This window comes from Lontra canadensis, unplaced genomic scaffold (assembly GCF_010015895.1).
Source record: "Lontra canadensis isolate GAN:19392208 unplaced genomic scaffold, GSC_riverotter_1.0 scaffold3, whole genome shotgun sequence".
Lineage (NCBI taxonomy): Eukaryota > Metazoa > Chordata > Mammalia > Carnivora > Mustelidae > Lontra > Lontra canadensis.
In genome coordinates, this window is record NW_022630997.1 from 954,356 (window position 1) to 1,026,444 (window position 72,089).

A 72,089-nucleotide genomic window follows, 5' to 3' on the forward strand; every position below is an offset into this window, starting at 1 on the left:
ATTTCCTGCGTGGCTACCCACCACCCCACTTATCTTTTTCTCCTTGGGATTTCACCACTCTCCACCGTACTACGCCTCAACTTACAAAAATAAAATTGTGGAGGATCCTGTATGGAACACGGACTCGCCCAGGGAAGTGGGGCTAGCTCGGAGCGACCCGCATCCCGCACAGCACTCATTAAGAATGCTTCTGCAGCGGCTCCGCCTCGGGGGGCAGCCACCCGCAGGCAGGCACCGTGCTGCTCTGCCGAGCCTGGAAGCAAGTACTTTGTCATTAACATGATGTATAATTTATGTGGGCAAAAAACGTGTCTCCTCTCTTTACCAAACAGCCAAGCGCCATCACGGAGCCCCAGCTGCGTGCTCCCGCCGCTCCGCAGAGAAATACCATCCCCATAATGGTATCACTTTTGTTTTGACCTGGAGCCCGTTTTACAGTATTGCCCCTAAGCTGGATGAGCTCTCCAGCCCTCCTGCCAACAGCGAGGGGAGGGGCTGGAAGCGGAGCCTGAGACAAGGGCTATTATTTCTGCCTGATGCATTTCAGCTAGCCCCGGGGCATCCACAAGCCACCCAACCCCCTTTGCTTTGCCAATGGAGAAACATGGAGGCACACAGAAACAGGCGCTGTCTATACCCTCTGGCACTTGGCAACTGAGGCCCCAGGACCACTCTTGCACTCACAGTCTCACAACTTCTTCCCCCCTTGAGCATCACTTGTGCTACTGGTGTCTTGGACTGACCTCAGATGTAAGCCCCCAGAGTGTCTCTCACCATCCCAGGTCTGTTGCAAGACCACACTAGAGGAGGCATGATGAGGAGCTTGTCCTCCGCTGGGTACTCCACTGGGCATCGACTCAGGTCCCTGCAGTGACCCAAGAACAGGTCTGGCCACCCACCCCCCTCTGCAGAGCAGGTAGCTGCTCTCCCTCCCCAGCTCAGCTTTCCTTATCTTTGCCTCCATGTACGCCACTCTCCCAGCCTCCCACTGGAAACAGGAGAAAGAACTCCGTGGATCTGCTGGTCATCTTCCAACAAGGGAGGCCCTAATGGCAAGTTCCCAAGCCAGGTCACTTGAAAGGCCACCACTGGCCTACACACTGTTCTTTTTTCCTTCTTTTTCCTCCAAACCACTCTCCTACTTCCTGCCGCCACCATAGGCAACCGCATTCAAGGGCTTACTATGCTTCTTTGTGTGCGGGTTCAGAATGACTATCATGATTGTGTGTGCATTTTCATGAAAGTACATTACGTGGATGCTGGATCTTTCTTCCTTAAACACCAGTTGTTATCTTTCAAGGTCAAGGCTCACCCCTTTTATGAATGTGATGAAAATATCGATATTCTTACCAGAAAAACACATGAAGGGAAATCGAAAATTGTGCCTGTGACTTTAGGGTGTTCACCTATGCTAAAATCCTTCTGGGGGGTCCCGAGGGTCAGGAGCTCAGGTTGGACCCTCGTCAGAGATACTGGTCTTTGGCCAGGGTTTAAAGGCCTAGTCTGATCGGTAGTACCCAGTAAAACAGGGTCACAGGGCACACAGCAGAAATCTGCAGAGGATTCACGAAGAAGGCGTGGCCATGCCAGCCTCTGTGAATCCAATGGACGTCCCTCAGTCTGTTCCTCAAAGGAATGTATCTAATAATATCTACGTGTATCCCATTCCAGAATGCCCTCTTAGCTCCCCTAATTCATACCTATCACTTCCTCCAAAATTCAGAACATCTCCCCAGAGAGACCGCTTCCTTATCTTTACCATGTGTCTTCTCCTTACTTGTCTTGCACATCCATTTTGAATTTGTTGTCATGCTGCTTAGAGCTCTGAAGAATGTTCTTATGTTGCAGTTTGCCCTACCATCAGGATATAAACCTGCTGCAGAGAGGAGCCTGTCTGTTACACATGTGGGAAGAGGAAGAGAACGTTATTCCTCTGAATTCCAAGGCAACAGCAGGGTAAGAGCTGATTCTCCTGAGAAAGATGAGGAGAGATGAGCCTCATTTTCAGGGGGCCATGGTAAGTGGGAAGATCTTCCATCAAGACCTTGGTGATATATCAAACCACCACAGAACTGAAGGGCTTAAAACCTTATCTATCAATCAATCTACTGGTGTTCCCTCTCATGGTTCTGGGCATTTGCTGAGTTTAGTAAGGCTGCTCTCAGTCAAGTCTCCTGGACAGTTGTGACCAGATGTTGGCTGGGGCTGGAGTCAGAAGGTTCAACTGGGACACATGTTGAAGAGAACGCCTTCAATCACACAGCTGGTGGCTGGCCAACTGGGCACCACTCTCTCCACTCAGCTGACCTGCACATCTTCAGGGCACTGTGGTCTGAGGGGGTAGGTGGTGTGCTAGTTTCCTAAGACCTCCATAATAAATTACCCCAAACTGGACAACAGAAGTTCACTCCCTCAGAGGTCAGGAGGCCAGGAGTCCAAAACCAAGGTGTTAGCAGTGTTCCTTCTGGAGGCTCTCAGAAGACTTCCTTGCCTCTCCCTAGCTTCTGAAGACTGCCAGCAACCCCGCACACCCAACACACAGCGGCACCACTCAGTCTCTGCTACTGTCTTCACACAGCTTTCCGCCGTGGGTCTCTCCATGTCCCCTCTCCTTCTAAGGATACCCATTAGCTTTAAGGTGAGCCCTAACTAAATCCAGAATGATGTCATCCCACTATCTTTAAATAATTACACCTGCAAAGACCCTGTTTCCAAGTAAGTTCTGGGTGGACATGAATTTTTGAAGAACATTATTTAACCCTCTATAACTGGCTTCCCTCAGAACAAGATTTCCAAGAAACCAAGATAGAAGCTACAAGGTTTTGTCCAACCTAGCCTCAAAAGCAGTCAGCAACATTTGTATTGATTATAAGTAAGAGGGTCAGCTCAGATTCAAGAAGAAGGGGCCACACAAAGGCATGAATACCAGAAGCATGGACCCTTGGAGCCATCTTTGGAGACCAGCATCCATGAGAAGGACCAAGTAAAGGGGGAAATGAAGAAGAGGAACTCAACACTGAGGAAGAGAGATTCTTAGGACTGCCAGAGTAGGAAACCTTGGGACAAGGGGAAAAAATGCACGCACTGGATTTGCACGGAAGGCTTGGGGGGCACAGAGAGAAGGACAGAGAGGGTTATCAGGAGTCACCATCTGGTATAGAGAAAGATTATGGGTAAAAGAGATATCTCAGAAGGATTTTGCAGAAGTTTTATTCCACATCAAGACTGTCCTCTCCTGGGGCGCCTGGGTGGCTCGTGGGTTAACCCTCTGCCTATGGCTCAGGTCATGATCTCAGGGTCCTGGGATGGAGCACCACATCAGGCTCTCTGCTCAGCAGGGAGCCTGCTTCCCCCTCTTTCTCTGCCTGCCTCTCTGCCTACTTGTGATCTCTCTCTGTCAAATAAATAAATAAAATCTTAAAGAAAAAAAAAAAGACTGTCTTCTCCCAAGATATTTTCAAACAACATATCAGATAAAGGGCTAGTATCCAAAATCTAGAAAGAACTTATCAAACTCAACAACCAAAGAACAAATAATCCAATCAGGAAATGGGCAGAGGACATGAACAGACACTTCTGCAAAGAAGACATCCAGATGGCCAACAGACACATGAAAAAGTGCTCCACATCACTCAGCATCAGGGAAATACAAATCAAAAGTACAATGAGATACCACCTCACACCAGTCAGAAAGACTAAAATTAACAAGTCAAGTAATGTCAGATGCTGGTGAGGATACAGAGAAAGGGGAACCCTCCTACACTGTTGGTGGGAATGCAAGCTGGTGCAACCACTCTGGAAAACAGCATGGAGGCTCCTCAAAAAGTTGAAAATAGAGCTACCATAAGACCCAGCAATCGCACTACTGGGTATTTACCTTAAAGATACAAATGTAGTGATCTGAAGGGGCACGTGCACCCCAATGTTTATAGGATCAATGTCCACAATAGCCAAACTATGGAAAGAACTTAGATGTCCAACAACAGATGAATGGATAAAGAAGATGTGGTATATATATACAATGGAATACTATACAGCCATCAAAAGAAATGAACTCTTGCCATTTGCGATGACGTGGATGGAACTAGAGGGTATTATGCTTAGTGAAATAAGTCAGTCAGAGAAAGACAATTATCATATGATCTCCCTGATATGAGGAAGTTGAAAGGCAATGTGGGGCGCTTGGGGGGTAGGAAAGGAATAAATGAAACATGAAATGGTTGGTTTATGGACATTGGGGATGGTATGTGCTATGGTGAGTGCTGTGAAGTGTGTAAACCTGGCGATTCACAAACCTGTACCCCTGGGGCTAATAATACATTATATGTTAATAAAAAAAATAAAAATTAAAAAAAAAAAGACTGGCCTCTCCCCTTTGACATTTCTCAAGAAACTGGGTAAAGATTTGAATTACTCTCCCTGCCTGTTATTTTTTACATGTGATTTTCTGGCAGCCAAGGTCACAAGGTTCCACTATTTTTACACAAGTACCTCCTTCTAACCCTATTTAATAAAGCCAGCACAGGGCTCTGTGCATGGAATGAAATCAACAAATAATGACGAGTTTAGAAGAATTTACAAGTTTCATTTGAAAAGTTATACATTTGATCGCTGAGACAAGGATTTCTTTTCAATAAAAGTATATACAAGCACTTTCAAAAAACAGCCTACCAAATATTTTAGTTTGTCCTCACTGTAATATGTTCCAATATGGATACTGTTAGATGTTCACAGTTTGAGTATCATTCAAGGTGAGGTTTGGCCAATTGCCTCTGCAGGAAAAGTTTGGATGGACCATTCAGTTTTAGAGAATATGGTAATCCCCATATTCTCTAATCAGAACAGGTAATCCTAGAAAGTGAAAGACTCCAGAGACATGGGCAGTGTTTCCAGACTTAAGCTGCAGGAAGTACTCCTTAAGATAAGCCCATAAATTCTTCTATCTCCAGAAACTTTTAAGCAGGGATTGGGACCCCAGGCAATGAGTAGAAATTTTATGACTGCAGGCCTTCCAGCTCTGGAGGACTTAGTTGGTCAGAGAAGTGAAGGACTGAGATCTGTCAGGCATGTGTAGATCCCAGCCAATGAAATGAACCAGCCAATGAAATGAACCAGCCAAGGGCGGGAGTCTATGGAAATACTTCCTATATCAATGCTGTTGACATAATCTGGATACAAAAGATTTGGAAATGACCTGACATAAGGCCACTTTTCTTACAACCAGCACATCCAATCTAGAGTTTTTTAGCTAATATTTAGTGAAGACTTACTATGTTGTGTATCTAACACACATAATCTCACTTAATTCGTGAAACAATCCTGTGAAATCGGTACTGATGAAAATAAGATGTACTAGGCTGGAAATCTGGGTGATGGTAGATGAAATGTTTCCTACTCAAAATGACTTTCCTCCATTGAAATATAAAAAAAAAAAAGAAAGAAAGAAAGAAAGAAAGAAAGAAAGAAAGAAAGAAAGAAAGAAAGAAAGAAAGAAAGAAAGAAAGTCTACATATTGCCTGGATATTTTCAAACTATAAGAATAAAATAGGCCAAAAATACAGTTTGAGTTTTAAAAAAATAGAGCCAAGGGCTCAAAGAGGGTTTGAACACAAGTTTAAATTCATTTATATTTTTAATTTATGTTATATGTATGCAGAACAATTAATGTATATGTTCTTGTCCCTATGCAATCACAGTATAATGGAAGTCCTCCCATATGTTAATGTCATTAAAATTAAACTGCTGTAAGCATATAAATTAAGCATCAGTGAAATAGAGGGGAAGATACCACTTTATACCCACTGAGACAGATAAATTCAAAAGACAGGGGTGCCTGAGTGGCTCAGTCGGTTAAGCATCTGCCTTCAGCTCAAATCATGATCCTGGAGTGCTGGGATCAAGCCCCACATCGGGCTCCCTGCTCAGTAGGGAATCTGCTTTTCCCTCTCCCTCTGTCCCTCCCCCTGCTCATGTTCTCTCTCTCACTCACTCACACTCTTTCTCTCAAATAATAAATTCTTTGAAGAACACAAAACAAACAAAAGCAAAAAGACAGATGATAACAAGTGCTGACAAATGTGAAGTTGTAAGACGGTGCAGCCACTTTGGAAAATCGTCCAGCAGTTCCTCAAAATATTAAACACACAGGGCGCCTGGGTGGCTCAGTGGGTTAAGCCACTGCCTTCGGCTCAGGTCATGATCTCAGGGTCCTGGGATCGAGTCCCACATCGGGCTCTCTGCTCAGCAGGGAGCCTGCTTCCCTCTCTGTCTACTTGTGATCTCTCTGTGTCAAATAAATAAATAAAATCTTTAAATATATATATATATATATATATATATATATATATATTAAACACACAGTTACCACATAACCAGCAATGCCACTCCATGATATCTATGCCAATGAAAACATAGGTCCCATGCAAACTCGCACAGAAGTGTTTATAGCAATATTATTTATAATAGCCAAATGGTGGATATGACCCAAATATCCACCAGCTGATGAATGGCAAACCAAATGTGGTCTATCCACACAAAAGGACCTTATTCAGTAATTTTTTTTAACGATTTTATTTATTTATTTGACAGACAGAGATCACAAGTAGGCAGAGAGGCAGGCAGAGAGAGAGAGGAGGAAGCAGGCTCCTGCTGAGCAGAGAGCCCGATGCAGGGCTCGATCCCAGGACCCTGAGATCATGACCTGAGCCTAAGGCAGAGGCCTTAACCCATTCAGCCACCCAGGCGCCCCATTATTCAGTAATTTAAAAAGAAGGAAGCCTTGACCTGCCCCAGCGTGACAAGCCTTGACAACACTATGCCAAGTGAAAGAAGAAAAAACCACATCCTCTACGATTCCTTTCAGATGAACGGTCAAGTATAAGTAAATCTATAGCGACAGAAAAGAGATTAGTGGTTCTCAAGGACTGAAGAGAGTGGAAAACAGGGAGAGACAGCTAATAGATACAGGGTTTCCTTTTGAGGGTAACGAAAACATTCTGCAATTAGATAGTTTGATCCTTATACAACTCTGTGAATCCGCCAAAAAATACCCAAGTGGATATTTCAAAAGAGTGAACTTTATAGTATGTGAATTATATCCCCATAAAACAGTTATTTAAAAAAGAAAAGTGGGGCACCCGGGTGGCTCTGTTGGTTAAGTGTCTGACTCTTGATTTCCACTTAGGTCATGATCTCAGGGTTGTGGGTTCCAGCCCCGTATCAGGCTCCGCACTCAGCAGGGAGTCTGCTGGAACATCTCCCTCTCCCTCTCCCTCTGCCCCGCCCCCTGCATTCTCTCTCTCACATTAAATCTAATAAATCCCCCTAAAGATAAATAAAAATAAATCTCTCTAAAAGAGAGAAGAAAATAAAATATAGATAAACGTGTGGTTTTTAACATACCATAATGGGGGAAAGCCTGAGGACGGGGGCAGATTCTGATTTGTGGGCCCTGAAACTTAAAGTTTGTGGGACCCTCTTCAAGAAAAATTATTTTTAAAATGCAAATATGCTGTACAACAACGTACATAATTAACAAAGCTGTCCTATATGCTTCAAAATTTGTTAAGAGCATAGATTTTTTTACCACAAATTTTAAAAATGCAAATATAAAATTAGGTGTAAAACTGGATATTCAAAATTAGAAAATAAATGACAAATTATGAATTTTTAAAAGCTGGAAAACATTCAGAACCATTTCTAAATCCACATTTTCTATTAACTGACTGCCTCTCATAAGTCTATAATCGCAATTTCCTCCATTGATGACTTACAGTCTTGGTTCACCTTTCTGTGACACAATGACTTTATTTTTCTACAGAGAGAACAGAAAAACAGTTCAGTCTTTCCTCTAACATAACTGATACAAGTTGTCTTTTATTTTACATGTACTCCAATTTCCCCCTCCTCAAGATGAGTTTCCTGCCTCCCCAGAAATGGAGAACGGTTTTTCTCTTCTCTCTGAGCATGAATTCCACCCCCACCCTATACTTGAAATTTCCAACACCTACCAGGCTAGGCTGGTAAAGGTGGGATGAAATCAATTCTCTCATCCTGCCAAGAAAATTGTAAATAACCTCAGCCATTTTTGGGAAGCAATTTGACAACAGATATTAGAGATCCTTCTAAATCCCACCTCTGGGAATGTATAAGAATAATCTAAATGTCCAATATAGGCAAATAATCAAATAAATTATTTTATCTAATCAAATGTTGGCCCCATTTTAAATGCTCATAAAAATAATGTAATAGCACGGGGGGAATTATAATACATACAATATTATATAATTATAATAAGGAATGGGATGATATAAAATTGTGAATACAATATGCCTAGAATGAGATTTGTTCTTAATCCTGTGCATAAAGAAGAAGAAGAAAAAAAAAAGATAGGAAGGAAATGTACCAAATGCTAAAATAATTGGGATAGGCTTATTTAGGCTTATTTAAATTTTCTTTATCCCACATAATAATTCATAATAAAAATAAGGTTGCCTGAGAATCCTGTCTGCTCCCTGCCTCAGCTCATAGAATTAATGGTCCTAAATATTAGCAAAGCAGCTGGCTCCTTAGAGAGGGCCACTGTGATACATAAATGAAAAGTATCACTATGATTTTTGTGATTTTTTTTTTTAAGCAAAATCAGCTGTTTACACACAGCAATATTCTGGGGGCGGGAATCCACCCATTAAATATTTTCACCCCTGAAATCAGCAGCGCACATTCTGTCCCGCCTTGCTCCCGCGGCCCATGCCTGGGTTCAAGGATTCCTGAATACACAGCCACTGAGTCAGCATTGGCCACACCACCTGCTGCGTGGTCTCCCAGAGCTGGGAAGCACAATGACTCAACAAGTGGCACACAGTGTTGCCAAGAATTGACAGAGGTGTGCGTTACTCTGGTACAATCTGTGGCAGCAGCGGCACCAAGGAAACAGTGTTTCTAGAGTCAGGGCGTAGCCGCTGCTGGAGGAAAACCCACGGGATAAACAAAGAAAGGATGGAAATGCAGTGCACAGTCAACAGCTTGCAACGTGGGTATTTGTAAGGAAAGTGTTTCCACTTGAGGTGGAGAGCAGAGTTCAACATCTGCATGTCACGGGAGAGAGGGAATCCCGCTTCCATCTGGTATGTGCTGGACTTTGCAACCCTGGGCTTCTGGCAGGACAGCCGTGTGATTAAGGGAGATGAGAGCCACATCTCACAAGGTCACGGTGAGACAGGGGCTATGGGAACAAGCCCCAGGGGGAAACCACTGTGCCCCTGGGGCACATTCTGTGGGCTATTACCATTAACCTGCTTCCCTCTCTGAGCAGAACCAGGGGGAGGGGACTCCATACGCAAGCCAAACTTAAAACAGAAGGCCCAAGCCCCAGAAAGCGTCTCTTCTCAGCTGGAGCCGGAGCCCCAGTAAAGCCATATTTGTACCTTTGATTGTTGGGTGCACCCTGGTTTCTACTGTTGGCAGAAGAACCACTTCCATGACAACGATGGCCTTCCTAGATCAACCCATGTGACAGCAGAAACGGAGCTGAACCCTGGCTACGGAGCACTGCAGGGAGAACCCCTGGCTTTGGAACTCAGAAGACTTGCTGAGTTCAAATCCAAGCTCAGCCACCTACTAGCTATGTCTTATTGGTAAGATGCTTACCCTGCCTCAGCCTCAGCTTTATCATCAGTAAAATGGGAATAATAGTTCCTGTTTTACAGGATGTTTTTGAAGATCAGAAATGATACGTGTGAACATATGAGTTCTTATGTGACCTAGCAATGCCACTCCTAAGTATCTACCCAAAAGAGATGGAAACATAAGTCCACACAAAAACTATTATACACTCTAAATGGATGAATTGTATGGTATATGAGTTATATCTCAATAAAACTATTATCTTAAAAAAAACCTATAAAATGCCTAGCATAGTTCCAGGGAATCAATATGTTTGTTACACATATTACTAGATCTGTCATTCACTTACAATTTATCTTGCTTCTCCCCCTTCTAGAACATGGACAACAAAATGTCTTTAATGCAGTGTGTTTCCTCCTCAAAAGGTAATATTAGAAGCAGAATTGAAATCCTTGAAGAGACTTTTGAGCTTAACATTCCTTCTTACAGATGGGAAAATGAAGGCCCAGAAGGCTGGTATTTTTTATGTGCAGAACCACAAGTGAGGAACAGTTAGAACAAAACATCAAGGAAGAAAGTGGATCTGCCGGTACATTCCCCACCAAAAGAGACAAATGCAGAGGCAGCAAAGCCTGAGAAACTTGGTACACTCCCAGTTCAGGGTGTGCGTAGAGGTGGGTTGCAGGGTGAGGGACCCAGAAAGTGAGACAGAGTCAGCTCACGAGGCATGCTAGGAATGACATCCTGGGGTTTGCAGAAGCCCCGTTTAGATGAGTTTGAGTCTAGGACTGAAACTGGACAGCAAGGTCAGATTGGGACTTTGTGTAAAAATGAACTTCAGCTTGGCAGCATGATAAAAACATGACCCTCAGACTTCCCCGTTTGGAGAGTTTGATCTGTCATCAATGATCTGTCACCAAACATGAGTCATGTAGGATCCCCAGAAATTCCCTCTGCAGGGGCTCAGGAGGCGGCCATCCTCCACAGCCACAAAAAGGAAGACGAAAACAATGAGAGGCCCCCCTGTCTGCCAGTCCGCACAGAGCGGCTGCAGGCGCTAAGGTTCCAGGCACAGAGACACTAAATAACAGTTCCAAATACAAGCCCCAGAACGAAAGTCAGGACTTCCAGACTGTGGGTGTGATTTTGCAATCTGGCTACCTCTCAGATGGGCAGTTCTCCATCCCGGTCAGCAGCGACATGGAGGCATTTATTGGAATAGTTAGTGATTCTCCCAAGTCTCCACCATCCAGGAGGCCGCTCAGTCCCTGATACAAAGTAGCAGCTACAGACTGGGGCCAGTGCCCCAGGGAACTTGGCAACATCCACAAACTGCAGTTTGAGAGCTGCATACTCAACACCCATTTGCTCCTCCTTTGTTGGCTAACCTAACTTTTAATGGTGTTATTAACAAGCTAAAAGGCAACATTTCTAAGCCTCTCTAAGCTGTGATCACATGACTACAATGTAATTAATGATACATAAATGGAAGAGTCCTGTGATACTCTCCAGGAAGACCTTGAAGACAGATACATGCCCTTCTTCTTCCACCCGGTTGCCCAGAACTCAGATGTGAAGACTGGAGCTCCAGCAGCCATCCTAAACGTGAAAGTGAGGTCCCACACCTTAGCATCAGCAGAGGAGACTGGGTGTCCAGCAACTCCATGGAAATACCATACCAACCCTGAACTTCCTACCGACAGACTTTTAATGTGAGAGAAAAATAAGCCTTTAGTCATGTTTACTCCCATTATACTCTACCCTAATTTTTATTTGTTTTGCTTTTGCTTTTAAATTCGTTTTATCTTTTATTTATTTAGGGAGAGAAAGAGAGTGTGTGTGAGCAGGGGAGGGGCGAAGGGAGAAAGAGAATCTCCAGCAGTCTCCTCCCGGAGCACGGAGCCTGATGCAGGGATCGATCTCACCAACCTGAGATCATGACCGGAGCCAAAATCGAGAGTCAGATGTTTAACTGAATGAGCCACTCAGGGGCCCCTTCAATTTGTGTTTTCTCCAGAAAGTTTTTTTAACCTTCAGACAAAAACACCTGCAAGTTTATCTTTAAAAACAAATTCCCTCATGGAAACTACACTCAACCATAGGTGTGAAGACAATGGGTCTTGGGGAAACCACCGGGGCCAGGAATCATTCCAGAAACTCCACAGAGATTCACTATCTTGTTTATCATTTCCTAAACCGACGAAAACATTTAATCTTTGTAAAGCTGAAGCATTAGTGTTACCCAGACAGCAATAGCAACAGCACACTACTTCTTCCCACACAACACACAACACACAGCACACACAGGAGAAGCAAGCCCCTCCCCCTAAGTTGCAGGAAACATGAGTGGCTTCAGAGAGTCACATGTAAGACCGATTTCTTAGTCCTACCAAGTAAGTCAAGGAAAGTGGGCAGTGGTTGAAGAATGTAGACCCTCATGAAGGAGAGACAAAGCTGACTGCTGGAAGGCACGGAGCCATAAAGAATTAAACAGGATCCCCTTTTCAACCCTGGAGATTGTCTAGTACCTGGACTCCCACGATGGCAGACCCTGTTCACCTTCACGTGCACAGCCCAAGCCCGGGGCAGAGAGCCCGCACGGGAGAAGTGCGATCGTTTTGGACTCAACAGAACTATCAGCCCAGAGCTGACCAAACCGTCTTCTTTCTCGAGCGTTCTGAAAAGCTCACCTAACTTCTGACCACCATCTCAGTGACCCCTGTCTGAGCTTTGGCAGCACCGTGCACGTGACGACTTACCACCCACTGCCTCCACGTGGGGTGAGGCTTCGCCCACACTGAGTGAGCCTGACGCAGCTGCACTGTAGGATCAGAGGGACGGAACATTTGCAGCAGACAGTGGGTGCCCACCCAGATGCCCTGGACCCCTTCCTGGTGCTGTGCACCCGCTCTCCAGCTCCTGTGTGCTCTGCACCTGGGAGCCGCAATGACCATCTGCTCAGTGGATTCCCCTCTGGCTACGGGATCCACCTCCCTCACATGGACAGTGGTGGTGTCCCTCTAAGTGGCCCTCACAATGGCCGATTGGTGCAGGGGTCCAGCTCCCTGGTTTTCTTCGTCCAGAAGAGACAAACTCTGAGGTGCAATTTTCACGGCAGAGCACCCTTTGGGATCAGACTGAAATCAGACCCTCGATAGGTTCCTTCTCCTTTCCTGGCAGCCTTCCCCCACTCCCTCCTCCAGGGAGCACCTCCTTTATAAATCACTTGTGCCTGAATCCTTGGCTCAGGTCTCCTTCTGAAAGAAAGGTAAGCCCATAGGTACAACCAGAATTATCATCCAACTCGGGGCTAGAGACTACTGAGGAAAGTGGTACTCTCATGGACATTCCATTATTTGACATTTTCCTGCACGGTTACAATTTGGAAACACAATCGGACATCAGACACTTAATTAAATGAGGCTCAGACCTGCTCCCTACAGTAAACGCTGACACCTGAATCACACACACATACCCTTCTCGACTCTGCACATGGGGGACCCTTGGTGATAAAAAAGGTCAAATCTCAGCTGAGGCAATGGCTGCTAATAGGCTGAAATTTGAAAGACTACTCATCCTCCCAAAACATCTCCCATCCAAGTCTGAGCCTGAAAATCCACCATTAGGGAATCATTCCTTTAGATAGAAGGTATTCAATCTCCAGACCTCTTCTAAGAGTTAAAAAAAACAAACACTTAAAAAAAAAAAAAAACTTATCTGTTATCAGATATTAACATCTTTGTGGAGACTGATCAGGAACCTGACATAAAGGTTTTCATGGTAATTGTAGTTATAGGTAAAAATAAAGAAATATTTTTAAAAGGGAGCTATTCTGGGGAATGAGGCAGTGAGAGCCAGGGGAGTGGCCAATAGCAGGGAAGGAAACAGAAGCAGACATGAATTTATAAAACGGGAGCTAAGGAACCAAAGGTTACTTATTTCTTTATAATATTAAATCATAGGATTTTAAAACCTCAGGAAACCTAGATGTTATCTAGTACAATGGTTTTCTAAGTTATATTGGCAATTTGCTTTTCACATGTTACTGGAACCCTAATGTTTAAAACAGTGAAAGGGAAATTGGTCTAGTAGCGGTCAGAGGTCGGCACAGTGCGCTGCTTGTTTGGCTACCCCCGGGCATTATTATTCTTACCGTACCAATGAAAGGATACCAAGGTTAAATAACAGCTAAACAAGTTGAAGGTAGGATTTGAACCCAGGCTATCTGACTCCAAACCAGCCATCCTGTTTCTCCTAAGAAACAACCCCCATCCTATAGATGCACAAACCAAGGCTGAGAACAGGAAAGTGAGTTGTACGCCATCAGAAATCAGATTACTGAGGAACAGGACCCAGAATGGAGGGTGCCAGCCTCAGCTCAGTGTTCTCCAAGGTTTATTTCCAGGCCTGGGGGACTGAGTCAGAGGTCTCCAAGAAGAAGCCCGACACTTTAGCATGTTTTCCCATGCCTCCAGGACCAGCTCCCCAACAGTCCCCCCACCCCGGTCTCACCCACAGCCTCACCTAACCATGCTCCAGTACCATCATCTCCCCAAAACCCCACACTCTCACATCTTCAGTCCCTTTCCTCGAGTTGTCCCCAGAGAAGGCACTCCTTGGGGATGACCTTCCCCTGCTCATCTGCTTGACCTCTCCTCAACCTTCAGAGTTTCATTAGGAGATCTCCCTCATAGGATTCCATGAAGCTCCCACACACGTCCCTGCCCACCTGGTTCACCCTTCCTCCTCACCCCTAACCTTGCACACACACTCCTCCACGTGGAAGCACCTTTACTCCCATGTCCATCTGCCTCTCCTTCTGACCAAAAGCTTCAAGTAATCAGTCCTACCTGTTACTTACTTTGTACCCAGAACCTAGACCAGGGTTGGCCCTTAGTCACCCTCCATGGACAGGGAATGAATAAGGAAATGGCCGTTGAGAACACACTCAAAAATAAATGGCTGTTAAGTATATTTTGAAACCCTTCCAATTTTTTTTCCATTTTTCTATGCAGAAGTTTAGTTGAAAGTTAAACAATAATTGCTTTTTAGACACAACAAACAAGAAATCACCTAAAACAGGAAGATTAAATATATACTTTTATCCCCAGACTGCATGGCCTTTTCTGTACATGCAGTTCTGTTCAATTAACACACACAAGATTTCCATAGCTCATCTGATCTTCAGGCTCTCGGGGGCAGAAGGGACAAGCAGAGCCACCTGCCTCCTCTTGAGCTCCCCACTACTGTCTCTGCCAAGTGGTGCCCAAATCCTTCCCCACACCCTTCCAGAAACAAGGAGCCACAGTGTCTCAAGGCAGCTCATTCCTCAAAAACATAGTTATGACTACTAAAATAAGTCATAAGAAACAAGAGAAAAGCACCCTATGTTTGACCATAATCTGCCTCTGTGTAATTCTTCCCCTCCTGGTTCTCCCTGAAGTCCACTCAGATTCAGTATAATCCCCTTTCCAGAAATATTCCTTCAGAATCCTCTCAAGTCCCATCAGAGTCTTTGGATTAAAAATCTCAGCTATCCCCCCCAAGATGTAGCTTTGAATCCCCCACCATCCTGATTGCCCTTCAGGACCCGCATGGTCTGTCGACAGTGTCCTCAGTGCCACAGACTGCTGCTCTTGGAGCCACTCAGGGTTTTGTTTTGTTTTGTTTTCTTGGCAATCATCATATGTATTTTTTTATTTTATAATTTCTCTTATTATGTTATGTTAATCACCATACAGTACATCATTAGTTTTTGATGTAGAGTTCCATTATTCATTGTTTGTGTATAACACCCAGTGCTCCATGCAATACATGCCCTCCTTAATACCCATTACCAGGCTCACCCATCCTCCTGTACCCCTCCCCTCTGAAACCCTCAGATTGTTTCCCGGAGTCCATAGTCTCTCATGGTTCATCTCCCCCTCTGATTCCCCCACTTCAGTTTTCCCTTCCTTCTCCTATAGCCCTCCATGCTATTCCTTATGTTCCACAAATAAGTGAAACCATATGATAATTGTCTTTTTCTGCTTGATTTACTTCACTTAGCATAATCTCCTCCAGTTCCATCCATGTTGATGCAAACGTTGGTTATTCATCCTTTCTGATGGCTGCGTAATACTCCACTGTATATATGGACCACATCTTCTTTATCCATATATTTGTTGAAGGGCATCTCAAGTCCTTCCACAGTTTGGTGACTGTGGCCTTTGCTGCTATGAACATTAGGGTGCATACAGCCCTTCTTTTCACTACATCTGTATCTTTACGGTAAATACCCAGTGCAATTCCTGGGTCATAAGGTAGCTCTATTTTAACATCTTAAGGAAACTCCACACTGTTTTCCAAAGTGGTTGTACCAACTTGCATATGCCAACTTGCAATCCTTTCTCCACAACCTCTCCAACATTTGTTTTTTCTTGTCTTGTCAACTTTTGCCATTCTAACTGGTATAAGGTAGTATCTCAATGTGGTTTTGATTTTAATTTCTCTGATGGCTAATGATGTTGAGCATTTTTTCATGGATTTGTTAGCCATTTGTATGTCTTCTTGGGAGAAGTGTCTATTCATATTTTCTGTACATTTTTTGGCTGGGTTCTTGGTATTTTGAATGTTGAGTTTGAGACATTCTTTATAGATCTTGGATATCAGCCCTTTATCTGTAATGTCATTCACAAATATCTTCTCCCATTCGGTGGGTTGCCTCTTAGTTTTGCTGACTGTTTCCTTTGCTGTGCAGAAGATTTTTATCTTGATGAAGTCCCAAAAGTTCATTTTTGCTTTTGTTTCCCTTGCCTTTGGAGACATATCTTGAAAGAAGTAACTGTGGCCAATGTCAAAGAGGTCACTGCCTGTGTTCTCCTCTAGGATTTTGATGATTCCTTTCTCACATTGAGGTCCACAGCAAATATCAGTATGAATGGGGAGAAGCCGACAGCTTTTCCCTTAAGGTCAGGAACATGACAGGCATGCCCACTCTCACCACTGTTGTTCAACATAGTACTAGAAGTCCTAGCCTCAGCAATCAGACAACAAAAAGAAATAAAAGTCATCCAAATTGGCATGGAGGAAGTCATACTCTCTTTGCAGATAACATGATATGTTATGTGGAAAACCAAAAAGACTCCACCCTCAAATTACTAGAACTCATACCGCAATTCAGCAATGTGACAGTATACAAAATCAATGCACAGAAATGATTTGCTTTCCTATACACTAACAATGTAACTGTAGAAAGAGAAACTAGGGAACCTATTCCATTTACAATAGCACCAAAAACCTTAAGATACCTTGGAAAAAACCTAATCAAAGACATAAAAGCTCTATACGCTAGAAACTATGGAACACTTCTAAAGGAAATTGAAGAAGACACACAAAAAATGGAAAACCATCCCATGCTCATGGATTGGAAGAATAAATATTGTTAAAATGTCTGTGCTGTCCAGAGCAATCTATACTTTCAACGCCATCCTTATCAAAACACCAATGGTATTTTTCAAAATTTTTCAAAACAATTCTAAAATTTGTATGGAACTAGAAAAGACCTCAAATTGCCAGGAAAATGTTGAAAAGGAAAAACAAAGCTGGGGGCATCATGTTGCCTGATTTCAAGCTCTGTTACAAAGCTGTAATCATCAAGACAGCATGGTACTGGCACAAAAACAGACACATAGATCAATGGAACAGAATAGAGAGCCCAGATATGGACCTTCAACTCTATGGTTAACTAATCTTTGACAAAGCAGGAAAGAATATCCAACAGAAAAATGACCGTCTCTTCAATAAATGGTTCTGGGAAAATTGGACAGCTATAGTCAGAAGAATGAAACTTGACCATTCTCTTACACCATGCACTTGGGGTTTTATTAGCACTTTCGGTAGCTATAGCCCAGTGTTTGCTCACAGAGCTCACAACCAGCATTTCTGAGTCTTTTCCATTTGTGCTGCTGCTAAGCCATGTCCTTCCCATTCTAAAGAGGGTAGCTGGATTCGTGGACCTTAAATGGCAAGCTTCACTTCATTTATGTAAATGTGGCAGAGGCTGCCAGCTGTTGGTCAAAATCCATTCCCTCTTTTTCCCAGGCACACAGCGAGATTACACTCCCAGCCTCTGTGGCAGTTAGGTGTGGCCACATGACAGTCATAGCCAACTTGTGGTGTACATGGCTCAAGGTCTTTTTCTTTTTTTCTAGGATTTTATTTATTTGACAAAGAGAAAGAGAGAGAGCTTAAGCAGGGAGAGCAGCAGGCAGAGGGAGAGGGAGAAGCAGGCTCCCTGCTGAGCAGAGATCCTGATGCAGAGCTCAATCCCAGGACCCCTGGATCATGACCTGAGCCCAAGGCAGACGCTTAATGAACAGAGCCACCCAGGTGCCCCCACAGCTCAAGGTCTTTAAGAAACAAATATGAGGGGCGCCTGGGTGGCTCAGTTGGTTAAGCAGCTGTCTTTAGCTCAGGTTGTGATCCTGGGGTCCTGGGATCAAGCCCCACATGGGGCTCCCTGCTCAGTGGAGAGCCTGCTTCTCCCTCTGCCTGCTGCTCTGCCTACTTGTGCTCTCTCTCTCTATCTGTCAAATAAATGAATAAAATTGAAAGAAAGAAAAGAAGGAAGGAAGGAAGGAAGGTAGGTAGGAAGGGAGGGAGGGAGGGAGGGGGGCTTCTGGGTGGCTCAGTCATTAAGTGTTTGTCTTGGGCTCAGGTCATGATCCCAGGGTCCTGGGATGGAGCCCCAAGTCAGGCTTCCTGCCCCTCCCCCTGCTCATGTTCTCTCCTTCTCTCTCAAATAAATAAATAAAATCTTAAAAAAAAAAAAAAGAGGGGTACCTGGGTGGCTCAGCCGTTAAGTGTCTACCTTTGGCTCAGGTCATGATCCCGGGGTTCTGGGATCAAGCCCCTCATCAGGCTCCCTGATCAGTGGGAAGCCTGCTTCTCCCTCTTCCACTTCCCCTGTCTGTGTTCCTTCTCTTGCTGTGTCTCTCTCTGTCAAATAAATAAATAAAATCTTCAAAACAAAATAAGAAACAAGTACGACATCAGAATAACCAAAAAGTTAAGGAGAAATGTCTGTCTTCATAGAGAAACTCTGACTAACAAATGAGGTAGAATTGATAGAGTTAGAATATCACCACTTTACAAATCCTTCATGAAATAATGAGTTTACACAGCGAAGCACACCATCATCTATGAAGTAAACTCAATCTGGACAAGACTCTAGATATAATGATAAATTTATAGGAAATCCAGAGAACATGTTAAACTCTGCCGTGGAAGGGCATTCAGCACAATCCAGATGGTGGGAGGCTCCACAGGACGAGCAGCCTAACGAAACATAGATTGCAGGGGCAAAAGGGGGGATGGGAGCTTAGAGATAAGAGAGACCTAATGACATACCAACCAACCACAGTGCGTACCTCCTTGATTCAAACATGCTGTTGAGAAGGAGAGAGAGAATACAAATCAGGGCAATTTGAACACCGAAGAGATATTTGAAATTAAAAAACTGTTGTCAGTCTACCAAGAGTAATACTGATATTGTACTTATGCTTTTAAAAATAGAGTCCTTCTCTTTTGGACATGTATACTTACATATCAAATGATACAATGGCGGGAGTTGGCTTCAAAATAATTACCCTGGGAAGGGAAGGAGGAAGTAGGTAGAGAGATAGAGACAAAACAAGAATGGGCCTAAATTGATCATTTGATCATTGTTGAGTCTTGATCATTGTTGAGTCTGAATGATAAATATTTAGGATGAACTTTAGTATCTCTCCCTTTTTATATATGTTTTAAATATTTCATAGCAAAAATAAACATTAAAAAAAAAGCATGCTCTAACAAATAACATGGAGGACATGGGGAGAAGGAGAGGAGAAGGGAGTTGAGGGAAACTGGAAGGGGAGGTGAACCATGAGAGACTATGGACTCTGAGAAGCAACCTGAGGGTCTTGAAGGGGCGGGGGGTGGGAGGTTGGGGGAACAAGGTGGTGGGTGGGTATTAGGGAGGGCATGTATTGCATGGAGCACTGGGTGTGGTGTAAAAACAATGAATACTGTTATGCTGAAAAGAAATAAAAAATATATATATAGGAAAAAAAAAAAGCATGCTCTTCTCTTTCTGGATGCACATCCCGAGTTAGATGTTAACAAGGCCATTGGGGATGGAAGGAACCACAAGATGAAAGGAGCCTGAGTCCCCACAGAAAGTCATCAGCCAACCACAGACGTCCACCTCAGACTTACAAGCAATAAATTTCTGCTTTGTATGAGCCATTATAACATTTTAGGTCTATTTTTTTCCACTGCCTACTCTACATATAAAATATGGCAATAATTTGTACTTGGTCCATAACTAACTCTATGGGATCCTTCCAAAATTATTCTTTTATCCATGTTATTTCCCCTCCTTCTGCTATTTGTACATTCTAGCATTTGGGCTTTAAAATGAAAATGCCAAGTACAGCATTTTTAAATGTTAGGTAAAGTCCTGTAGCTATCACTAGAAATTTTCTACAGTGAGACCAAGTCAACGAATCAATACCCTTTGAGTAGTGATTTCGTTATGAATCCACCTAATTACACTAACCCCTGCCACAATGCTCTGTTCTGTCCAGAGATTATTATGTCCTTGTCAGATGCCTTGTTAAAGCTCTAACTAGGTAATTGACATTTGGGTCTACTAACACTGTTAGAAAACAGGAAATAAGATCAAATTTGACTTATTCTTACTAAACCCACACTAACTGTTCTGATCATTTTCAATTCTAAATGGTCACAAGTAATTCTCTTAATAATTTATTCTAGACTCTTGACCAGTTTCAGGGGTCAATCTCACCATTGTATAATTGAGGGAGGGGAGAGCTGTCTTTCCCCATCCAAAAATCTCCAAGTCTCCAATTTTGCAAATCTCCAAACTTCCAACACTATTCCCATCTTCCAGAATTCCTCAAATCCACTCCCAGTGGTCAGGTGACCCCATTTGGATATTCCCTGGAAAATTCCCTTTGCCTCAAGATACTTGAAATCATTTAGAGAAACTCAGGCTCTTCCCTTTAATTCTTTTTTTATCAGTATGTATCCTAACATTCTCCCTGAGAACCTCTTCCTTGAGAGAAAAGAGAAACAGAATAAGAATGCAGCCATTCTGTACTTCTTGTATCAATTCTGTTCACCGTAGTATCTTCCAGAGCAGTGAGTTGTTTGCTTTGGAAAGAAAGAATAGATTCCTGATGTCTTGAGTCCTTCCTGCTCCCTTCTGTGCTCCAGCTCCCCTCCAGGCTTTTGGGGAATGTGTACAGGAGACACAAGGGTGACTGCACACTCTGTCACTAACTGGGGCCAGCCTCCCCCCCCAACCCCTAACCTGGGTGAGCAATGCACCAACGTCAGAGCAATGCCTTCAATGTCAGGCCAAAGCTACCAGACAGCACTGACTTACCAGGCCCTACTAACACAGCAGGTTAGTAGGATCAAAGAGAATAAAGGAAGAATGGACGAGGATGCCTCACAAAAGGGAGAAGTGATTTGGAAGAATCCTTTTTCTTGAAATTCCTTTAGTCCTCCCATCTAAATATCTTCCTCCTAGAATAGAAGTGTCCTGTGCTCCTAAGGGTTCCCTTTCAGTTTAGGCTCATACTCAGATGTTCTCGGGGGAACAGAGATCATCCTTGCGCGCCCCATAGAGAGTAACATATGCCTAACAACACCTGAGCCATCTGTCCCTCCTGCTTTGCTTATCACTAGAAACCTTTGGCATTTTTGTTTCAAAACAAAGCACAAACGTCCTTTTGTCCTAGGCATTTTTGTTTCAAACCCCAAATCATTCTCAACTCTAACCTTTATGACACTATTATGATAGTATTATACTCAACCGTGTGCCTTTCCTTTCCTTCTTTACAGATGGTCATTCATTCAAATGTTATTTCCACCAAAAACAAGCCTCAGTGGGGCTGCTTCGATGCCTCTATCCCCTTCCCTACATTGACTTGGATCTTCAGGTGTCTGACCACGGAATTGTGCCTACACCTTCTCTGTGAAACCACCTCCTTTGAGTCCACAGCATGCACCTTATGCCCTGCCTTTCTCTGATATCAGTTGGATGGAAGTGGTTATCGAACAGACTAAGCCAGTCAGAGATCATTTTAAAACCTGCAGGAGCTGGATGATCTTGGGAGTTATATGAAAAACAAACATAACATTCCATTGAGGTCAAAAGTCCTTAGAGTTAGATGGGAAAGACATTTCTATTTTTTAAGAGTCCATGAAATGCAAAATCCAGTCAGGCCATCAAATTAGGTAGGACTGTATGTAGACAGAAGAATGAAAAACTGTACTAGAATCCAGGGACACAAGTCAAATGACCACATTCCCTTGAACACGTGGAGTCTGACCGCACATCCCAGAACACACTGTATTCACTGAGGCCTGACAAGTATCCAGCAGGGTCCAGGACAAGGTTTGGCCATTGTTCAGCTCAAGCCAACTGAGAAGGCAACTCCCAGAATGGTATGAAGTGACCTACCATATGTACCATAGTGGGTACATACGTATCTTTCAATCTCAGGAATAGAGTTAAGTACAATTACTAGAATGCGCTAGACTTAAAATACTAAGATGTGTGAATTGAGTGTAAAAGGAGGAAGAAGAATTCATTTTTGTACACAAAAGCCACCCTTGAAGACACCAAAGACTCCCATCTTTTCCCCAAGTTTAACTCCACTGTCATCCACCATCCAGTCTCTCCTCGGCACTGAGAGGTGGACAACAGTCTGACATATGGCTCTCTCTGGCCTTGGGGAGGACAACTTCCAGCCAGAAGAGTGAAGGACCAACTTCCAGCTGAGCCCCATAGCGGGCAACCAGGTAGTTAAGCCCTGAATCACGCCCAACATGCCTCAGGGCCATTTGGGGGAATTTGTGTCACTTCACTCTATCTCATTTTGTAGAAACCTCACCTGAAAACACTTAGACTCCTTAATTCTTTTACCCTCACTTGGATAATCCTAAAAAACTTCCTGTCCTCCCCCAACCCCTGGCCCAGCCATGAAGATTTCTGAGAAAAGTTCTATTTAATTTCTATTTAGCATGAGCCCCAGCATCACTCTGAACAAACTTTTCTATGTCCCTTAAATAAGAGCTAGCTCCCCTTTTATCATCAGAGGTTCAAACATTGCAGAATAAAATGCTAGTGTTCCCTCGCAAGCTTGTAAGGTGAGATGACTCAGATAACTCAGTAGGTAGTGAGGGTGTGGGCAGGATCCACGAAGTCGCCAGAACCAGCTGTCCAGCAAAGCATCTGGGCATGCCATCTTGGAAATCGGGACTTCCCAAGTTGAAATCTGACCCAGCTGCTTCCTAGCTATATAATTCGGCCCAACCAGTCTGACCCTCAGTTTCCCAATTGGTAAAAATATGTCCAAAAATTATACTTCTCCCCTCAGGCTGTCACGGGGGCTAAATGGTATACCCCACATCGCCCTGCACGGTGCCTGGCATGGAGAAAGAGCTCCATGAGCCCTGAAATCATTACACATGCGGGAACATTAAAGACTGTCCCCCTGGCTCACAGAAGACACAAATGCAGACTTCACTGACATGGTTCACTTCAGTCTTAGGTTTGCAAGAAATGACTTCACAGACTTTACCTGTCCCATTCTTTCCTGCATCCAGCTAAACCCAGCTCTGAACTAAAAACAACCAAGATCCGAAACAAGCCAATGGAGTTTAAAAGAAAACTGAGCAAATGCAACGAGCTTGTAGAAAATAAGTCTTTCTGGGTCTGTCAGTTGCACTCTTCTCTATCTTGTAAACTCCTAGAAAATGGAAACTTGCAACTCTTTAATCAAAATTTAATTAGCACCTTGTGTTCAATAAGCACTCAATGATTAGAAGTATAAATGAAAAATGTCTCCAGTCACCTATGTACCAAGAAACTCAATCTTCATTCTCATTCATTAAAGCCACAGTCTCCTAGCTCCTGTCTGAGAGCCATCCAGCCAAGACTGCTCAGAGCTTCCACTGGAGATCCTCTTTCCCTCCTACTCACTTCTTCCCACTCTCCCTCCCTTCCCCGGATTCAGTTTCCATCTCTCCTGAGACATCCCTACTGCAGGAAATAAAGAGTTACTTTCCAATAAGAATCTTCTAAAAAAAAAATACTGGAATATGAGTTCCATCTGTGTAGAAACAGGCTGACTACGTAAATTGGGGGTAATTATTTTCACCCTCTCCCATATCAGGATGTGGCCCGTGGGCCTCACACCAGGCATCATTCCTACAAGCTCAAATCACAATCTTTTCCTGACAATCTCATCAAGATTTCATTTCCAACAAGCTCTACGCTTACCCAATAATGTTGCAAAGTTGCTCTCCTATCAAGGAGAGCCCCTCTCCAAACACACATTGAAGGAAGAAAACCTGAGGCCTTTACAGTTTACACCTATAAATATATTAGAAAAAGCTCAGGTTATCAAATCCCAGAGCTCCGTGGAGGCTCTCAGACAATGCAGCCACCTCAGTAAAGGTCTCAGATGTCAAAAACTCGGGGTATTTTCTTGTTCAATCTAAACAGCAGTTTTATTTTTGGATACACAGAAAACCAGGAATGAATTACACATTAAGTGCAGTAGCAAAGGGCAGCTCAGATTATTTCGAAAGCAGTAAATAATGGTGGGTAATGTCAAGGTTTCCCAAACATTCAGAGTTGCACTATAAAAGTTGATCAGAGATATGTAAATGTTGCCTTAGAGAGAGACTATCTTCCAGGGCAAGTGAAGTCCGGGACTACCAGAAAAATATCTATCTATGGTGAATGGGCTTAGCACGCCTAAGGAATGAAGGAATGAAGACATCAGAAGATGAATGGTTATTTAATTGTGAGATATATAGATAGATAGAGATATTAAATTCCATATATATAAATTAAATATATTCCATTGTATGTACTATATGTGTACATATATGTTACATACATTACATAATGGTGTTGCATAAATTACTTTAATTACACAAATGCATACTATATATTACATATTGCACTTTATGTAATAGATATTGTATAATATGTGCATTTACAGTATGTATATTATACAATGGAATATTATCCCTTCTTTTAAAAAGAAGGAAATCTAGTGATTTGCAACAATATGGATGAATCTGGAGGACATTATGCCAAGTGAAATAAGCCAGCCACAGAATAACAAACACTGCGTGATCTCACTTACATGTGGAATCTAAAATCGTCAAACTTACAGAAGCAGAGAACAGAATGGTGGTTGCCGGGGGATGGAGGATGGAGGAAATGGGAGGGTTTTCAAAGGGTACAAGATTTCAGGTACACAACCTAAATAAGATCTGGAGTTGTAATGTAGAGAGATGGGACTCTAGTTAACAGTACTGTATTGTATATTGGAAATTTGCTGAGAGTGTAAATCTTAAATGTTCTCACCACAAAGATAAAAAGGTAACTATGTGAGGTGATGGATATGTTAATTAGCTTGATTGTGATGATTATTTGACAAGGTATATATGTATATATAAGAATATCAAGTTGTACACCTTAAATATACACCACTTTTATTAGTCAATTACACTTCAGTAAAGCTGAGTTTGGGGAAGAAAGGTCATTTTCAAAATTTAATTAAATTGGGATATGCCAGACATCAATCCATGATAGTGGTAAATAAGAGCTAATCATAGGTTTCATGGAGCTTTTAGAGAAAAATACTTGTCATCCCACCAAAAAATCAAATCCCATTCTCCCACATGATGGGCAGGGATTGCTGGCTTTACACTGGGCAGACTGCAACACACAAAAATGAACGGCAAAAAGAGAGGGCTGTGAGCACCAAGTACTCCCCGTGGGTGTAAAACAACATCACCATGGTCCACACACTTGTGTCATCTGGTCCCAAGGCTGGTACCTGCCTGTTGCTAGCAGTGGATGCCAAAAGTTCTACCACATCTGAACATCCACCTCTCCCTGTTTCTTTAATTCTGTGCTCGGTAAACAATGTTTTTGTCATAGCTTGCCTTTGCAGATATGCCAGAGACTATTAGTTACTTTCCTAATACTTGTTTTTGTTAATAAAACATCTCACTGGATATATGGCCCCCTAGAAGTAAAGACTACATTTTCCAGGTGCTCATGACTCAGGCTCATCCACATGACTCAGTTCTGGCCAATGGGATGTGAGAAGAGTTCTAAGTATCCTCTGGATCCAGCTCCCAGAGCAACTGTATTCCTTTCCCATTTCCCTGTTCCTACTGCCTGGAGTAGAGGGCATTTCTTGGACTATGTGGGTGACACCACATACAAGAGATATAAAATAAAGAGAAGGAAACTGGGCCCATTTGGTCTTCTCTGGGCTTAGGTATTCATGTAACGGAAACTAAACTTCTGTCACATTTGGGCTACTATGAAACCTGGACCTCTGTCTCACTCAATTGAACTCATATCCTGCCTAATACATTCTGTACATGTCCCCTTACAGGAAGTGCAGGCCAGAAGCCACACGTATTCATCCCTCTTGTAGTCCTGCTTCATATGACAAATCGATACACTAGCCAGAGAGCAGCGGACAGTCTTCCAGAGCCAGCCCACCAGCCAAGGCTAAGAACAAATTCCCCAGACTCCAGTTGCCTGGGAAGGCCTCTCAGGAGCCAACCTGTAAGCCCTACAGCAATAAAGCACTTCAAAAGGCATAGAGGATGTTGAAACTTCCCCAGGACACAAGCAGTAGGGGGCATCCAGAACTTTCTCAAGGAATCTGAATGACCAGAGCTGCTATCTCATTATTACCAAAGACCTCTGCGGTTGTCTGGGCACTTTCTCTCATTTAATAATGGGTAGCTAAGGGGCTTGGCCAGAGTGTGCTCACAGGAAGTGCATGTTCGTGCTAGCCCATGATCTAGGGCGACCAGTTTGTCCCAGTTTGTCCTGTGAGCACCAAGCATCTTACAGTCCTGGCACTCCTCAGTCTCAGGCAGCCAGGAACAGCTGATCACCCTACATGATTGAGCTCTAGTGCAGGGACAAGCATCCACATCCCACACTGGACTCCTCCAGCCAATGAGGCGTGTCTTCTTTATGGTTTCACTCAGCTGTTACCACAGTATATTGTAAACACAACCTGCAGGCCCCTGCCAGTACCCGTCACAGTGCCTCGCACCCACCAGGAAATAACTAAGGGCTTTGTTGAACTGATTATATTCTAGTGGGTGCCCTTATGTTCTGTAGTCAAACTGTTGAAAAGTCACCATTGGTAAAAGAGATAATAAAAGAAAAATGACTCTATAGGATAGTGAAGGAAGGAAGTGACATACTTAACAGAACACATTTGCAAGTCGGGAAATAATGTCTAATGTGATACTCCGGACATGAAAAATGTAGACCATGGCATTCCAAACCCTACCATTTTAGAAAGCCTGAAGAGTTACTTTGATTACTACATCTCCTCCTAGAAAACTTGGGAGCAAGACTGTAAAGCGAATTACGATTAAGCGTGCTTCAAAAGTCAGAGACGCAAAAACTGACTAATAAGGACAGACCATTTTTAATTAAGAATGGTTCTGAATGTCTCTCCTGGAGCTGAGGCATAAACTAAATGATGACTATTGCCTCCCAAAGTGTATTCCTGCACTTTTGCCTTTGAACCGCTGTCACCGGCTGTCATCTGCCTGCTTGTCTGTTATCACTCTGAGACCAGGATTTCCTAATGGACAGGGACACCTGGCCCAGTACTGAACATGGGCCTGGAATTCAATGAATTTCTGTTCTGAGCTGTTTTCTTCACTTACAACACTTCTCACTCCAAATGTGTGTGTTTCTCCTCACACCTACCAATTCAACTCTCCAGACACCAACTGAGTGTCAGTTCAGTTCAATTCTGACACTAAAGACAGACCCCACACATTAAACGCTCAGCCCCACAAGACTGCTCCCACTTCAGATGCCAGATCCAAGTCCAGACTACCCGTACTGTGACCAGCAAGCTATAAGGTCAACGCGTTCCCACAACCCCTTTCTCAGGTTCAATAATTTGCTAGAATAACTCACAGAGCTCATGAAACCTCTTTATATACAATTATTGGCTTATTATAAAGGCTACAACTCAAGAACAATCGATTAGAAGAGATGCATAGAGGAAGACATGGGTTGGGGGAGGGGAATGGGCAGGGATGTGGAGAACAAGGCTTCCATGCTCTCTCCAGGTGAAATCACCCTCCCAGAACCTCAATGTGTTCACCAACCCAGAAGCTCCCAAATCCAGTTGCTCAGGGTCTTTATGGAGGCTCCATTACACAGACATAATTTATCAAATCACTGGCCATTACTGATTAATTTAATCTCCAGGGCACCTGAGTGGCTCAGTGGGTTAAGCCTCTGCCTTCGGCTCCAGTCTCATGGTCTCAGGGTCCTGGATCAAGCCTCGTTCAGGCTCTCTGCTCAGCAGGGAGCCTGCTTCCCCTTCTTTCTCTGCCTGCCTCTCTGCCTATTTGTGATCTCTCTCTGTGTGTCAAATAAAGAAATAAATTTTTTTTTTTAATTTAATCTCCAGCCTCTCTCCTGGGAGGCAGGGAATGGAGATGAAAGTTCCAACGTTCTAATCACATCTTGGTCTTTCTGGAGACCAGACTGCATCCTGAGGCCATCTACAGCCGCGACCACCAGTTGTCTCATTAGCACACAAAAAAACATTCTTTTCACTCGGAGATTCTAAACTCTTAGCAGTTCTTGTGTCAGGATCTGAGGACTAAGCCCAAATATTATAACAAAAGATGTTTCTATCACCCCTATCACTCAGGAAATCACAAAGGTTTCAAGAGCTCTATGCCAGGAATCATATACAAAAACCAAATCTAGATTTTTTTTAATTATTATTTTACAATATCACATCCATGGACATCATCCCAATCCCCAGGTAATCCTTTTCTGGACAGGCAGAATGGAGCAAGGGGGGGGGGGGGTGAGCAAGAACTCAGCCAGAATGCTTCTGAGTGCCTAGTTTCAATGTTATAAAATGAGAATAAAACAGCACCTAACTCACGGTGTTTTTAAGGATTAAATGAGTTATGTACAAAGCCTTTGGAATTCTGCCTAGCACAGAGTAAGTGCCATAAAGCGTTGCTGCTGCTATTACTTTGACAATATGAGACTATCTTTTCATTGTGAAACTTCGAACAGCCCAGAAGTTTATTTACTAAAATGTTAAGTGAAAAAAGTAAGTTACAGAAGAGTATATATAGCATAAGACTGTTTATGTAAGAAAAAAAAAAGAAGCGTATGTATCCTAAAGGCACCTAGAACGTGGTTTCCAGAAAGGAGAGGGGAGAGGGAAGTGGGGGGTGGAGCAAGAGAGGAAAGTAAACAGAACAGTCACATTTTGCTCTCTTCACTCTGGTATTGTTTGAATCTTTTGCAGTAGGAGTATAATCACATCTCATATGTGGAATTTTTTAAAAAGTTTAAAAAAATTATAAAAATTAGCCCCAAAATATGGTACTGGAGCTGCCATACTTAAAACTTGTGTACATATCGGGGCGCCTGGGTGGCTCAGTGGGTTAAAGCCTCTGCCTTCGGCTCAGGTCATGATCTCAGGGTCCTGGGATTGAGCCCCACATCGGGCTCTCTGCTCAGCGGGGAGCCTGCTTCCCCTCCTTCTCTCTCTGCCTGTCTCTCTGCCTGCTTGTGATCTCTGTCAAATAAACAAATAAAAATCTTTAAAAAAAAACAAAAAACAAAAAACTTGTGTACATATCAACACCCAACCAGTGGACCAACATGGCCAGTGTGGCTGTTGCCTGTTGGGCCTCTCTTTAGGCGACAGCTTCTCATCCTCAGCGCTCTTGACATCTCAGGCCAGATCATTCTTTTGTTGTGGGGGCTGCCCCTGCATTGCAGGACGATCAGCAGCATCTCTGTCCTCTGCCCTTCCGATGCCAATGGTACCTCCCCACGTCGACAACCAAAAATGTCCCCAGTTAATTGCCAAATGTCCCATAGGGGAAAACTCACCATGGTTGAGAACTAATGTTTGACCACTTTATGAAAACGAGACAGTTATTGCCACCTTTTTTTAAAGGGCCGTCAACTTTATGGCTCTTGCTACAATGCAAAGCCAGCATAAATCTGGGGCAACGAGGAGAGACACAGAGCACGGAACTGGACTGGGGGCTACTACATACGCCTATTCCCTCCTAGCAGAGACTGAACAACCCAAGGAACAGTATCCTTTTCCTCTCGGTAAACATTTTGTCTCTCCTAAGACTGCAAAAAACAATCCACAACACTTGGTTTCGAAAACAACCCTTCCCTACATCTGCTTCCGCTCCCCTTTGGTCTCACAAGGAAATGTCATCTCTTTCCCCTGGGTCCAATGCAATGATGACGACAGTTTACATTTATATTGTCTACTCTGCCAGGAGAGGACGTAAAGAGCTAAATCGCCCGGGGACTTCCGAGAAACTATCAGGAATCAGGCACTAAAGGATCACATCTCTGGGAAAGGTTTGGGTAGCTGAAGACGAATTGTCTATCCTTGAGAAGAGTATCCATCCTGTTCCTCCCCTGCTTCTCCTTTCTGTCTCCCTCTCCGTCCCCTCCCCCTTTCCTCCCTCTCCAACACTGAGGGAAACGGAGCCAAGCCAGGGACATCCAGGCAGGAAGGTATGAGAATGTTCTGATGCAATCTCTGGTCTGAGACTTGGTCTTTGCAGAGAACAGACTGACCCATGGATGGAAACAGCCCAGGACTTCAAGGTAGAAACTCCTGTCTGCTACAGGTCTTCTAGGTGTGACCTTGGGCAAAGTCTGTAGCCTCCCTGAGTCTCCACTGCCTCACTTACGAAGTGGGGATAACAGCTCTACCTTTTCTGCCGACCTCATGGGGTTGTGCTAAGAAGCCAGCGAGACAACGTTGGAGTTGGACTTCATAGACTGCAGGGCCCCGTGCAAACCGCAGTGGCTTTGGAACTTCACCCCTGCACTGCCACACCCAATAGCCAGGGACCCAATAACCCCCAAGGGGATAAAAGTAAGACCAGTAGGAGAAACAGGAAGAGATTTTTCTGGGTCTGCAGCATGTCGTGTGGCATAAGAGCTAAGATCTCACAAAGACAGATAAGCTCCAACATTGTACTGTATTTCCCAGACCGCCCCCAATCTGTCTCCCCTCCAGCACAACACAGGAACCATTTGTGTCGGAACGGGAAGGAAAGGGAGCATGGAAAATCTTTCAGGAGACAAAACTTGGCTGCCACCTCATTCTTCTGTTTCAAGGGGCCCACAGTCCTTGTGTTCTCCTTTGCCATTCCAAAGAGACCATAATGGACTCTTTAAATTTCATGTCAAACCCCCAAAATCCTAAATTTATAATCCAAGTAAGAGAAACATCTATCAGTGATATATATATATATATATATATATATATATATATATATATACATTTTCCTGCTAGACAGTCTCACTGCCCAGAAAGTATTGGTCAAAATGTGGGAGCAAGGTTATCTAGCAGGGGTAGTCTAACTCTTAGAGCTAGTTGGGCAGGTGCCAAGCCTGCCCCGTTCTGGCAAAGCATGGGAAACAGCCCATGCTGCTAGAAGGAAGGTGTTTCTATAGCTGCCTGCTAAGTCGCTTCCAAAGGACAGAACCTCACCTTTTTACACGGAGAAACTGAAACTCTATGATTTGACCAGATACTAGATTAATAACAACCACCCCTGCTATTACCATCCACCAAGGAGTTAGGTATGTGCCAGTCACTGAGCTAAAAGCTTTTCATAGGGTATTTCATTTAATCCCCCCCAAATAAACAAGCAGATGAGGACCTAATAGCCAAGGGAATGGCCCAAAGTAACCCCATGTGCGAGTGGCAGAACCAGGATTCAAATACACGTCTGTCCAAAACTTCAATTTTCAACACACAATACCCTGCCTTCAAGCTGCCAAGCATTGTCTCTCCCCAGTAATGAGTTGTAGATGATACATTAATCAACGTTACATGGTAATAAAATCACCACGTTCACCCCCAAGTAGGTCATAGTCCAGCTAGGACTGACTTCCCTGTCCCTAGCCCCATCCTCACTCTTTTCCAAACTCAACTTAGGAGGGTCAAGGTGGGGACTCCAGACAAGGCAACACATAACCTTTCTGGACTATCCTCCATTTCATGGACCAAGTAAGTAATTAACCCACAAGTTAAATTCCTTTCATGTTTAAAAATCTCAGCAAGTTATAAGGAAAACCAAGAGTAAGTTCTTTGAAACACTGAATGAAAAAGATAAACTCCTAGCAAAACAATTCAAGAAACAGGGGGAATACATATGGTAAAAGATGTTAGCATGTTTATTATGGTGATTATTTCATAATATATACAAATAATGAATTACTGTTGTACATTTGAAGCTAACATAATCTTGCATATCAATTATACCTCAATTTTTTAATTGCTGTTTTAAAACAAATGAGAATAAAACAGGAAAGTAATAAATATCAAGAATGAGACTACAGGGAGGAGTCAAGATGGCCGAGAAGTAGCAGGCTGAAACGACATCAGGTAGCAGGAGATGAGCTAGATAGCTTATCAAACCATTGCAAACACCTACAAATCCAACGGGAGATCAAAGAGAAGAACAGCAATTCTAGAAACAGAAAATCGACCACTTTCTGAAAGGTAGGACCGGCAGAGAAGTGAATCCAAAGCAACGGGAAGATAGACCATGGGGGGAGGAGCCGGCTCCCGGCCAGTGGCGGAGCAATGGAGCACAAAATCAGGACTTTTTAAAAGTCCGCTCCACTGAGGGACATCGCTCCAGAGGCAAAACCGGGGTGAAGCCCACGCGGGGACAGCGTGGCCTCAGGTCCCGTGGGATCACAGAAGGATCGGGGGTGTCTGAGTGTCATAGAGCTCACAGGTATTAGAGCAGGGAAGCCATAGCTTCTGTAGCCATACAGAGATGGAGCCGAGGAGTGAGCTCTCAGCTGGGGGTTACCTTGAACCGTGATCCATGGCACAGGCCACTGTTCTGTGAGTGGGGATGCCACAAGTCCCGGGGTGACCCCCCTGGAAGAGCTCAGGGATCTGCACAGTTTGGAAACTCCAGGCAGAGCTGTGTGCCAGAGACAGAGACGCTTGGTCACAGGCTGGGTCAGCTCGGAGCACAGCCGGAGTCTGGGCAGACAGGAGTGATTGAGCGCTTTTCTCTGAGGGTGCACGGAGCAGTGGGACTCCGAGCTCTCGGCTCCTCCAGGCCAGAGATTGGGAGGCCGCCATTTTCATTCCCATCCTCCAGAACTCTACGGGAAGCGCTCAGGGAACAAAAGCTCCTGAAAGCAAACCCAAGTGGATTACTTAGCCTGGCCCCTGGTAAGGGTGGTGCAATTCCACCTGGAGCAAAGACACTTGAGAATCACTACAACGGGCCCCTCCCCCAAAAGATCAACAAGAAATACAGCCAAGACCAAGTTCACTTACCAAGGAGAACAGCAGAATTCCAGAGGAGGAGAAAGCAAAGCATGGAATTCATGGCTTTCTCCCCATGATTCTTTAGTCTTGCAAAGTTAATTTTTTTATTTAAATTTTTTTCTTCTGCTAAATTTTTTAAAACTTTAACCCTTTCCTCTTTTAACATTTTTTAACTAGTTTACCTTAACAATACCTTTCATTAAAAAAAATCTTTTTTGAACCTTCATTATTATAGTCATATTTTATCCTTCATTGTATCTAACTTTATTTTTTGTATACACATAGGGTTTTTTTCTTCTACAAAAATTTGGGGTACAACTTCTTCTAATAGATCAAAATACACCCTAAATCTATCACAGGGCTTTGTTCTAGTCTCCAGCCTGAGAAAATTCTCTCCACATTCTTTTTCTTTATTCTCCCAACCAACTTATCAACTCTTTTTTTAGAAATTAAAAAAAAAAAAACTTTTCATCGTTATAGTCCACCCCTGCATCATGTTTACCCTTGTATATGTTTTTCATTTTTTAAAATTTTCGGAGGTAGTTTCTTCTAAGAGACCAAAATACTCCCAAAATTAAGTGGGTGACCCTGTTCTATTCACCAGTCTAATATATATTTTTTCTTTTTTTTTTTCTTTTTTTTTCTGCACTTCTTTTTACCTCTTTTCATCCCCCCATGATTTGGGGTCTCTACTGATTTGGTTAAAGCACATTTTCCTGGGGTCTTTGCCACCCTTTTAGTATTTTATTCGCTCCTTCATATATTCTTATCTGGATAAAATGACAAGGCGGAAAAACTCACCACAAAAAAAAGAACAAGAGGCAGTACCGAAGGCTAAGGACCTAATCAATATGGACATTGGTAATATGTCAGATCTAGAGTTCAGAATGACAATTCTCAAGGGGCTAGCTGGGCTCGAAAAAGGCATAGAAGATATTAGAGAAACCCTCTCTGGAGATATAAAAGCCCTTTCTGGAAAAATAAAGGAATTAAAATCTAACCAAGTTGAAATTTTAAAAAGCTATTAATGAAGTGCAATCAAAAATGGAGGCTCCTACTGCTAGGATAAATGAGGCAAAAGATAGAATTAATGATATAGAAGCCCAAATGACAGAGAATGAAGAAGCTGAGCAAAAGAGAGACAAACAACTACTGGACCACAAGGGGGGAATTCGAGAGATAAGTGATACCATAAGAAGAAACAACATTAGAATAATTGGGGTTCCAGAAGAAGAAGAAAGAGAGAGGGGAACAGAAGGTATATTGGAGAGAATTATTGCAGAGAATTTCCCTAATATGGCAAAGGGAACAAGCATCAAAATCCAGGAGGTGCAGAGAATCCCCATCAAAATCAATAAGAATAGGTCCACACCCCATCACCTCATAGTGAAATTTACAAGTCTTAGCGACAAAGAGAAAAATCCTAAAAGCAGCCCGGAAAAAGAAGTCTGTAACATACAATGGTAAAAATATTAGATTGGGAGCAGACTTTTCCACAGAGACCTGGCAGGCCAGAAAGAATTGGCATGGTATATTCAGAGCACTAAATGAGAAAAACATGCAGCCAAGAATACTATACCCAGCTAGGCTATCATTGAAAATAGAAGGAGAGGTAAAAAGCTTCCAGGAAAAACAAAAACTAAAAGAATTTCTAAACACCAAACTAGGTCTACAGGAAATATTAAAAGGGGTCCTCTAAGCAAAGAAAGACACTAAAAGTTGTAGATCAGAAAGGAACAGAGAAAATATACAGTAACAGTCACCTTACAGGCAATACAATGGCACTAAATTCATATCTTTCAATAGTTATCCTGAATGTAAATGGGCTCAATGCCCCAATCAAAAGACACAGGGTATCAGAATGGATAAAAAAACAAAACCCATCAATATGCTGTCTACAAGAAACTCATGTTAGACCCAAAGACACCTCCAGATTTAAAGTGAGGGGGTGGAAAACAATTTACCATGTTAATGGACAACAAAAGAAAGCTGGTTTGGCAATCCTTACATCAGACCAATTAGATTTTAAGCCAAAGACTATAATAAGAGATGAGGAAGGACACTATATCATACTCAAAGGGTCTGTCCAACAAGAAGATCTAACAGTTTTAAATATCTATGCCCCTAACATGGGAGCAGCCAACTATATGAACCAATTAATAACAAAATCAAAGAAACACATCGACAATAATACAATAATAGTAGGGGACTTTAACACTCCCCTCGCTGAAATGGACAGATCATCCAAGCAAAAGATCAACAAGGAAATAAAGGCCTTAAATGACACACTAGACCAGATTGACATCACAGATATATTCAGAACATTCTATCCCAAAGCAACAGAATACACATTCTTCTCTAGTGCACATGGAGCATTCTCCAGAATAGATCACATCCTGGGTCATAAATCAGGCCTCAACTTCTATCAAAAGATTGGGATCATTCCCTGAATATTTTCAGACCACAATGCTCTGAAGCTAGAACTCAATCACAAGAGGAAATTTGGAAAGAACCCAAATACATGGAGACTAAAGAGCATCCTTCTAAAGAATGAATGGGTCAACCAGGAAATTGAAGAAGAATTGAAAAAATTCATGGAAACAAATAATAATGAAAACACAACAGTTCAAAATCTGTGGGACACAGCAAAGGCAGTACTGAGAGGAAAATATATAGTGATACAAGAAACAAGAAAGGTCTCAAATACACAACATAACCCTACACCTAAAGGAGCTGGAGAAAGAACAACAAAGAAAGCCTAAACCCAGCAGGAGAAGAGAAATCATAAAGATCAGAGCAGAAATCAATGAAACAAACAAACAAACAAACAAACAAAAAAAAAAAACACAATAGAACAAGTCAACAAAACTAGGAGCTCGTTCTTTGAAAGAATTAATAAGATTGATAAACCCCTGGCCAGACTTATCAAAAAGAAAAGAGAAAGGACCAAAATAAATAAAATTATGAATGAAAAGGAGAGATCACAATCAACACCAAAGAAATAAAAACAATTATAAGAACGTACTATGAGCAACTATATGCTAGCAAATCTGACAATCTGGAAGAAATGGATGCAATCCTAGAGACCTATAAACTACCAAAACAGAACCAGGAAGAAATATAAAAACTGAACAGAACCATAACCAGTAAGGAGATTGAAACAGTCATCAATAATCTCCAAACAAACAAGAGCCCAGGGCCAAATGGCTTCCCAGGGGAATTCTACTAAATATTTAAAGAAGAATTAATTCTTATTCTCCTGAAACTGTTCCAGAAAACAGAAATGGAAGGAAAACTTCCAAACTCATTTTATGAGGCCAGCATCACCTTGATCCCAAAACCAGACGAGGATCCCATCAAAAAAGAGAATTACAGACCAATATCTTTGATGAAGACAGATGCAAAAATTCTCACCAAAATACTAGCCAATAGGATCCAACAGTACATTAAAAGGATTATTCACCATGATCAAGTGGGATTTATTCCAGGGCTGCAAGTCTGGTTCAATATCTGCAAATCAATCAATGTGATACAAAACATTAATAAAAGAAAGAACAAGAACCATATGATACTCTCAATAGATACTGAAAAAGCATTTGACAAAGTACAGCATCCCTTCCTGATCAAAACTCTTCAAAGTGTAGGGAGAGAGGGCACTTACCTCAATATTATCAAAGCCATCTATGAAAAACCCACTGCAAATATCATTCTCAATGGAGAAAAACTGAGAGCTTTTCCACTAAGGTCAGGAACACGACAGGGATATCCATTATCACCACTGCTATTCAACATAGTACTAGAAGTCCTAGCCTCAACAATCAGACAACAAAAAGAAATTAAAGGCATCCAAATCAGCAAAGAAGAAGTCAAACTATCACTCTTTGAAGATGATATGATACTATATGTGGGAAACCCAAAAGACTCCACTCCAAATCTGCTAGAACTTGTACAGGAATTCAGTAAAGTGTCAGGATATAAAATCAATGCACAGAAATCAGTTGCATTTCTTTACACCAACAACAAGACAGAAGAAAGAGAAATTAAGGGGTCGATCCCATTTACAATTGCATCCAAAACCCTAAGGTATCTAGGAATAAACCTAATCAAAGAGGCAAAGAATCTATACTCAGAAAACTATAAAATACTCGTGAAAGAAATTGAGGAAGACACAAAGAAATGGAAAAATGTTCCATGCTCCTGGATTGGAAGAACAAATATTGTGAAAATGTCTATGCTACCTAAAGCAATCTACACATTTAATGAAATCCCTATCAAAATCCCATCCATTTTTTTCAAAGAAATGGGACAAATAATCCTAAAATTAATATGTAACCAGAAAAGTCCTTGAATAGCCAGAGGAATATTGAAAAAGAAAGCCAAAGTTGGTGGCATCACAATTCCAGACTTCAAGCTCTATTACAAAGATGCCATCATCAAGACAGTATGGTACTGGCACAAAAACAGACACATAGATCAATGGAACAGAATAGAGAGCCGAGAAATAGACCCTCAACTCTACAGTCAACTAATCTTCAACAAAGCAGGAAAGAATGTCCAATGCAAAAAAGACAGCCTCTTCAACAAATGGTGTTGGGAAAATTGGACAGCCACATGCAGAAAAATGAAACTGGACCATTTTCTTACACCACACACAAAAATAGACTCAAAATGGATGAAGGACCTCAATGTGAGAAAAGTATCCATCAAAATCCTTGAGGAGGGGTGCCTGGGTGGCTCAGTGGGTTAAAGCCTCTGCTTTCGGCTCAGGTCATGATCCCAGGGTCCTGGGATCGAGCCCCTCATTGGGCTCTCTGCTCAGCAGGGAGCCTGTTTCTTCCTCTCTCTCTGCCTGCCTCTCTGCCTACTTGTGATCTCTGTCTGTCAAATAAATAAATAAGATCTTTAAAAAAAAAATCCTTGAGGAGAACACAGGCAGCAACCTCTTCGACCTCAACTGCAGCAACTTCTTCCTAGGAACATCGCCAAAGGCAAGGGAAGCAAGTGCAAAAATGAACTATCGGGACATCATCAAGATGAAAAGCTTTTGCACAACTAAAGGAAACAGTTAACAAAACCAAAAGACAACTGACAGAATGGGAGAAGATATTTGCAAATGACATATCAGATAAAGGGCTAATATCCAAAATCTATAAAGAACTTATCAAACTCAACAACCAAAGAACAAATAATCCAATCAGGAAATGGGCAGAGGACATGAACAGACACTTCTGCAAAGAAGACATCCAGATGGCCAACAGACACATGAAAAAGTGCTCCGTATCACTCGGCATCAGGGAAATACAAATCAAAACCACAATGAGATACCACCTCACACCAGTCAGAATGGCTAAAATTAACAAGTCAGGAAATGACAGATGCTGGCAAGGATGCGGAGAAAGAGGAACCCTCCTACACTGTTGGTGGGAATGCAAGCTGGTGCAACCACTCTGGGAAACAGCATAGAGGTGCCTCAAAAAGTTGAAAATAGAGCTACCCTATGACCCAGCAATTGCTGGGTTTTTACTGTGTATTTACCCTAAAGATACAAACGTAGTGAGCCGAAGGGGCACGTGCACCTGAATGTTTATAGCAGCAATGTCCACAATAGCCAAACTATGGAAAGAACCTAGATGTCCATCAACAGATGAATGGATGAAGAAGTGGTATATATACACAATGGAATACTATGCAGCCATCAAAAGAAATGAAATCTTGCCATTTGAGACGAAGTGGATAGAACTAGAGGGTATTATGCTCACTGAAATAAGTCAGTCAGAGAAAGACAACTATCATATGATCTCCCTGATATGAGGAAGTGGAGATGTAACGTGGGGGGTTTGGGGGTAAGAAAAGAATAAATGAAACAAGATGGGATTGGGAGGGAGACAAACCATAAGAGACTCTTAATCTCACAAAACAAACTGAGGCTTGCCAGGGGGAGGGGGGTCGAGAGAGGGGGGTGGGGTTATGGACATTGGGGAGGGTATGTGCTATGGTGAGTGCTGTGACGTATGTAAACCTGGCAATTCACAGACCTGTACCGCTGGGGCTAATATACATTATATGTTTATTAAAAATTTTAAAAAATTGTATATAAAAGAATGAGACTACAGGGATCCTAGGTGGCTCAGTCGGTTAAGTGTCTGCCTTCTGCTCAGGTCATGATCCCACAGTCCTGAGATCAAGTCCTGCATTGGTCTCTCTGCTCTGTGGGGAGTTTGCTTCCCCCCCTGCTGCTCCTCCCACTCATGCTCTCCCTCTCTCTCTCTCTCTCTCTCCCAAAAATAAATAAATACAATCTTTAAAAAAAAAAGGAATGAGACTACAAACTTGGGGCAATTAAAATAATCAATGAAAATAACAGCATGTGACAGTAAATTTGAATACCACGATGAAACAAATAATGTTAGGAAGATATATTACCAAAACAGATTCAAGAAAAGGTAGGAGAGGGAAAAATAAGCATAGTATTACTAGGAAAAAAAATTGTCAAACATCTATCAGTGCTATAGAAACCAGGCCCTGACGGTTTTGTCTATGAATTCTATCTATCCTTCAAAGAACAGTTAATTCCTATACTGTTCACATGATGACAGATCACAAAAGAAGATGAAAAATCTTTTTAAGTGATCTGGGAGATAAGCATAATTCTGATTCAAACTATTTTTTTAAGATTTTATTTATTTATTTGTTTGGCAGACAGAGATCACAAGTAGGCAGAAAGGCAGGCAGAGAGAGGGGGAAGCAGGCTCCCCACTGACCAGAGAGCCCAATGCAGGACTCGATCCCAGGACCCTGAGATCATGACCTGAGCCAAAGGCAGAGGCTTAACCCACTGAGCCACCCAGGCACTCCTGATTCAAACTATTTTTTTAAGTATAAAGAAATTATAGGCCTATATTACTAGCCACATTCAGTAACACAGCTGGATACAAGCTAAATACACAAAAATCAAAGTTTTCCTTTTCCAAAGCAATAACAGACCAGAAAATATAATAGGATAATAGATCATTCTCAAAATATTAAAAATATAAAATGCTAAAAAATGTAATTAGTAAAACAGAGGCTTGTTATTTAATAATCAACAGGATAATACAAATAATTTATTTAATGGTTACTTGATTTTTTTATACAACATAGAATCAGTGGGGTTTGCCATTTCAAAATACCTTGGAAATTATCTAGTCCAACTCCCTTATTCTCTGAAAAGGAAATTGTTACCCAGAGAATTTGGACAAACTGACCGTGTTCATAAAGCCTGTAAGAAGCCAGATAAAAACTGGAATCCAAATCCAGTCCATTGTTTTTCTCACTAAATTTTGCTATTTTCACTAGAGGATTTGAAATGCCAAAAAAAATTATTCAAAATGTCTTTTGATTAAAGAAAAATCATTTGCAAATGCCATGGTGAATAAAACAATATGTGATTGTTTTCTTATGTACCTTAGATTGTCTTTGTGAAACAAAAGTCTACAGGGCAGAACAAATGTATTATGTTCTTCTATCACATCAAATTGTGTGCAATTAGTATTTTTCAATAGTCATTATGCCATTTCTGAAACAATAAAACCTAGTGACCATGATGCCTGGTAGCAGATTACAGTGTATCACATCTGTAAGTTCCTCAAAGTGTCAGTTAAAATCTCTGCATGTTTTGAAATTATAATGGAAAATGTTCTGAATTTAAAACTATCTACCTTCAGGGTGCCTGGGTGGTTCAGTGGGTTATGCCTCTGCCTTTGGCTTGGGTCATGATCTCAGGGTCCTGGGATCGAGTCCTGCATCAGGCCCTCTGCTCAGCAGGAGCCTGCTTCCCCTCTCTCTCTGCCTGCTTGTGATCTCTCTCTCTCTCTCTCTCTTTGTTAAATAAATAAATAAAATCTTTAAAAAGAAAAAAAAACCATCTACCTCCAACCATATGAAGATTCTCCTGTATTAAACTTGTTTCTGGCATCAGCAAAGTCTCATGAAATTCATTTTCAAGAGAAAAGAAATCCGTCCCTGGTTCCTAAGCCTCAGATGGCCTTTCAGTCTTGCACTTAATGACAGCCCAAGAAGAGAAAATGAAGGCTGCTGTGTCTCTACCCAGGCAGTTCTATGATAGAGACTAGAGAGATGAAGATCACTCAGGGTCTCAGATGTGATAAACAAGAAAAGACAATTTATTAGTCAGCTCTGGAAAGAATAATACAACTAGGGAGAAATTAGTTGTGGTGCAAAGCTGAGATTATTCTCAAACTCTACTAGTAAATCCCAAATATTTTGCATCAACATCTTCTATGAAAGAAAGGATGTTGTTAGTTTTAAAAGAAAAACACTGCAGTTTCTGAAAGTTTAAATTCCAAACTTTCTATTTCTCCAGAAAAGAAAAACACATATTTGAGACAGATTAAAAGTCAGGGCTTTAATACAGACCATACCATTTTCTTTTGGGAAAATTGCTTCTCTTGTTCTCTATTCAATGGTTCAAAAGGTGAGGTCTTTAAACACAGGCGTTAGACATCTGTTGATTTAGCTTCCTTTCCCTCGTGTTGATGTCAAGAATATCCCAAATTTCCCATGAGGAACTTCATGTCTCCAATTCTGAACCACATGATTTAGGTGAAATTCACACACACACACACACACACACACACACACCCATAGGAATAAAAAAGACCGAAGGGAGATCCAGCTGTCATTCTCTCTCCAGTAAATTCTGTCCCTGAAGAAAACCACATACCTTCTACAGGGAGACCCCTATGTTGAAGGAGGCCATCTTCTCCTGATGGAAAACTTTCTAAACCAGAGCAGGATGTCTTCCCCACTCATGGGCAATCACCACATAAGATCTGTTTCCACTGTCTCTCCTGCCCGCTCCCAATTGAGGAAGAACCAGACGTACAAAAAAGAGAAAAATATACCTCATGATCAGTTCAAGCCTCCATTCCCACTACACTGCGGGTCCCTGAAGCCACAAGATGGATGAGGGGTTAGAGTTTAAACCAACTATGGAGTAAAGCTCCAACTGGGACAAGGCTAAGGTAAAAATACAGTTCAGGAATTTGCCCAAGATTTTATTAAGGGACAGAAAAGAAGACACTGACAAGGTATGCCTAGAGGCAATGACTAAAAGAAATAAAAATTATTTATCTTTAATATCCCCACTGAGTTTGGCAGGTTACAGATTTTCTTTTTCTTTTTTTTTTTAATTTTATTTTTTATAAACATATAATATATATTTTTCCCCAGGGGTACAGGTCTGTGAATCGCCAGGTTTACACACTTCACAGCACTCACCATAGCACATACCCTCCCCAATGTCCATAATAACCCCACCCCCCCACCCCCCTCCCCCCAGCAACCCTCAGTTTGTTTTGTGAGATTAAGAGTCACTTATGGTTTATCTCCCTCCCAATCCCATCTTGCTTCATTTACTCTTCTCCTACCCCCTTAACCCCCATGTTACATCTCCTCTCCCTCATATCAGGGAGATCATATGATAGTTGTCTTTCTCCGATTGACAAAAACCCTGATAGCACAGGAAAACAAGAAAGACCATCAAAAGGCTATAATTTTTCTTAAATCCCAGGGAGATCACAGATGGCATTAGATTTGTAGAAAAATCAGAACTGAGAACATCCCACCCCAAGAGCCCCACAGAATTCCAAAATGGATAAAAAGCAAAACTAAGTGCAGGAAATTTATTAAAGGACTGTGTTCACAATCACAGTGACAGAAGGCTAATAATCAGTGCTTGCCTAAAGCTGTGGAGATAGGGTAGACTGGATTTCAAAAGAGGCACAAGGGAACTTTGGGCAGTGATGAAAACGTTCTGTTTCTTGGTTGGGATGGTGGTTCTATGGCTTAACAGACCGTACACTTAAAATGGGTCCTTTTGTTCTTGTTTATCTTACTGGATTGTCACTAGAACTAGCAGCCTGGCTTCCTACAAATCTGACCGGTAGCAGGATGGCTTCCTGGACTGGTTATTATAGATAAAGGTCTGGTTTCCTGGCCAGGTTGTTGTAAGTTGTGGGTTAACATTATATAGAAGTCATATATGTATCATTAAGTCATTGTGTTTTTAGATATTCGGTCCCGCCCCTAGGAAAAGTTCATTTTTTAAAAGAGATTTAAGAGACATATTAATTTGAAAGGTACGAATCTTCTTTGGATTCTGATTCAAACAATTTAAGAAAAAAGAATTTATAAGACGAGTTGGGAAATACTAACATTATCTGGTATTTTGTAATTTTGAGGCATTATTGTTGAGTTGGGGTGTGGGTATGATGGTATTACAGTATATTTAAAAAGGAGAATCCTTATCTCTTATAGATTCTTACATATACACTAATGAAATTATATAATGTCTCTGGCTTGCTTCCAAATCATTTAGGGGATAGGTATAATGAAAGGGGATATAAAGGAAATGAGATTGGCCACAATAATTAGGTAATGGATGTAAGGGGCTCATTTTGTTCTTCCCTTTACTTTTTTATACACTTGAGAATTTTCATATTAAAAATTTTAGAACAACTATACACATAGAAAGAAGACCAAAAGAAAATTCAATAACATATCAAGTTGCTGATGGTTTTTAGAATTAGCATTATTGGTGATTTCCATTATTTCCTCCATGCTTTTCTATATTATCAAATATTATTTTTTAAAAAAGAAAATAAATGCCTTAGGGGTTTTCTATTTTTTCAATGTCACCCATCCTTCAAGAGTGAATTCTAGCTCTCTACCCTCCAGGAGCCTCCCTTGACCTTTTCCATGAAAGATTTGCTTCCTCCACTGAGCACCTGTGAAACTTGCAACTTCCTCTAGTCATCAGCAATTGGTGTGTGTTATCTTTGGTTATTTATTTTACCTATTTTTCTTATTGCAGTTTGGGGGTTCCCCAAGACCATGCACATGTTTATTTTTCATTAGAAGGATTCACAGGAGTCAGAAAATTCATTACATTTACAGTTACAATTTATTACAGTGAAAGGATCCAGATCAAAATCAGCCAAAAAAAAAAAAAAAAACCCTCATAGGAGAGAGTCCAGGAGAGATCAGACATGACCTTCCAGTTGTCTTCTCCCAATGAACCATGTGGACAGCCCTTACCTCTCCCAGCAATAAAGTGTGCCAATACACACAGTGTTGGCAACCAGGGAAGCTCAGCCTAGCTTTAGTGTCCAAATTTTTATTGGGGTTTGTCATGTAGGCACAGCTAACCACCTGTGTGGCTGACCTTAGTCTTCAGCTTCTCCAAACGTCAAGCAGATACCATAGGGCCCAAGCCCCACCTTCCCCCAAAGATCATACTGTTAGTATGGACTATCTGGTATGATCCACGGTCCCCAAAGCAACAGAGACCTTCTTACAAGGCAAAATATTGCAACAGCTTAGAGATTACCTCTACCAGGTAAGAGCCAAACCTTTCTTTGGGCAAAGTTAATCTTTTACTGAACAATTGTATTACTGAACATTTAGATTTTCAAACCCTTGAGAGCAGTAATATCATAAATGTCACAATATTCCTATCATTTGGCATGGGCCTCGCACAGAGAAGAAAAATGCTTATCATTGAGGTCCTTGTCCCATAGCTGCTTGCTTAGAGATGATGGGGTAAGCATCTGTTGGGGGCTAAAAGCCAGTGGAATTACAGCTTCCTCTATCAGAAATGGGTTTGATGATGACAAACCCTGCGAAATGGGAGAAAACACCGAGAATGGACTGAGAAGCGTCTGGGATGAGAATTCAAAAGGCAGAGGTTATAGTACTGTTTGAAGCGAGGTCCGCAGACCAGCCGCATGAGCATCACTGGAAGCTCATTAGAAATGCAAACTGTCAGGCCCACCCTGACCAACAGAATCAGAATCTGTATGGTAAAGCCAGAGATTTGGGATTGACCAAGATCTCTAGGGGAGTCTTATCCACACTGAAACTTGAGAAGTACCCATGGAGAAAATAGTCATGATTTCCTGACATCCTTTAGAGGAGGTAGCAGAGAATACCTCTATGAAATAGGACTGAAGAAGGTCTAAGAAGAAGCCACAAAGGAGATGAATGTAACATTGGACACTTGGACAACACAGTCACTAAGGTAAAGAGAAGTCAGTGAGTTTCACAGCTGGACAGACTGAGCTGCAGGGAGCTATTCAAAACCCACATAATTAACCAAGAAGCTAGCCAGGAACTTTATATGCTCTCATGAAAGATCAGAATGTAGAGACTTGGTAGCAAGAACAGAGAATGGATGAAGGTCTCTTAGCTTCCAAAATGAACAGTGTTGCCCAAAAGCTCCAAAGAGCCCTGTGCTATCTCTAATAAGCAACAAACTGAACTCCTACCAAGTCTAACACTCTGATCTCTGAAACTAGTAATAAAATAGAAGACAAATCAAGTATGTACGTGATAAATACACTTAAAAATATTCATCAAAAAAGAAGGTGCAATGTTTTATAAATGCTAAACCACTACTTGGCCTGAACCACTATTTGGTTGAACAGCCCACTTTGCTTTCTCCTCAAGCTCAGGTTCTCATTTGTACCCAGTTTGTTAAGAAAAGTAGACAGGAGCAGGGAAATTTCCATAACAATGATCTTCTCTCACACTGAAGACACTCTTAATCAATGAACTGACAACATAATGGACTGCTCATTAGACCCTTCAGGAATAATAAGTTTCAGCCAAGTGAGGAGGCTCAGCCTGAGCCTGAAATCAAGGAAACTACAGAGGAAGATATGAAAAAAGCCCAGAGGTTGCAGCAGATCTTCTTATAAAGGAACTGTCAGGGTGATGTACATGGCATTTTGCAGAAAATGATCACCAGCTTTGCAGGGATAACAAGTTTCCTTTAGGGTTCTTTTATACAAAGAAAAATGAAAAATGAATTTGGTGCTTTGATTTGGTAGCCTAAAAAACATGCATTCGAATCTTACACATGCTTTAAAGAGGAGGTATCAGTAAAGTATTGCTGAGTAAACAAACTGTCCCAAAACTCAGTGGCTTAAATAAAAATCAGTTATTTGCTCATGCATCTGGGAGTTGGGGGGCGGGGTGGTTGGCTAGTGACTATTCCAGTCTGCACTCAGCTGGGATGGCTCTGCTCCACATGTCTTCATGTTCCTTGGACTAGTAGATCACAGTATTCTGATGGTGATGGCCAAGGCATTAGGCCAAATGGAAAATCACAAGATCACCTGGCCAAGGCTCAGACCTGGCACTGTCACTTCCATCTCATTCTAATGGCCAAACCAAAGAACATAGCTAAACTCAAAGTCAAGAGTCAGGAAAATGTCTTCTATCTTTATGGAAGAAATCCAAGGCCACATGACAGAGAGTGTGAATACTGGGTGGGGTGAGAGTCGGGGGTCAATACTGCAATCTACTCCAGGGAAGAACAAGTTTTCCTATAATGTGTATTAACAAAGTCTCCCCATACGATTGCACAAGGTATCAATTTTTTTTTCCAATGATGCAACAATTTATTTTAAAGTGACAGGAATGCTTGCAGCTGTAAATTACCTTTCAGCCTCATCTCCATGGATGCCCTGGCTTGCATAAACCTTCCACTAGAACCCAACTGGCCAAATTATTGGTTTCCAAATGTACCCTGTAATTCTACACCTTCTTGCCTTTACTTAGATCAGTGGTTCTCAAAGTGTGGTCCCTGGAACCAGGAGCATCAACATCACCTGAGAACTGGTTAGAAATGCAAATTCTAAGTCCTTCTCCAAGACTTACTGGATGGATCAGAATCTCTGGGGTTGGGATCCAGCAATCTGTGCTTTGATAATGCACATTATCATGTGATGCATATTTAAGTATGAAAACCTCTGGCTTAGAGCATCCTTTTCCTCCCTCCTGCACTTGAAGAGGATACTTGAGTCTGCTCCTCTCATTAAGCCTAGTAATAACTCTCCAGAGAATGCCCTCTGCCACCACCTCCTCTGGCCAAGATTCTCCATTTCTCAAGCATTTATCATGTGTTCTGTGAACTGTTAATGACTTTTTCATATTACTGTGTCTTAACTTCCCAGCCCAACTGTAGATAGGTCAGCAGGCCATTTACCATGGAATTCAGTGTAGGAAGGATGTAGGTTCCGATCCCAGCTATACCCTCACTCAGTGCATGGCCTTGGCCAAGGGGCGGAACCTCTCTGAGCCTCTGTGTCCTCAGATGAACACGGGATTGATAATACTCACCCACTGGACAGCTACTAGATAGAGAGTACTTGACGCTGTGCCTGGCCCATGGTCGGCATGGCACAAGAATTCTAGGGCCAGTACTTGGGCTTCTTCATCTTAAGCATCTGACCCAGGGTAGCTGAACACATTCGACCATTCATTAAACATTTGCTCTGTTTTAAATATAAACAGGATTTCATTCTCTGGACTCTCTCCGAGTTCCAAGCTTTCATATGTCACGCATTATTCATTCTCACTTCCTTCTTTAGTCACAAGAGTAGAGGTCTGAAGGAGAGCCAAGGCCTTGGAACATTATGGCCGGTGAGCTCAGTCCAGTCCCCACCTGCCTATCTGAGAAATGTGAAGCAAAGACATTTACGAGCTCCAAATCTCGGTGGACGTTGTCTCCTGGCCTTGTGCCTCTTTTCAATTATAAGAGGCAGGGAGCCTCTTCCTCAATTTCAGAAAGGTGGACTTGTGGACATTCAGCCGTCTTATCAGTGCCATATGAGGACACAGCGATTCCCAGCATGGACGTGAACAAAATGCTAAATTACCCCAGCGAAAATCATCCCCATCAGAGAGAGGTGGACTACAGCTTTCTGAGCTGACTCCCAGGCCTTGCTGTGTTAGTCATTGTCACCCTGTACCTTTGCTAATTTCACTTCTTTGTGAAGGCCCCAGAGGTTCCAGCTGAATAGATGGGTGACTCATCTCAGGGGACAAGAAGAATTAAAATGCCCTTAATTAGAAAGGCATTTGAATTTGTCACACCTAAGAATTTAGAGATGTAAACTCTACTTAAAAACATTATAGAGAAAAGATTTGTGAATTTAGCCATAATTACTTTCATTCCATTCTCAAGAAATGCTAATTACAAAGGTAGTTTTTTTAAAGAAATCATTATATGTGGGGGAAAGTTTAATCACCATGCATTTGGAGACAAAGCATTCATTTGTGGGGAGATAACACAGATGCAAAAACTGTTTCTAGGGAACAACATCATTCTACTTTTTAAAAAAAATATATTACAGCAGCCCTGCGGGAATGTTTGCACCATGCTGAAGGATGTCCAGACACTTGGAACTGGAAGTACCAGAAAAAGAGAGAGCAATCAGTTTTTCTTTTTTTTTTTTTTTAATTTATTTATTTTTTTAAAGCCTTTTTTTTTTTAAGATTTTACTTATTAATTTGACAGAGATCACAAGTAGGCAGAGAGGCAGGCAGAGAGAGAGAGGAGGAAGCAGGCTCCCTGCTGAGCAGAGAGCCAGATGTGGGGCTTGATCCCAGGACCCTGAGATCATGACCTGAGCCAAAGGCAGAGGCTTAACCCACTGAGCCACCCAGGCACCCCAGCAATCAGTTTTTCATCTCAAAGAATATACATTGGAAGTGATCGTGTCAAACCTTACCTGAATCCCTTGCTCCCAGGAAGCAGTGATGGCTGAGAAATCCCCTGCCCTTTGTCCTTTACGTTCAGAGAAAGGGATAAGGGAAAAGGACCACCCTTCTCTAGGATAGTCCAAGCTACAACTCACCTCCGCCCTCCCTCAAGGACTCCTTTATTTTATAAAATCCCAATTTTTCCCTCTCTTCTTTGAGACATTCCCCCTTCGTTGGGCATTTTCCCTATTGCAATAGCCTGAATAAAATAATCTCAGATGTCTGGGGAACTCTGTTTTTGCTAGAAGAAAAAAATAAAAATTAAAAAATAATGATAATCAAATAAAAAATATATATGTATATATATACTGTATGTGTACACACACACACACACACACACATGCACTCATGTTTTCTCCCAACTAAAAAGCAACTAGTAAGTCATTAAATCTGTCTCTTCTTGGTGCCACTTACAAAGCTGAACATTATAGTCAAGGAGTCATGTCAATGGTATATCTACACCTAACTTCAAACCAACCTGTTTATAATCACTTTCTAGCTGGATGTTTGGCTTATGTGCACACCTGTGGGTACTGCCCATTAGAAAGCTCAGACTCAGTCATTAAGTGGCTCAGTCAGTCATTAAGTGTCTGCCTTCGGCTCAGGTCATGATCCCAGGGTCCTGGGATTGAGCCCCACATCGGGCTCCCTGCTCGGCAGGAGGTCTGCTTCTCCCTCTCCCACTCCCCCTGCCCCTGCTTGTGTTCCCTCTCTGTGTCTCTTTCTGTCAAATAAATAAATAATATCTTTAAAAAGAGAGAGAAATAGAGAAAGAAAGAAAGAAAGCTAACTCAGACCTTAGTTTTTCTGCAACTGGGAACACTTCCTGGTCTTTAAGACCGAAAGCCTACGGGTTAGTGTCCTTCTCTGGTCTGGATGCCCGCCATCTTCTGGCTGACTTCTGCAATTGCACAGGTCACCTGCTGGCAGATGTTCAAGATAAAGCCTTAGCAGCCTGAGGCTCCTTGGGGACCATCTGACTTCCCTGCCAGGCGCTACTAATGTCTGTGTAGTGTGAAAGACAGAATTCCCAGAACAATTAAGGCAATGATTTTATTCAAGCTATTGTTATAAGGAAGATGCCCATTAATGAGGAATGTCTCAAAGAAAAGAAAGGAGTCCTGGCATTTTCTAGAGGCAAGCAGGCAAGGGAATCACCCTCCATTCTTACTGAAGTCAGGAGGAAGGAAGGAGGCGGTTCTAATCTTGAGAGAGATCACCTACAGTTAGCCCTTTCTCAGAACACAGAAAGCTGGGAGATTTTGCAATCAGCCTACTTTTGAAAGCAGGGGACTCCAATAAAATCCAACATTGTCACTAGTGTCTGAGTCCCCTCCCCCCAAACTCACCAAAAGCTAAGTCCCAACTCCAGCAAGCCCTTTGCAGGCCACCATGTGCCAGAACAAAATCAGCTACTTTTAAAACAATACTTGTCAACAATGCTTTGTTTTCTTGAGGCAACTGGACTGAGCTAATTGGCCACCCTAATGGTTTTTCAGCAAACTAGCTTCCAGAATGCTGGCCCTCTTCCTCACAGCAGACCTAAGATCAGTCACACAGACCTGGTGTTTTGTCCCTTTCTGAAGACAGTGCTAAGGTCCGGGAGGGTCCTGACCTATCTCACCAGCCCCACACCACCACTCTTTCCCCAGAGCTAGGGAGCCTTCAATAAATGCCAGCTGAACGAAAGCATTTTTGATGTATACTTATCATTCACTCATCAAGCAGAATCATTTTTAACCACTCTCCAGCTCTGAAAATCTCAAGCCCGTCAGCTGCATTCATATCTTATATCCTGAGAGGAGACAACGACCAGCGGGCCTGTTTATGCTCCTGGGTGTCCTGCTCCCACACCTGGTCCTGGGCTTGTCCAATACACTGGGTGTCAGAACAACACTGGGGAAAGTCACTTGATATCACAGCAAGGACCAAAAGCAGAAGGAAAACAAAAATCTCCAACAAAAGTGCAGGTAGAGGCCCTACAATGGTCAGCACGGTATGATTGAACAGCAAAGCCCCTGCAGAAAACCCAGAGCTTAGGCATCTGTGAATGTTGTTCGAACAGCAGGAGAACCTCTCAAGGGGTTGGAAAGCTGCCCTTCCAGGACAGCATCGGAGAGAATGTTTTCCTATGTGGAAAGGAGGAGGCTGCCGGTAGCCCCAGCGGGCCTGAATAGGGGAGGCAGAGAGCTCCAGCATCACAGGACCATGGAGAAGATTTTCTTCCAGAGAATACTGGAAGGGAGCCACACCTGCCACAGAAAGCAAGCTCAGCCCTTCAACCAGGCCACAGTAACCAGCGCCTTGCGGCAAAGCAAATGGCGACAGATGGAACCACATGTAATGAGACTGAATCAGACTCAAATGACTTCTTTAACCACACAGGCTAAAGGTTATTGCCCTCACTCTGAGCAAGGAGAACTCCTAATATATATCAGACCCCACTCTTGATAGCATTGCAGAGACAGAGGATACAAATGGGATATGGGAGGACCAGGCCATGTCTGATGGGAGAACTCTGACCCCCAGCCTCTGCAGAAGCCTGCCCAGATCAGTCGGGACCTGGCCAATGGCCACCAGCTCCCAAGTCAGGACCAAGCAAAGCAGCTGTGTGAGCACAGAACAGGCCGTCCTGAAATGCTCCATTTTGGCCTAAAGATTCCTTGAAGCTGGATGGAAATGAGAATGGACAGACACCGAAAGAAGTGTTCCCAGAGCTTCCCTTATTGACTAAAGGCAGAAACTTCTGAGAAATAAGGACTGTCCTAAATCCCCCTCTCCCAGGGAAGTTTTATGGCCAAACAAGACAGAAATGTGGTGCCAAGATAGACCTGCTCAAATAACTTCGTATTTCATTTGCTTCCTCCCCATACTTACCGGCCACAGTCGGCTGCCCTTGGAAGCCAGAACAGCTTTTCCTTTGTCCCGTTACTTCTCTGCACGTGCACTGTTCTAACGGTCCCTTTTGTGCTGTTCATCATTGAGATTCCTCCTGTGTGATGTGTGCGGCTCGCATTAACAAACTGCTTTTCTCTTGTCAATCTGTCTTTCGTTAGTCTAATTTACAACGACCCAGTGGAACCTACGGTGGGGAGAGGAGGAAGATTCTTATTCCTCCCCAGTGTACTTGTCTATTGGAGTCGTTAGGAGAATGGATTTTGTAGGTATATCGTGAGGATTCGGAGAGTTTGTGCCTCAGGTTAATGCCAAGCACATAATAGCACTTTGGTAAGATTGCTATTGCAAACTATTGCTATTTTAGGGCTTGTTAGTCTCAGCTCATACTTCAGTCGCTGTCAGAAAGACCACGGCCAAAGCACACTTTTGAGTTCTGGGTATTTGCACACTTGGACCAGCTGGGCCCTACTGGGCAGGTAAAACTCGGGAGGATTCCTTATGTGGTGACGCCCACTCTGAACACTGGCCTCCTGAAGTCATCTATGATACAATTCTCTCTAGATGTGCTACATGTCACTTACCATCTAGAAAGTGAAAGCACGGAAAGTCCGTCCTCGGGTGGCCGAGTCAAAAGTGGGATCTGCAGTTAGACACAGGGAACGGGGCGGATCTGCTGGCCAGAGGGAGAAGGTAAAATACTCTGTGTCTGAGAGTGACGTGTTCTCATCGGTGACAGGTGCTGTTATGGGTGCAGCGGCGTCCCCACTCCAGGTAACAGTACGTGCAAGTCCCGGGACCTCAGAATGTGACCTTATTTGGAATTTGAGTCTTTGCAGATGCAGCCAGTTAAGATGAGGTCACCGTGGAGTCAAATGGGTCCCTACTCCAACCTGACTAATGTACGAACAGAAAGGAGAAACTTGGCCACAGACACACACAGGGAGAAAGCCATGTGAGGGCTGCAGTTCTACTGTCAGGCCAAGGAACTCCTGGAAGTCCGGGGAGAGGCCTGGATCAGACCTGCCCTAGAGCCTTCAGGGGGGCCGGCCCCACCGTCCTCTTGATGGCAGACTTCTGATACAGTCCTGTTGCTCTAGGTTACTGGTTCATAGCGCTGGGTTACTGGCAGCCTTAGCAAACTAATGCATGTGTGGAAGAGCTAGGTGCCCACACAAGGAATCTACACGGTCTGAAACCCTGCTCTACTCCAAAAGAGAAAATTAATAAAACAGGAAATAAAGCTTGCCACCAGCCTTTAATTCACTCCATAAAGCAGGACTTCCTACTCAGGAAGCATTGATGGGAGTGTGCCCTGATACAGCTTTGTGGGAGTGCAGTTTGACAGTAACTGTCAGTAAGAGGCACGTATCCTTGGGCACAGGAATTTCATTCACAGGACTCAATCCTATATACTTAGTGGCATTAAATGCACAAAGATATTTAATTCAGCATTTGTCAATAACAGCCCAGATGTGGGAGAAAAAAAAGGGGGGGTGGGAGACTTTAGGTCCTTCCATAGTCATGACCCATCCACAGAGAACAATGGGCAAAGCTTAGCCATTCCTGGGCCAATCTCCATGCTAACAATGGAAAACTTTCCAAGCCTCACTATTAAGAAGGGGGAATAGCAAATTATGCTTCAGTAAGCGAAATGGGTAACAATTCGTGTTTTTAAAAACAGTAACAGGAAAAGCAAATTATACTTCACTAGGTATTGTGCGGAACAATTCATGTTTTTAAAAAACAGGAACAAGGGGGCATCTGCGTGGCTCAGTTGAGCATGTACCTTCTGCTTGGGTCCGATTCCAGGATCTTGGGATTGACCCCAGCATCACAGGCTCCCTGCTCAGTGGGAGCTTCTCAGTGGGAGTCTGCTTCTCCCTCTACCCTTCCCCCCTGCTCATGATCTCTTTCTCTCTCAAATAAATAAAATCTTTAAAAAAAAAAAAAAAACTGTAACAAGGGCTTGAGGATGGAGGGGAAGGGAAGGAGGCTTGACTCTGAAAGCGTAGCCCAAGGGAGATCTTTGTGGGAAAGGAGCAGTTTTGTATCCTGACTGTGGTAGTGGTCCCAGAAATCTACACGTGTGATCAAATGACACAGAACTGCATTGTACTGATGTCGATTGCCTGATTTTGACATTGGGGGTGGAGGAGCAGAAAAAATTTTCCTTCTTCCTTTCTAAAAGGCTCTTTCGCTGGTCTAATAATTAAATTGATAAAGACAGATTAACAGGAGACACGTTGTATACATATGGAAGCCCTATAAAAATATAAGACTCAAAGAAGTGACCAAAGCAGGAAGCTTTTATACCTTTTAGACAAAGAAACAATACATTTGTGAAGAATGGCAAGACAAAGGGGTTTAGGCTTGGAATAGTAAATTAGTGAAGAAGTAACAACGGGTGTTTATACAACCTTCTCAGCCGTAAATTCCCTTTCTCTGGTGATAAGGATGCCTTCTACTCTCCGGTACAGGGAAGGGACATTTCACAGGGGAGATTTATTTCCTGCTTTCAGGGAGACAAAGGAGGATCAGAGTAACCTTGCACGGGCTGTTTCTCAAGTAACTTTAATTCACAATAATCACTATATCGATATCCTGGGGTGGCATATTTTATTCCCCTTCAGGGGAAACTACGCTAAGGATATAAGGGATCTCTCTGCACTGTCTCTTCAACTTCCTATGAATCTGTGGTTATTTCAAAATGAAGACTTATAAATAGAAGCATGGAATAATAAAAGATTATGTAGAACCCTGGAAAAGAGTAAAGTGATGATATGTGATATAAGTATAAATAACATATATAAATATACATGTGTGATATAAAAAGTGATGCATGTGTGTATGCATCCACGTGTGGATATGAGAGTCTATAAATGCAGAGGGAGCTGAGAGCACAGCCTGGATTATTGACATTCCTTAGTCTGGGAAAGGAATGGAATCTGGGGAGAAAGGAAGACGACTTACACTATACCTGTGTCAACTTTGGTACTGATAGACTATTTTACAACAGGGGCACCTGGGTGGCTCAGTGGGTTAAGCCTCTGCCTTTGGCCCAGGTCATGATCTCAGGGTCCTGGGCTAGAGCCCCGCATCAGGCTCTCTGCTCAGTGGGGAGCCTGCTTCCCCCTCTCTGTCTGCCTGCCTCTCTGCCTACTTGTGGTCTCTCTCTCTCTCTGTCCAATAAAAATAAATAAAATCTTAAAAAAAAAATAAAATAAAATTACTTTAAAAAAAAAAAAAAGAATTGTTCTTTTATAGAACATCCTTTGTCTACCTGGGAGGGACAATACTAACTAAACCACTTTTGTCTTCCAATCTAGAATTCAAAATAAAGAAAGGTAAGAAGGGGTTTTGGGGTGGATACCTGAAATTGAAGGGTATCACTTTACACATCAGCTCTTTGGTGAACCACCAGGGTTTTATCTGTCCCACAGGGAGGGGATTCAACACAATAGAGAAGGTACTGGGCAAAGAGGCCCCCAGGCTCATCATTAGCACGTAGGCCTCTCCCCCAGCCACTGTGATCAGGAACTGCTTCCAGCTAAAGCTTCCCAGTGTGTTTAGGGAAGAAAGTGTTTGCTAAACAAAACAATACTATAAACAAGGAAAAAGAGAACTTGTTTTGATCTACGTTGGAAAAAACGGGAGAAACTCCTGAAACCAATTGCCTACAAAGAGTAGGGGGTCCGTGTAAGAGAAAAATATTATAATCACTCCCTTTCTCTTACAAATCAGGGCTGGGGGTGAAGAGGGTAGCGAGATGGAGGGGGCGAATGTCCCACCCAGGAAAAACCTGCATTGGAAGGACTGAGTCCACTCCACACACACCTTACAGGAAGTCTCTCTTCTTCCTGCTCCCTTTGGCCGCAGAATATGCCACTCCAGAATATTCCTCTTCCGCATACGAATTATTTTGAGCTGATCCGTTTAGAGAAACTGCCGACACAGGAGAAGCTCTGAAAACAGAATTGAAGTCACACTTTTGTGAGGAAAATGGACATTAGAAAGGGGGCCTGTACAGGCCTGTACAGGAATAAGGGGGCCTTATTCCCAAAAAGAACTTGTTCTCCCAGGAGACTTATCTGAGAACTTTGTTTACCAAACATTTCCTCTGCTCACTTTCCCGTGAGCTGCCCTCCCTGCCTCGAAGCTCCGCACCCCCATCCCTTTCCTTAGCTCAGCCTCAACTGTCTGGCTGCCTGTGGAGTCTCCTCCCTTTGTGGGGTTCCCATATGGTTGTTTTCTACATGCACAATTAAATGTGGGTAATTTTGGTGATTTTTTTTTTCACCTGCTCATCTGTCTCTTGTCACAAGGGGGTCTCAGCCAAGAATTCAGAAGGTAGAGGGGAAATGATCTTTCCTGCCCTACGGTGTGCTCCTAATCAGGGTCCCCGCAGACCTCACACCCCAGGTGTCCCCGTGGGCAGGGGGGAAAGGAGCAATATGGGAACAGCCTGCTTCCTCTCCCCAGGGGACTTACCGGGAGTTTGGGACAATTCCCCCCTTCAGAGTGAGTGTGTCTTGGCCAGCCTTGTGCTCCTGCCACATATTTCTCTTGGGATGTTTGCTCAGGGAAAGGGTTATAGTCACTCAATCTGATGCTCAAGCCTATATGATCAACATCTTCACCCCCAACCCCAACACCGCCCCTTATCACAGCCGAGAACAGTCCTCCACACTTCTATGGGTAAGTCAAAAGGAAGGACCCCCAAACCCCTATAAAATAATGCCAGCTTTGGGCTGTAACAACTTGATGCTGTATCGCCTACTCTCTCACGACCTCAACAATCAGGATTGGCAAGAATTTCCCTTTCACAAAATTGGACTTTCTAGGAGGAAAACACAGGAGCAGGTTCTGTCCCCTCCCATCCCTCTTCTCTTTTTTTACGTTATTTCCCCCTAATGACTTGCTACATCTTGTGGGAGGCTAAAAATCCTCAGAACAACTCCAATGAGTGAACCAAAAGACAGCTTTCCCTGGATGCACAGGACATCCTCACCAAAAAGAGGAGTTGAGATATAGACAAGTGGCTGAGCTGGGAAGGACTGAGAATCAACTTTCCCAGAAAAACTGAGTATCAACTCTTAGAAAGCTAGAATTACCATTTTTTAATAGACTTCTTCCAACTTTTTCTTTATAATCATTAAAGACTGTATTGAGCACCAACTGGATCTATGCCACATTGGTCACTAAGGTGTGGCCTTTGCCCTTACAATTTCTTTTAATTAAGGTACAGTTCACATGCCATAAAATTCACTATGCCACCTCTAACTTCTAACTACGACTGTTACGCTAACCAGCTTGTACAATGAATTCAATCATTGAGTTCCCCAAAGGTATACTTTGCAACCAAGACATTTTAAAGAAGATTAAAAACAGGTGCCTGGGTGGCTCAGTGGGTTGGGCCTCTGCCTTCGGCTCAGGTCATGATCTCAGGGTCCTGGGATCGAGTCCCGCATCCGGCTCTCTGCTCGGCAGGGAGTCTGCTTCTCTCTCTCTCTCTCTCTCTCTCTCTGCCTGCCTCTCCGTCTACTTGTGATCTCTCTCTGTCAAATAAATAAATAAAATCTTTTAAAAAAAGAAGATTAAAAACAAGATACAATGCTTAAAGTCAGTGACAACTAAGACGGCATTGAGGCCTGCTGAGGCCTCCCCTAGCTGGCCCCTCTTCCTCCCAGCCTCATCTCGGACCTTCTCCCAGTGTCTGCTGGCCCTGCTCCACAGGTCTGCCCTCGGTTCCCTCCCCATCAAGACTTTCCTGCCTCGGGCTTTGCTCTTGTCATTGCCCCTTCTGAAGTTCCCTCCTGGACCTTTGCAAGGCCAGGGCCTTGCTTAAGTCACAGCCTAAATGTCCCCTCCTTGCTCTTTTAAAGTAAAGACCTCCACTCCTGTCATTCTATCTCCCTTCCAGCCCTTAGCACAATTTGCAATATCTTTTAATTTATTCATTTACACAGCTAGTCTCTGTCTTGTGCCCCCCAGAAACCAAGCTCCATGAAGGTACAAATCTGTCTAGATCATTAACAGTACAGAGAAGGTCTTCAATAATTCAAACAACGAATGAACCTACTTTCAATGTTTTCCTAGCTCAGACTGACATAAAACTCTGGAGCTTTGATTACCCATTATCTGTGTTGCTATAACAGACCCGAATTGCTTTCTGAGAAAAGTGTTGGCCCTTCTCACATATACAACTACCACCCACCTCCACCGGGCAGGTGGGCCAGCCCTCAGCTCAGGCACACGTGCTGCTCAGACTCCCCAGTTTGCCTGAAAGGAAGCCCACCCTTCCCCCACCCCACTCTTCATCAGAGGACAGAACATCAGACTTACTGCTGGCCTATACTTAGCCTCGCTCACTTAGCTGCAAGAAACAGTACTGATGGGGGTACCTGGGTGGCTCAGTGGGTTAAAGCCTCTGCCTTCGGCTCAGGTCATGATCCCAGGGTCCTGGGATGGAGCCCTGCATCGGGCTCTCTGCCCACTGGGGAGCCTGCTCCCTCCTCTCTCTCTCTCTCTCTCTCTGCCTGCCTCTCTACCTGCTTGTGATGTCTGTCAAACAAAATAAATAAAATCTTAAAAAAAAAAAAAAGAAAAAAGAAAGAGTACTGGTGGAGAACATGCCGTCCTTCCTTTTCTTTAATTTTAAATGCAACCTTTGGAGTCCGCCAGACCCTTAGAAAGAAAAATTGAACCATTTTTGCTTCCCATACAAAAGTTTGTACTAAACTATACTTTTTTACCACATTGTTGACCTACATTGGAAGATGCTATGAGAAACAACCTAGGAAGCTCATTATCACATATTATTATATATTCTATCTGAATGGTTTTGAAGATATTATTTGCTACATCGCACTGGGCTTCCTATTGAAGACCCACGGGAGAAATTCCTCATCTCTCGGTAGCAAGAATAGCCTTTCTCCGAACCACTGGTTAGTTCTTAAGCTTTTTCACGCTAGGAATCTTGTTCATTCCTGTGCTTTGGAGGCTAAGAAGCTCACAGCCACACATTTGGGGTCCTACCTTGGGCACTTTATGTACTAACCTTACTTAGGCCTTTATCAGATGTTCCATACCCTTACTTTCTTTTGACCCCAATTTCTTTACTCCTTTTTTTATCTTGTTAAACTAAACATATTATAGGAGGTTTCATATCTTTTCTGGAACAAGGCAGGAAATCTACACAAATAGAGCTAGTATTTTGGCAGTCTGCTACCTTGTTACACAAAAACTGGGCTGTGGGGTGCACTGGGGTGGCCTGACTTAAAATACAGACCTGGTAGCATTCCCAAAGTTTATTTCTGAGGTTCCTAGGGTCACCCCCAGGACTGCTGAGACTCAACCCCAGAGAGAAGTCCACAGGATGATCTGCTGGAGGAGAGGTTCCATGTTGCCAGGAACAAAGAAAACACACAATGGCCTCCAACTTGAGCACCAAGCCAAACCCATTAGATTGAAGGCCATGAGTTGGAGCTGTTCCTTTGCAACAGAGCTGCTTCTTCCCCAGCTCCAAGTGCAGACCAACCCTCTATTCCATTCATCAACCCTACAATCCCATCTCTCACCTCATTGCCCTCCAGAGCCCTTCTGCTCAAGTCCATTACCAACACACCCACAAAACCCTCAGCCTCTTCTCAGAACAGTTCCTTCTTATCCCTCCGGGAATCAGATGGCCTCTAATCATACCCCTTCCTTGAAGCCAAGACCACCATCTGAGAAAGGTCCGGGGTGCCATTAATATAGAAGATAATGTGGTACAATGATCATTCTATGTGACCATGAAGAGACAGTCCTGGCTGCAGCTTTTCCTTTTGCACTGCACATTCCAAAGAGCCTGGAGATGCTGAAGCTCTTGGGGAAAGAGACTCCAACAAGAGACTTTACCATCCCTTATGGTTTTTCACCTACTACCCTCCTGGTCACTCCTGTCCATGCACTGATGGCTTTTGGCATCTGTCATGCTCCCTTTCCCTTCCTGCCACTGTTATCATTATTCCTAGTGATTTCAACATCCACCTGGATGACCTACTCCACATTCCAACCGTCCCTTGGTTTCACAGTCTTGGCTTCCATTATCTTTTCCTTTACCAGATCAGAGCTTCAACACTGGAATCATCACCGTAATGGTGTCAGATCAAATATTCTCAAAGTCAGACCTCCAGCTCTTTGACCATCCTCTTTCCATTCACCTTCTCTAGCACTCTCTCTCTCCAGCCAAGGTAGTCATTGAGCCCACCATTTTTCCACAATCTAGAGCCCTCATTCTGTCCTCACTTCCTTATCCATCTACACTCCATAGTCAGGTACTAGAAACACTCTCTTGCAAATAGTCTTAATGCTTTGGTTGCTCTTTCCTCCCACTGTGCTCACCTAGCAGAACCCCAACCCTGTTTAACCCAAACATATAATGAAACATTTCTGGAGAGACTCACATGGCTGGGATGACTGGACTTGCTTCAGATTTTTATGACCACAAATACCAAATGTGCACGCAATGCTGACAGGCACTCATTTACGCTTCCTGAATAATTGTGCTTTCCCATTCTCTGGAATTACATCAACCAAGTCAATCCAGGCCATAAATGAGAATCTTTCCCCAGACTCTGGCTGGCCACCAATAATCACTCATATTTTGCAGGCCAGTGTGGAACCATGGCCCCTTCTGCATTTCTGGGGCTCCTTGGGGGCATCTCACATATGCTCTCGTACAGTCTTCTCAACATTATCCTCTTCACCCTTCTCTCACTGATACCTGCTTTCTAAAAACACACTTGAGGTGGCACCTCCCTGTGGCTGGCCACTGATAGGTTACCGTCCAAATAACACTGTAGTGGAAATGTGCCTTGTCTGTTCAGGGGCCCTCCCCCCACCCCTGCAGTGCTGAGAGGGCTGCAGTCAGAGCGTCCACAGACATGACACTGGGCACTTGACCCGGACCCAGCCCATCTGAGAATCCAGTTCCCCAGCAACAATGACTGGTCCACGAATGGTCACTGACCCAAGCCCAGTGACTCAGAGTTCTTCTCTATAAATAATAATGAATTTGCTACCCTGGAAAGATATACATCTGGAAAACTGGTAGCATGTCTCCTTTATAGTAGGGGAAACCAGGGTGCCTGGGTGGCTCAGTCAGTTGGGTGACTGATCCCAGGGTCCTAGGATCAGGTCATGATCCCAGGGTCAGGATTGCAGGGTCCTAGGATCAAGCCCTGCATCGGAATCCCTGTTCAGTGGCAAGCCTGCTTCTCCCTCTCCCACTGCCCCTGCTTGTGCTGTCTGTCAAATAAATAAATATATAATCTTTAAAAAGGGGAAAAAAGTAGAGGAAAGCCTTTTTCAAGAGGCCTATGAGCCAGAGAGATGGAGAACCCAAGTACCATCATGAAGGTCCTTATCCATCCAGACCTGAAGATCTGTCACTGGACTGGATAAGTCGTTAGTCCCCCTTGGTGCTCAAGCCAATTTCATGCAGGTTTCTTCTGTTTATAACCAAAACTGACTATAAGAGAGTTAGTTGTCCATACCAAGAGTGCCATCACCTGGTGCTCTCAGCAATGCTCCCTTCCAGGAGCCAAGTTGGCCGAAGCTGCCTGGTGTTTTTACCATGCCCGAGACACACTGTTCCATGCAGGCGAGGAAAGGATACCCCGCTCACTGTACCACATATTGAAGTGCGACCTGCTGCCCAGAAGCTCACCAGTTCCTACACCCTCTGCCAGCAGCCACGCACTCTACAGGTGACACCAAGTTCTGGAACCTGAAATGCAGGCAGATATGCAAGGCATAAGCCTTGCCTTCCTCCTCAGTCCAGACTTTCTCTGAGCTCCACTGCAAATATCTCTCCTCCCTCCCCTTCCAGTCGACAGCCCTCTGCCCACCTTTTGTCACACATGTGCAGACACAGCTAAACACCAGGTTCAGTTCAGTCTGCGCACACGCACACGCACGCGCGCACGCACGCACATGCACGTACTTCTAGGTTTAAAGTAATGAAGAACCACCCAGGGAGAGGATTGTAAAATGTTTTGATGGGAAGGGTCAAGAGAGAAAGGAGATCCATGCAAAGAAAATGAAGAGAAGAATAAATATAATAACTTGAATGACTTTTACAAGACTTAGAAAGGGCATTAAGTTCTTCTTGTCAAATGCCAGCCAAAAAAAAAAAAAAAAAAAATTTCTAACCACTATTTAAAAACATTGCCAAACTGTAATTTCCTATGATTGAATTCAACATCTAATTGGTTTCTGGCTGGTACCATTTTTGAGGAATTGCCCTTTGGATCGCCAAGCCTGCAGGGGGAACAGCCATGGTCATACAGAACGGCCTCCCTCCCACTCCCTGACCGCAGGCCAGAAGCCTCCATCCCATGAATTTGGAATGAAAGCTAAGAGAGGCAGCACAGCCCTACCAGGGTGGGTGTGGGAGTTATAAATGGCAGGCACTGTTGGCACCTCCTAGAGACAGTTCTAGAGACTGGGTTGCTGGCTCTTGTCTACGCTAAGGCCCAGTCACATCTCGGATTATGGATTCTGTCAAAGACCCCAACAGTTGCCCAAAGAATTCTACTTGCTGAAACCAGATCAAATGGATTTTATTACTTGCAGCCCAAAGAGGATTAATTTAAAATGACATCTAATGAGCCAAATAAGATCGTTAAAGGAATTTGAAATGAGAAGAGCAAAAGATTGCTAATTAATTAATCAATCAATTAAGCAGGAATCTGTGTTTGCAAGGGAGGAGAGGTTGCTGGAGGCTGGGTGACAGACGAGGGACCATGGGTGCAGAATTCTCCCCAAAAGCTAATCATTTCAAGGTGAGAGAAGGAGCAATCCCTTTGAGAAAGAAAACCAGCAAAGACAAATGTCTTAGGAACATGCAGAAAGGGGCCAATCTTTAAAATTGAGACTTGAGAAGAAATCAATAGATTTGTAATAAGTGACCTGCTTCTAAGAAAGTAAAGAATCAAATCAATTTCAGTTGACCCTGTGCCTACAGATCTGCCAGGGGTCACACAAGTCCAGTCGACAGCACTGTCCCAGATGGGGTCTCCCACACCTACAGCTCAGAAGCCTGTTTCCAAATATTGCACAGCTAAGAACACTTTTCCTGAGAGGAGCCCGTGAAGCAGCAGAAGAGAAGATATTTTGCAAAGTTGAGATCACTCCTCCACTGCAAAGGAAAGAAAGCACCACTTAATTTTCATCACCCGATTATCTTATTGAACATGTAAAAGACAAGAGAGAGGAGGAAACTAATGAAAGAGAAGCAGTTTTTTTCTTCTCCTCCTCCTCCTCCTCTTTCTTCTCCTTTTTCTTCTCTTCCTCCTTCTCCTTCTTCTTCTTCTTAAGGTTTATTTATTTGAGAGGGAGAAGGAGAGAGAGCAGGAGTGGGGGAGGGGGAGAGGGACAGGGTCCTCAAGCAGACTCCACGCTGAGCACAGAGCTCAACCCAGGGCTTGATCCCAAGACCCTGAGATCAGGACATGAGCCAAAACCAAGAGTCAGTTGCTTAAGTGACTTTGTCACCCAAGTGCCCCAAAGAGAAGCAATTTTCTAAAATTAAAACAAAAAATTACCAATGTCCAGAAATCTGACCCCATAGTTCCTGAGTGTAAAATAAAGCCTTTCTGTGACTTCCTGTCACCTATGGATGGAGTCCAAGGTCTGGGTGGCCCTTACCACTTTGCCACCTTCCTCTGTCATCACCCTAACCTTACAATTTTCTAGGGACTGGGTTCTCTAGAAAAGACCAGCAACACTAAATGCTCAAGGTTCTCCAGGTCACCACAATGATCCATCTCTGTTCTCTGTGGTCAGCCTCCAGCTCATCTCCTAGATTTGTTTTTTGTTTTGTTTTGTTTTGCTTGGGGGGGGGCGGTCACTGTTCTTCTCACTTCAAATTCCTCTAAAAATCAACTTTGCCTCTTTAAATGTATCTTCTAATTAACACTCTCTGTGCCGCAACTCATAAAAATTGCTTGAGCTCCCCCCAGGAGACAAAATCCACTGTTCACTATTCAGGTAAGGGTAGTGCCCTCTCCAACCCCAGCTGGCTCATGCACCTGCTTCATGTCTTCAGCCCTCGGATAATGGGTCTACCCAGGAAACCTTCACAGGCCTGCTGGGTTAGGTGCTCCTCCTCTGCGCTCCCACTGTGTTCTGCACATTTAGACTGTGAGCTCCTTGAGGACATGACACAGACTATGGCCCCCTGTGTCAGAACTCTGCATGGTTGGCCTTGGGAATTTGATACATGTCTGCTGGACACATATACGAATTATTGAGAAGGTAAATTCTTGCTGGTGACCAATGTAATGGTTATTAATCATTGACAAAAACATTTTTTAAATTGTTGAACAGTGGGTGCCTGGGTGGCTCAGTGGGTTAAGCCGCTGCCTTCGGCTCGGGTCATGATCTCAGGATCCTGGGATCGAGTCCCGCATCGGGCTCTCTGCTCAGCAGGGAGCCTGCTTCCCTCTCTCTCTGTCTGCCTGCCTCTCTGCCTACTTGTGATCTCTCTCTGTCAAATAAATAAATAAATCTTTAAAAAAAATTGTTGAACAGTTGTTCTTGGCCCGTGGAATCCTATTTCTCAGCCGTCAATGTCAGTCAACTTCATAACACATTCACCCCGCCTCCAAAGTCTCTGGAACCCTCCCCTCCAGCAAAGCAGATTTTCCGTTTGAATTTAGGGTTGCTCCACTCACCAACATTATGCTACTCTGGAATGTAAGGCCACACTCATTATTGTGGACTGGATGTTATCTGGTGACGTGAACACTTAATTAGAAACTATCTCATATGTTTCCAATCTCAGCATGTTCTTCTTGAAAGACTGAATGGCAATTATTTAAATAACAATAATAAACACCTTGTACAGAACCACACTTAAGTAGTTGGGATTGGGCTAAACATTTCACACATATGATCTCACTTCATCCTCCTGGTAACCCTGGGGAATTATGATTATTTTATAATGGGGGACTGGTGTCCAGAGAGGTTATTTGTTCAATATGACACAGATGGTAAGTGGCCGAGCCCACGACCAAGGCTATCAGATTCTAAATCACCCACAGGTCACATCCGTGCACACCTCCGAAAATGACGGACTGAGCATGGATTCAATGAACACCCAGAGGGTGGTGAGAAAACCAGCTAAGGACAAGAGACAGTGTTTCATTATGTTCCCACACAACTTTTTTGTTGCCCTAAGAATATTCGTTTCTTTCATTGTTCTCTTGTTATGTGTCATAAAGCTGGAAACCGGAGCCCAAGGCTAGGAGTGATGGAGAGAGCATTATTCCTTACTTCTCCACTGGAATTTGGCATAAAACCATATATCTAAAACCACATTAGGAATCTCTTGAAAGCAATAAGTTTGCAAACTACATTACCAGCAGCAAAGCAAACCACCTTGGGGTTCATGAGGTCTGCGTTCTCCGAGACTAGAACGTAACTATAAATCACGGAGATATATGAGGATAAGGAAGGCCTCTGGACACGGTAGACAGGGGCAGTGTTCTCTGCCGCCCCCATGGGCCTCCTCTGGATACAGCAATGCTCTAACAAGTGTCCAGTGAAACTTCCATCCAGACTGAACGGCAAAATGGTCAAAAAGCAAGCACAACCGGGGCTGAGCATGCTGTCCGCTCGACCGGTTCTCACCAGGGTACATTTCTCCACTGGGCCAGGGGAAAAAAGTTCTAAAAGTGCTGAGCGCAGGTGTTTTAAATGGATGGAAAGAATATATCAAAATTTAATGCTGGAAAATAGGTCAGCTCCTATTTTTCTTCCAGAAACAAGTCTCAATGGTAAGGCCTTGAATGTGCCACACACCGAAAAATATTGCCACTCGAGGACTCACACCTGAGGTCCAAGGGTTTCCTCCATCTTTGACTTTCCGTCTCCGTAAGTGACAGGCAATGTGGTTTACTTGTAGAATTTCGCTGCAGATTGCTTGAGGAAAGTTGACTGGAAAGAAATCTATTGAAAAAAGACAAATGTACTGTGAAAGGCAAGTACATCAATGAGAGGAAATGTCCACGTTCCACGGAACTACAGAAGATTTTTTTAAATGGTAGATGTGAAGCAAGGCAGGGCTGGAAATATTACTGTATATTACGCCTTGTCTAATTAATCTTAAGAACCAAAGTGAGTTCAAGGTGAGAAAGCAGAACTGTTCCAGGCCTCACCACTGACTTGTCAATTAACAGGAACTTTCTTCTCTGTCTCCTGTAGAGGTGCCATTATTGTCTTACTATATGTACCATGGAATGAATGACTCTTCCAACAAAGAACGCCGCCATCATATGAGTTCCCACATTAATGTCCTTTCCTCTTGTGTCCCATTTACACATAACCCTAGAGGCAGAATACAGACTGCTGGTTGCCAGGAGCTGAGGGGAGGAGAGAACAGAGAGGAACTATTTATTGGGCACGACGTCTCCTTGTGGGGTGTGGAAAATGTTTGAGACTTGATAGAAGAGGTGATCGCACAACGTTGTGAATATACTAAATGTTACTGAATTTTTCACGTTGAAATGCCTAATTTTATGTCCTGTGGATTTCACTTCAATAAAAAAAAAAATCTGGAATAAGAAAAAAGCATTTATTTTATGTCTTTTTAAAAAATGCCAATGGAGGGGCACCTGGGTGGCTCAGTGGGTTAAAGCCTCTGCCTTCAGCTCAGGTCATGATCCCAGGGTCCTGGGATCCAGCACTGCATCGGGCTCTCTGCTCAGTGGGGAGCCTGCTTCCGCCCCCCCTTCTCTCTGCCTGCCTCTCTGCCTACTTGTGATCTCTGTCAAATAAATAAATAAAATCTTTTTTTAAAATGCCAATGGAAATGTTAATACTAAAAGTAAGAGTTAGGACTGTGTGATAAATGCTTCTAATAAAAACAAAATTATGAGAGCAGGCGTCCTGTCCTCCAAAGCACTGAAGAGTGATGCATAAAATCTTTCAGATGGGTCATAATCTTCTAAGGAGAAATGGATTCAATCAAAGAACTGTGGGTTTTGTTGAGTGGGGGACTCTCCCAGTCACAATGGTCTATCCACCACACCCAGGCAAAAAAAAAAAAAATGCAAATGAGGACCCCCCTCAAGGTTCTTACTTTAAGGGTGTGGTTTGTTATGTCTGCCTCGTGTTGAACCCTTTGGGGATGGGAGATCAAAGCTGTCCGCCCCCACCCGATGGAAGCACTGTACTCTAAGGCAGTCACCTGCTCATCTGAAGGCATCAACCTGTCCCCATACTCAGAGGCCAACCTCCCAACAGAGAGAGACAGACCCAAGTTGTGTTCAGGTTTGTTTTTTGTTTTGTTTTGTTTTTTAAGATTTATTTGAGAGAGAGAGAGAGTGCGCATGAGTGCGAGAGCACATGGGTTGGGGAGGGGCCGGGGGGAAAGGGAGAAAGAATCCTCAAGCTGACCCCTGCTAAGCCCAGCACCCAACATGGGGCTCAATCCCATGACCCCAAATCATGACCTGAGCCAAAACCACGAGTCACACACTCAACCGACAGCCACCCGGGTGCCCCTGAGGCAGACTTGAATTTTAGCCAAATCAGGGAAGGTGAGGACACTAGAAAGTTCACTTGTGCTGTTTCAGTCTCCGCGAGATTTGCCTCATAGCTTGCCTGCGCAAAACCCTAATCTGAGAAAAGATTAACCTAACTGGAGTTTGAGCCTTTCCCAGGGAATCGTAAACGGCTCAGGCTGGAATGTCTTGTCTGGGACTTGTGAGGTTATCTGCCCGAAACCCCTGCCCTCCCCACTAAGGGAAAGTGACTTTTCCTGAAATAATCCTTCTCTTTTACGAATAACTTCCTTATGCCACCTCATTTCTGCCTACAAAAACCTTCTATTTTGTACCCGTCCTCAGAGCATGCTTCCGTGGGTTAGGCGGGGTGCTGCCTGACTCGTAGAGTTGAATACAGCCATTTAGATCTTTACATTTACTTGGTTGAATTTTTGTTCTTTAACAAAAGCTACTATAATGAGTAATCTATCCATTTTGAATCCCCGGCCATTTCTCCCACCCCTTCTGTCCTCAGAAAGTAATACTCTAGAATGTGAAACGGCCCTCAGCCCTCAGAACCCGACCTTTACAGCTCACCTGCTTGTAACCACCGACCTTTACCCCACATCTTTCCTTCTGCTCCTCCTTCCAGCTTATCTCTTAACTCTCCCAAAAGACCTGAGGGGCATAACATCCCAGGATGGAAACCCAAACTACGCTCCCCAGTAAGAACTGCCCCAACAAAGAGTTCTGGTGGACCCAGACCACCCAAACCAGTTGGAACTCAATCCCCGACTCACGCCCCCACAGATGGGCCATGGAGCCACCAGAGTGACCAAGTTACCTTTACCTCATTAAAATACTAAAATCTCCACCCAAGGAGGAGCCACCGCCTCACTTACATAACATACGATGTATCTGTAGTTCTGTTTCCTCTGGGCGCACATGCACCCTTACGCCAGCTTCTACATAGAGTGATAAGGCTCCCCTATCTAACTCTTCAACCTCACCCCAAATAAAAGGGACCTGTTCACCCTGCTTGGGAGTCACAGCTTTGGAAGTTATCCCTCCCACGACCCCCTTCTGTGCTGCAAATAAAAAGAAACTTCACAACTCATCCTGTGCAGTCCCTCTCCGTGACTCACCACGGAGCAAATGCATGGTAGTCCGGTTACAAAACTGCTTGACTCGTGAAATGATTTATCAAAACATGAACAGAACTCTGCTGACCATCATCAGAAAGGCATGGAATTGGCCTAAGCAAAGTCAAAGCCGAATCGGGGACAGAAACAGTGAGTGCCTTTCCTAGTGCAATTCTTTCCACCTGGGATGATCTAGGCGCGGCACCTAACACACCGCCGTTCCTTCCACCTACTCTTTCCAAGCTGAAAACGTGCATAGGACAGTGGCTGGAAAACATGCACATCCAAGCGCCCACAGAAAGGAATCCATGAGCTATTACGCCCGGTTGGAAGCCGGCACTGAATGCAAACCTGAAAGCCACATTTGTGTGGCATCTTCATTTAGAAATTCCTGCATACTGCAGGGGACACAATCTCATTTGTCAGTGTTGACAAGAAAACATACGTGCTTATCCTCAAAATGACGGTACCTGGGGGCTCCTTTTCAGCGATGCCGGCACAAAAGGCACCGCAATGCATACACTGGGAACTGTTTGGGGTTTCCAACCAAATCTCCTAGCGTTAGCTCCCTTGAGAAGAAGGGAGGAAATGAACCAAGAAAATAAATATTTGTACATCAAATTGATAACTAGAAAATCAGTAAACCCTAAAGATTGGATACCATTCTATTTGTCTTCCTCTCCTCACTCTAGAATTTTCTGCACATCTTTATGGAGGAAGCAGGGAGGGAACCCCTTAAAATAGTAAACTGCTGACAGTCCATTTCTACTTGCCTCAAGCCACGACCAGCACAGCATTCCGCTGTTTACGTATCTCCATGCACGTCACATAACACCAGAACAAGAGGGTTTTGCGCTGAGATTCTTAACCAGAGATGGACTACCTGAGTTTGTGAGCTCTCTGGAATTTTTACAAGATGTTGTGTTCACCTGCGACGTCTAAAGGAAGGGCCGAAAATGTCCCTGGGCTCTCAGAGAGAGCCCGGACCCAAAAACCCTGTGGACTCTTTATTTTAAAAGGCTCCCCCAAGAGAGAGATTGAATGACTGAGCAGAACCTCATTTTGATTTAGCCCTGGAGTTGCCGTCATCTTCACTGTATTCAGTTTCCCTGCAAGGTTTGTTCAACCCATTTTTGTTATGCCTGCCACGTGCCAGAATGAAAGGCCGGGCGGAAAACCACTGCAAAACTCGAAGCCAAAAAATGACGCAGACATTACACGAGAGAACTCACAATGCAAAACCAGATCAGATACATTTTTCAAGACAATGCTTGCTCGGGGTCAACAATGCCGGAAGTTGACCTGTCCCGCTTGAAATTTGAATTCAGATAAACCTCAGCTGAAACGAACCTCTTAAACCCTGCAGCCTTCCTGGAGTATAAACCACACAGGTAGGTAAATCACCGTGAAGGCTACAATTTAAAATCACATCCCATGTCGACAGGTATTCCCAAAGAGAAACTAAGTCATTAACATGTTGTAGTTTCCTAAAACTCCAGTCCTACCTACAATTTTTTTGCACAAGCTACTGTTGGTTTGTCTCCCACGATTCCAGGAGGAACTAGTTTTGTCCTCTGGAATCTACTCAAACGAGATTCTGTCTCATCTCACACAAACCCAGGAGGCACAAGTGACATCCATGTGAGCATTATTTAAAAAGCCAAGTTCCAGGGACACCTGGGTGGCTCAGTTGATTGGGCAACTACCTTCAGCTCGGGTCATGATCCCAGAGTCCCGGGATCTAGTCCCGCAGCAGGCTCCCAGCTCCACAGGGAGTCTGCTTCTCCTCCTGACCTTCTCCCCTCTCATACTCTCTCTCACTGCCTCTCTCTCAAATAATAAATAAAATCTTTAAAAATAAATAAAATAAAATAAAATAAAAAACCAAGTTCCAGCATAGTGAATCCAGGTCCTGATCCTCAGAGGGTAGGTCCCACAGACAACCCCACCCCCAGTCCCAATGTGGTTCTCTGGTTGGCTGCTGAGAGATTATCTAGGACTCAGAGATGTTCCAGTTCACACAGAAAGAAGAGCCTGATGGGAATTGGCAGTGTGGCAGTCGCAAACCCCACACGTCAAGCCCCAGGCCATTCTGAAAATGTTTCACCCCATTTTACGGATAAGAAAACAGAGGTACATATATACCCATAAAGTGACTCACAGTGTTCTTCCCACTCTGATGACAGGTAGTTGGAAGAAAGGCAGGCAGGGACAAGGGCCTTCCAACCCACAAGAGGAAACCACCCTTAAATGGATTTTACACCACCGGGGAAGGAGCACTCCACCTCCTCCCGTGTGATAGGTAGATGACAAAAAACTGACTGGGTGGCAGGTGAATGGAGGGTTAATCAGATTAACAGCTCAGCAACAAGTTCCAAAAAAACCCCTAGACTTAGAAACTCAGGTGGCTCTGTCAAATAAACAAATAAAATCTTAGAAAAAGAAACAAACAAACTTGAGTGGAAACACTTTTGGGTCCCCTCCCTCTTCAGGAGCTTTGTACTATCACTCAATAACCTTTGCTTTGCTGCCCACCCCTCGGTCTGGCCCACCTCTCCCTTCTTTGAAGAAGAGGGTGACCAAGAACCTCAGGCTCTAAATGAAAAGAAACGCGGTAACAATTCCTCCATGACTATGAACCACAGCGATGAGTCAGCCCTCAGGCAAAACTGCCAGATCAGCCGCAGGCAAGACAGTGAGGCTGGCCACTTTGGGTTTTTCTTCCCCTCACCTGGGCCAGGCCCTCCCCTTCCCACTTCTCCACCCCCAGTCAACAGTCCTGCGGGAAACCCTTCTTCCGGCCGCCCACTGGCCCCCAAACCTGCTCCACCACCCCACCACCCCCGGCTGTGTCCCTGACTGGCATGTTCTCTGTCACGTCCAGGGGCCGCGGAGTTGTCCTCCCCAACCTGCCCTTTGCCCCTTTCTCTCCCCAAGTAGCATGTGCTGGTCTTCGCAGTGACCCTCGTCTCTGCTTCCCAATGGCAAGGAGGGAGGGCGCGGCGAATCCCCTCCCTGCCTTTAAGCCTGGGGTCCCGTCTCGCTCCTGCCAGCCTCTCCACCACTCAACACCAGGTACCAGCTCCTCTTCTTCCTCTGCCTCGGACCGGCTAATGAATGGAGAAAGCAGCAGCTCGGGCAGTGGGGGCAGCGAGGCTGGGAGCTCTCCAAGGAACAGGCTCTGCAGGACGCCTAGGGAGGTGGCACTTCCAGAGTTGGTGGGGGCCGAGCCAACGCAGCAGCTGCCTGACCCCCCCCCCCCAGGCCCGCGGCCCTGCGCTGTCACCCCTGCAGCAGCCCCGCTGGCAGACTTTTGCATCTCATCAGACCCGCTCCTGGGCCAGAAAGGCAGGTGGCAAAAATTAAAAAATGAAGGACAACCCCCTTCCGCCACCAAGAGAGAGAAAGAGAGAGAGCGGGCAAACCAAGAAACAGACTTAACTGTAGAGAACACACTGATGGTGACCAGAGGGGAGATGGGCGGGGGGTGCTGGGTGAAACAGGTGAAGGGGATTAAGGAGCGCACCTGCTGTGAGGAGCACCAGGTGATGTACGGAAGTGCTGAATCCCTATATTGCACACCTGAAACTAATACTATACTGTCTATTAACTGGAGTTTAAATAAAAACTTAAAAAAAAAAAAAAAAAAAAAAAAAAAAAACGGACAACCCAGGCAGGCCCCGTGCAGGACTCTCCGCCCCCAGTAGCGAGCTCTTCAAAGGCGAAGGCAGCGGCGCTGGGTGGGGCTCTGTCTTCCGGGAGGGACCGTGAGCAGCCCGCAGAGATTGGAGAAAGGTGTTAGTCACCTTCGTCTCCGGAGGTCT